General features: G+C 29.1%; 1 protein-coding gene across 2 annotated transcripts; it reads right to left on the bottom strand.

The window, feature by feature from the left end:
* Positions 1-10,074: 10,074 nt before the first annotated feature.
* On the bottom strand, positions 10,075-39,286 carry LOC143909172 (trissin receptor-like). 2 transcript variants are annotated; one of them, XM_077427074.1, is made up of 6 exons: positions 39,106-39,275; positions 16,812-17,125; positions 12,200-12,344; positions 11,954-12,113; positions 11,670-11,867; positions 10,479-11,577 (listed from the first exon to the last, which is right to left on the bottom strand). In XM_077427074.1, exons 2-6 carry the CDS (start codon positions 17,074-17,076, stop codon positions 11,569-11,571), a joined length of 777 nt encoding a protein of 258 aa, XP_077283200.1. In that variant the 5' UTR covers positions 17,077-17,125; positions 39,106-39,275; the 3' UTR covers positions 10,479-11,568. The 2 variants fall into 2 exon arrangements, with proteins under 2 accessions (XP_077283199.1, XP_077283200.1); XM_077427073.1 differs by having other exon boundaries at positions 10,075-11,867; positions 39,106-39,286.
* Between the last annotated feature and the right edge of the window lie 25,093 nt (positions 39,287-64,379).

The raw sequence follows: 64,379 nt of genomic DNA, 5'->3' as shown, positions 1-64,379 counted from the left end.
CGCAGACTATTGCCAGGGGAGGCGCCAAAACATTTTAATAAAAAAATAATTTTCATACCATAATATCTACAAATAAATAAAACGAACGATAATTTTATTGTTAAATTTGCCTATTTGTTTGAAATTTTTGGAAAATTGAGCGGTTTAAATAAATCAATGCAGGGATCACAAATACATCCACTTGTTTAAAAAGACAAAGTAAAAGCTTTCATTAAAAAGTTGAAGTTATGGAAATCAAATTTACAAAAGAATGAGTTGGATATGCTTTCACTTTCCAAAGATTTCTGGACCACAGCCAATATTAAAGCAAGTAAAAATCTTTTTATTGACCACTTGAATGGTTTAGTGCTGCATTTTTCCAATTATTTCAAAGACCTTGATTTCGCAAAGTTTTTGTGGATACAGAATCCATTTTACTACAATGAAGAAGACTAATTCGAGCTGACAACCATCGAAAAAGATAGAATTATAAGATAAAATTGATAGAATTATCATGCGATAGCTCACTAAAACAAAATTTTCAAAATTAAACCATAATTAAATTTTGGATGAATCTTAGTGGAGAGTATGAATCTTTGTATTGCAAAACAATGCAAATACTTCTACCGTTTGTAACATCTTATTTATGCGAAACGGGCTTTTCGGCACTAGCTGCAATGAAAACCAAATATCGAGCCAGGTTAATAGTCGAAAAGGAGTTCCGAGTGGCACTCTCCATATTGCCCCCAAGATTTGATAAACTTTGAGCCAATAAACAACAACATCTTTCGCATTAAATATTGATGTGTTAGATGTAGTTTAATTAGTAATGTAATATAAAAATAAATATACGCGTTCGTATAAATTTATGTGATAGCAAAACCTTTTTATTATTCTGTCTATTGTAGTGTTCAGTATTTTTTTTTAATAAAGGTTTATTATTTAAAACGTGTCTATATTATTATATCTATTAAAAAATAAAAGGTGGGGAGGCGCGGAAAAAAATTTTTTTTTTAGAGAGGCGTAGTAGCATAAAGTTTGGAAACCGTTGCTCTAGAGTAAAAGTACTACTTCCGGTTCAGGTAAAAATATTCAAAAAATATTGCAATATAAAATTATTACATGTAAAAAAAATTCAATCTGATTGGCTAAGCGATTTGGGAAATAATTGAATTCAAAAACATAAAAAAGAGGAGTTACCATTTCCACACCTATTAGGGGAGGTACCATTTCCCGTCAACTTAAAAATTTGAAAAAAAGTTACGTTGTGTCGATAAGAATTTCAGTAACCGATACTAAGTTTCAGTTCGATAGGACTAATGGTGTTCAAAAAATCCCCAAAATACATAGACACACAGCCACACCCATTTTTTCTATCTCATGAAAACGTGATCAGTGATCGAGTTCGAATCAGTCAAAATATCGAGTTCGAATTTTCGCATGATCACAAAACTTAATCTATTGTTACTTCGTACATAGATAAAATAATAACTTACTGGAGTGGAGATTATTTAACATTTACTTAATTAATAATAAAAAATAATTATCATAATGTGGAAAATGGGTATGAGAAAGTTTGGTCGCAATTATAGATAGTTAACAGTGACTGATTTTTTTGCATACCTCCTTTACGTTTCACTTACGATATTATATTCAGGAAAAAGTTTGCCTCTTATCCGATCGTTTTCATACTTTGCCATATTGCTCATTTTGGTCATCAATATAAGTAAATGGGTCCTCCGCCATTACGATGATGCAAAAATATCGTGTAATGATGCGTACGAACCAAACCAACGAACGGTCTCTGGGCCAACTTTTTAAACCAGTAGCGTACAAAATATCGAAATAAAAATTAAATTTAAAAATTGAAAGTTGACTAACTAAAGATGAAAGTTGACTAACTAAAGTTAACTAAAGTTGGCCTAGAAGACGTCGTTGGTTTAGTCCGTAGGCACCATAAGACGCGTTTGATATCTGCCCGGCGAGATAGTCGTTGACCTTTATCCATCGTTTGTTTATTAATTTTAAACATAGATGGCGGTAGTAAAATAAAATTATTGTTTTTATTCAAAATAATAATTTAAAGATTTGGATATTGTATGTGCTGCATTTTCAATATGAAAAAAAAAAAACATAAAAAGACTTCCAAATATGTATTGAATGAATACTGACTAAAATAAATTAAACGATATTTACTGTTCAAGAACGTATTTATGCAAATGAAATCAAAAGCAACACAAATGTTTTCATGCGTGCTAGCCGAAAGCTTGTGCTTAGGTTTTGATCTCCTACGCGTCTTTCTTGTGAACGATTCCGCAAGAAATTCACGGCACACTTACGTCAAAAGGCGTAAGATAAGTTTACTGAAAAGACGTCATTATGAAGCATTACACGCAGAAGATCCTCGTAATGTGCCAGGCAGGGGTTTTGTTTGCATAGTAAGTCAGAAATAGAAATGGTTGATCGGGTAATTTTTTGTTTACATATCGATGAAAGTCTGAATAAAGAAAAAGCGAGGGTTAAATCAAGCTCAAGAAATTTGACTAATGTTAGGGGCGATAAAATACGATAACAGAAACTTAACTATTTCAAGCTTAAAATACCTATTCGAATAAACCTCAAATAACTATATATCTATATGTATACATAGAGATCAATTAGGCAATTTTCCGCTGATGAAATTTATACCACATATACCACTAGGTGACATTTTCAATCTCGGAATTTATTCGCACGACGATAACGTAAATATAGCCTTTGGCACGTGTACGAGTAAATCATATAATATTATTACATACATGTGTGTATGTGTAGACAAATTTGACAAGACTAGTCTCTTACAATTTATCACATTACATATAGACCAAGTTTAATACGCTTGAATGAATATTTTCCCAATCAAACGAGTCAGTCTAATGATATGAACATGAAATTTCACTGAATTAATTACATACCTGTTTCTATTATATACAATTCGTATGTCTGTGTATGATTTCACGAAAAATCTAAGAATTTTCTTTATTAAACAGCTTTATAACCTATATGTATATGCGAAACTTTTACCTTTTGAGCATGAATATGGGAGATGTCTTTTTGTTTTCATATTATTGTCGTGATATAAAATAAAATCTCTCAAAAGTTAGGCACAAAGAGAATCGTAAAACTCCGTTATTCAAAAAGGATTGATAATAATATACAAAATATTTGCCCCAATAAATATTTTTAGAATCTACTCAACCAAGCAACCTTTGAAGTATTGAAGCATGATATGATGAAAACAATCCGAATAACATAATTCATTATCGTTTAAAAAACTACGAAATGTTCTTTAAACATCAGCATTGGATTGATAAATTAAAGAAAGCAAAACACCTCGCTGATACGAATTTTTCAGTCCGATCAAATCACCCGTAAACCTAGAATCGAAAACACGTACCACTTTTTCCGATAAAAACTGGGAATTCGACGCGTAAACGAAAACCCCACTTCTCCAACTACTATCATTTAATAAAAAAAAATGTTTTCTTCGAGTCATTTCACGTACTTGTAATATTTCATATGATATGTTATAAAAAGTATAGGAGCATGATGCGTAGATTTTCTATATGTTGAATTTGATTTTTGATCATCAAAAGTGCTATAAATAATATATCACGTTTCATATTCACCTGAACATCTGTGGTAGTGAAATGTGTTGAGCAATTAGTTGAACTGCAACGATTGGTGGTAGGATTCTGCACAACTCTCCTCTCAATTCCCTTTGCACTGCGCCATAAACCAACCGCTATTCTTGTATATAGGAGCTGGTGACAAACATTACATTGTTGTTAATTTATGACTAAACTGCGATCGCAAATGGGTAAGTAATTATACCTTTGTGGGTTCAGCGTAAAACCTTTACGCAATAACTTGTCCTTTCACAACGAAAACGGTAATATGTTTGCGACGGATATTGAAACATTACATAAGTTAAATCTTCAAACGAACTTCATTCAGATTATACTATTAATAGTATATTATAAGATATGTTCAAGGTATAATATATTGAGTTCTGTAAAATATTCAGCGCATGGGACTTGACAATTATAAGCTGAAAATATCGATTTGAATTTATTCAAATTTGTCGAATGTATGTATATTTATATTTATATTTTTATATTTATGTATATTGAGTATAATCATATAACAGCAAATCTAATTTTGTTCGGCGATGTATTTCAATATTTGTCGGTTCAAATTAATATTATGTATTTAGTGTAGAGTTTTCTTCGTATCTACATTAAAAAATGTTATAGAAAATGAAAGCACATTTTATGTTTCCCTAACATACATCATTCAATATCAAATCAAATTATCAACTGCGCTTAAATATTATATGAATCCTATGTGGTGAAGCTTTATTTATTGGTTATACATATATATACATATGTATGTATATTTTTTCAGTTAACGCAATAAAAGGCATTCGACGAGTTCCATTATTAAACCATACTTTAAAATTACAGAGCCGCGTTTGGAAGCATTGAAAAATCTCATTTTCTTTTCCACCCACCACATCTGAGGTCTTCTTAAGGGCCCATTTGGGAAATCTTTCGTTTTCTATTATCGTATTCTCTCTTTTTTAATATTATTTTTTTATAAAATAATACTCCGTTGATGTTAGAATTATATTATTTAGGGACAGGGACATGTTCTGTAAACTTTTGTTAGAACTGAAAACGTACGACCAAGACTCTCTAACAAGATGATTCACTTTGTAGTAAATGTTCCAAGGTAAGCCACGTGTCTTGTAAATTATGACCATTTAAGTACCGCCTTATGGGAGATAGTTGCCAAATTAGTCAACTTGGCACCGATATTCACGAATTTTACCTAAACAAAGAGACTCCTTCTTTTTCCATTTGAAATTTTGTAATAAGTATAATTTCTGAATACCTTTCGTGGAATTTAATAACTTTTTATACCAAAGCAATGCTCTACTCACGATAACTAGTAAATGCTATCATTTACTAGTTATCGTGAGTAGAGCATTGCTTTATTAGTCTGTAAACCGATTAATATTCCAATCGTACGAAAAACGATGTTGAGCCATCTCGAAACGAAACAAAGGTATACAAATTTTCATGTGGCACGCACTAGCAGGACCGTAAAGTTTTCCTACTTGTTTGTTTGTTGTTATTCATCGCACAACAACAATAGGTTGGATATTCTCTTCAACTACATATATTAATAAAGTTAGTTCGAGTTCAAGTTTCAACTTTTATCGTATACATAATGTACGAAAAATTTCCCACTTGCGTTATTTTAAATTGCGATCCTTTTTGTTTGAAAATAATAAAAAAACAGCTTGCACGAAATTTTAATTAAAAATTTTTGAACCAAAATTAAAAAACAAGGAATATTTAACACGAGCTATTGATAGAATGAAATTTTCCAATTTACTGTTGGATATATGAAATTGTACTTGGCTTACCAATTTCTATTTTAAAATTTAACTTTTAATTAATATCAAATAACGACATTTATTTATTTATTTTGTACATGAATTTTTACCATAGATATCACAACTGGTTGGCCTAAGGCGACATTTATGGTCAGGTTTTATCGTACATAAAATTACAAAAATTACAAGTACAAAATATTCTAAACATTACAATTATTGTTATATAATAAAGTCATGTATAGACATACTGATATAATCAACAATCAACGAATTCGTTATACAGTGAATTTGCGGGAACACATTTTACAGAGTATGTAGGTAGCATATTTATGAAAAACTTGAATTTGCGAAGAGGGGAGGAAGATGCCGATTTATTGAATCCGTCATAGCAATTAAGCTAAATAATCGGAAAATGTAGCAGGAGACGGTCGTTTTGGGTTATCTCTATCAGTGAGTTACACATGAATCTCTTGGTTCTTTATTAAACTAGGCAATTGCTAAAAATGCTTTCGGTCAATAAAATAAATGGTTGGTAAATAAAATAAAATGTGAATAAACGTAATATTATGTATGTGGTTATCGATTGGTTAATATTATAATTAAATTATTAGTTTGTAAGTAAGACCGTATTTATCATTTAATGTTATACCTAGTCTTGCCATAAGTTCTGTTACAAAGGTTTGCGATTGTTTTGCTCGAAAATATTAAATACCAACAATATTTTTTTAATCATTTTGGTAAAGGTACATATCTGGATCAGATTCATATTCACAATCAGTTGATCCGTTGTTCAGGTAAGATGGTGTGGAGTGGTTACGAAAACCACATGGCTGTATGAGATTATGAAGAGGGCAGGATAACATTTAAAACGCTGAAAAAGCTTAAGCTTTCGAGAATATTCGCGGATGGAACGATCAAAAGATTCACCATATCCTACACATTACACTGTTCGACACGACAAATGAAGAATATATATATATATATATATATATATATATATATATGTATATATATATATATATATATATATATATATATATATGTATATATATATATATATACATACATATATACCTACATATGTATGTAGAGCGAAAAACCCTTCAACGGTCCATGAAACACCGTTGAAGAACACCTTTCCTACCTATGCAAATTTTGGATAACACTTGAAACATGTTAAAAGCACAAAGAGGCTTCAATTTACAATTTAATTAATAAGATGACAGGGACAGACAAGAATATCAATTAGGACGAACCGAAATTTTGTAATCATCAAATACATACAAATTTTCGGTTTCCACGCAAAATTTTTCCAGATGGCACGTTCATTTTTACAGGCAACAATAAAACACCGGCATTGATTTCGTCATAAGATCTTTACATTGAAGATGAAATTTTAAACATACATACATAATCTGCATTTTTTTAGTGGTTTTATGCATATACTAATGGTACAAATAATGAAATGAATTAAATGTCAATTTTGGAATTACAAATTGAATGAAACACCTAAATGCAGTTCTATTTTTTTTGTATTGAATTATTCATTTATTCAAACTCAATCCGCATTTCACATCTCATTAGTGATATTTACAAAAAAACCTGCAAATATTATTAAATTCAAATCGGAGACGAACGGAAAAGTTTAATTTCGTGGAAATTATGGCTTGCAAAGTCGTTTTTCAAACGCAACATCTTCACATCGTTCAGGTAAGCCACATTTAAATTGTGCTACACCGAGCGTAACCTACGAGACAGCAGACTTGGCAATATCGTAGCATGCGATAACTACAGTAGATCTTCTACGGTCCGCTTATTCGTTTAAAACGTTTTGCGCTTTCAGCAGGTATTTTTATTCTTGGTTAGCTTATCGAATCGCATTAATGTTTTCTTTCAAACTAAAAAATACTCGATTGTTTTTGGAATGCACAATAGAAATAAAATTAATTCATATTATTTTCAATATAAAAACAAAAAGCGTACTTACATATTTTTTTCAATTTGTTGTCGTATATATGTATATTATTTATGAAAAACTAATATATAAAAATATGTAAATTTTCAGATCAATACATTAAGTGGTCTTATGAAATTCACGAAATTGAAGAAAACCCTTGGAAATCATAAAAATACGAAGTTTCGGCGCGATATGATTAATCGTGTGCGAGTTTTTGGGATTACGAACACATCCACCCTAACATGAAGATAAACACAAAACAATCCCGAGTCATGTGGAATTTTGCAACGAAGAAAAACGAGGTACATTAATCCGACCCAAAAATATGAATTCTTTTCAAAACTTTGGTATATAAAAAAATAGTGCCGTTGTATTGTAGCGAAACGAATATAACAATAAATATCCCAAACAAAGGGTTAAGCGACCGTTACGATTTTCATAAACTGTTGAAATTACTCGGCACATAAAAAATATCAAGCAACGCTAACAAAAAATTCAGTAATTATTTTAACAAACTCCAAAGCCACCGGTTGATCCTGCCAAAGCTTTCACCGGAAGTGGATGTAAAAAAAAATAGTATCATTTTTCATTTGTTTTCACGTTCGCGCTTTTTTTGCACACCGCCAGTTTAAAATTAAACGATGCCACCAACGCAAGTATAAATTGTCGGTCGCTGAGCTACCCGAGTTTGGACTCTGACTGATACAGGCAAATTTATTAGAGCCATAAAAGCCAGACGAGGCAAAACCCTGTTTGCTGTGATGGCTGTGTGTATGGCTGAAAATGACCGTGACCCGCTTTGGCGACCGAGAAAACTTTCCCTGTCCGACTTTTTGTTTGAAAAATGTATACTATCTAAATCGAAACACGTCGAAACCGCCTTCGTCTTTGCGCGCGATGGGTGTATAACTGGCGATAAACATAACCAAGACAAATTACTAAATAAATCGACAAAATTTGCTCGTTACGTACAGGCCGGAACGGAAAATTTTTAGTTTCAATTTCTGGCGATAGAACTAGTGGAAAACTTGCGTTGTATCAAGCGTAAAACAAACAAATATGAAAAAAATTACACTTTTTTGAAAAAGCTGCTTCCGCCATATAAAATGGCCGTTGTGAGTGTGACGCGCTTTGTATGAGAGTTTCTTGCCAAAACGGTGACTTTGTATTTATACTAATTGGTCAAAAATATGGGTTGAAATACCGGTAAACCGACAGTAGTGTTGCCTTAAAACAACATTTGAAAAAAAATCAAAATTTGAAAACATCAAAAATTTTAATATTCTAGTCAAAAATTAATATGTTGAGAACCACTGACATTAGAAACTTTATAAAACGTACTTTAAGTAGAATAATTCACGCAAATGAGCCAAAAAGTATTGACCTGTAATGAAAAGTAACTACGAAGTATAATATTAGAATGAAGTATATATGTACATATATGTATATTAAAAAAAATATATTTATCTGATATATAATTTCGAAAGAGACTTTGTATGTAAGTATGTAAGGTTTGGGTGATAGAATCCGTGACGTTATCGAAAAAATATAATTTTCTATGACGACGATGTCGATATCGAATTCAATTGCGTTTTCGATTTCGATGCGGTTTTTGATTTCGATTTAGATTCCGGTTCCGGTTCTGGATTGCTTTTTCAGTTTCTTATCCGAATTTTTGTTTCAGTTCCAGATCCCAATTCTTTTTACTTTATTTTAGTTGCGGCTCCGGAATCCTGTTTCAGTTCCGGATCCCGAATCCTATTTCAGTTCCGGATCTCAAATCCTGTTTCAGTTCCCGATCCGAATTCCTTATATGGCATTATTTATGATTTCATTTAGGCTAACGTTTAAAGTTAAAGTAACCACATGCAGTTTGTATCCAATCCACTGGTATACCGCTAGCGGGAAAATTGATTACCGTTTACCGGTAAAGAAAATTTGACGGTAAATTGCAATTCCTCGACAAAACTTATCATAACCATCCCAGTCAAACAGTAATAGCTTAGATTAGCATATTAGCTTAGACTGCACTAAGCGACACTACACTGCAGCGACGCAGTGCGACTAAATATCGTTTGTATGAGATATAACGCACTACGAGTGTAGTATGAACATTTCTCAGAAACAGACATGGATCACAAATATTTAGATATAGATTTGTTTATAGACGAAATATAGAAAATACCTGCTATTTGGGACACGGAATGTCCTGAATATAAAAAAAAATACAATAGAGAAGCTACATACAAGCTATCATCTTGACATCCATTTCCCAAATAACAGATGCGCATCCTAATCGCGCTCCACAAACGCTATGCAAAGCGCATCGTGTGTACCTTACCAATGAGCACTCAACACGATGCTAAGCGCTGAGTGTGTACTAGCCCTTAGGCGTTACAGTAAAAGAAAATCAAGGCTAGTGTAAAAAAATAAAAAGATATGTGGAAAACCTACTTTTACGAAATTTTTGTCGAGATAAATCGATTGGTTGGTGGCACAGGGCGTTGTTTAAAATACATTTTTATTTAACGTTCCTTCATACGACAAAAGTTTTCCACTAGTTCAATCGGTGAAAATACAAAATTTGCGTTTTTCCCTTAGACCCAATGTACATATGTATGTATGTACATACGACTAGGAAATTTGGAGATACTCTGCTAGAGTACTTTAATTGAGACCTATCTTTTTTTCTGTCGGGGTTTGGCGGTTTTTTTTCCAACTTGCATCTGCCCGAGCAGCGCCGGGAATTTCTGCTATCTATGTACATATGTACATACATACATACATACATATGTACCTACATATGTAAATAAATATGAATGTTTGTTTAACTGTTCTTTATACAAATTTACCATTTTCAATTTGAAATTTAAATATACGAGTACATATCTGTATGTATGTACACATTTAATATCGCACGCTACTCTAATTCAGACTGTAGAAAATAAAAATTTGTAAAATAAACTTTTTATCTTACTCAACGTTCGATTGCTTTTTTACAATTTTTTATAGTCGATATTTAGGCCGTTATCATAATTATTGTAGTATTTTTTTACTTTTATTTATTAATAATCAAAAGCTTGTTTTTAAGTTTTTTTTGGAATTTTGATATTTTCGACTATTATAGTAAAATATGGAGAATATTTGAGATTTGCTTTATTAATGAAAGTAACGGTGTTATAAGCAATTAGTGTTGTAAGTTCGACCTATAGGTATATATGTATGTGTTTTATTGTACATATGTACATATGTATGTATTTATGGTAGATTTTCTGACCATAAACAGATATAATACGTTTACCAATAAAGGGATTATAATTAAAGTCAGAAACTTGATCACTGATCAATTGTTACATTCGTGATAAATACGGATGTTATTCATTAATTCACTTATATGTATATTATTTCCTCATAGTATATGTATGTACATATTTTGAATACGGAATGTACCAATATTCGTACAAATTTTAGAGCAGTAGTTACATTTCTAATACATATATAATTTAGAAATAGACTTTGTTTGTAACTATTGTTGGTTCGTAGATCCATGAACTCATCAAACAAATGAATTTTGAAATAAATTTGAATGAAATAAAACTATTCAAATAAATTTAATAAAATGTTTACTGTTTAAGCGGTAATATTAATAGCGGCCATGTTTAATTAATAGCGGCCATGTTTAAGCGGTTTATATTACAAATTCCGAGCGAAGTCGGGTAAAACACTAGTCTAATATATAATTTCGAAAGAGACTTTGTAAGTATGTATGTAAGTATGTAATGTTGGTTGGTAACATCGAAAACAAATCAATGTTTCTATGACGACGATTCGATATAATTTGTTTTCGATTCAAATAAATTTAATAAAAAAACAAATGAACATTTACTATTAGATTCACCATGTTAACGCTGTTTATATTATAAATACTGAGCGAAACCGGGTAAAACAACTAGTAATATGTACCTATAATCTTTATGTAGTTTGATTTGTTCATTTTCCCATTCTGAAAGTATACGGCTTTCATGGGGCTTCTTTTCGTAATGATATTGTTAAGCTATTGTGTTTAATATACCTATGTATGTAAATATTTTTTAATATGTTGATAACCAAATTTATATATGTACATAGTTATCTTAATATATACGCTTCATAAATTTATTTATATGACCATTTTGATATTCACACAATGTTAACTCACCTATAATAATAAATTTAAAATATTTTCATATGTGAAAGTTGGAAACAGACGATTTACGTCGAATTAACTAGCTCAGAGTTTAAAACACTCACCGTCATGACGCACAAAGGAATCACGTAGAGTAGACCGAAATTGATCATGTCAAACAATTCCGCATCGTATTTCTTCCTGTGGTTGATGCAAATCGTCTCAGTTTGACCATCGCCCAAATCGTTCGTTATCGTTTGAACCCAAATAAATTTAGGCGCGCTGTAAAGAGCACTCGTTATCCACACGCCGACTATAACGAGCTGAAAATTATAAAAAAAGCATTAATTATCCGACAAAATTTTCAAAAAAACTTTTCTCAAACAAGTTTTTCCGATTTTAAACTTACCCGAAGTCTGTTGGGAGTGAGAATCTGTTTGCAAGTTATCGGATGAATAATTGCGAAATATCGTTCCGTGCAGATTACAACGAGAATAAATATCGAAGCCGTGTAACTCAGTGAGTGTATAAATTGATACATTTTGCAAAGAAAGTCTCCAAATATCCAACTGAAAATAAACTTATAAATTAGTCATATATTCAAATAGCATTGTATGTTTCAATACTTATAGTACATGTATATTTTTTGCCGTACCTCGGAATAAGATAAAGAGATAGGTTTTGGAAGACGCAAAAAAGGCCGACACACAAATCTGCCAGGGCCAAGTTTGCTAAGAAAAAGTTGGTAATCGACCTTAGTCTCCTTGATAGCGTCACTACCAAAATGACCAGCAAATTACCTGCGAAAAGAGAAATAAACCCGCTTTTGGATAAACTTTGTAACAAATCATCAAAGTATTACGAAAGGTTTAAAAAGTTTCAAGTTCTTTCAGCCTACAAAACAAATAATCGCAATTTTCGTTAACGAATTAAGAATTTTCTCGTTGTGTAATGTGAAGCTTCAATGCCGTATTATTTACGAAATACTTATTATATATTGTATGTACATATGTATGTACGTATTTGAATACAGCGTATGTATGTATGTATGTACATATATCAATGCTATTACGTTTTATACACTGAAACTGGCGTATTTTTAATGCATTTCAAATGAATTCATCTGAAAAAGTTTACTACGCACAGACAATTAAAAAACAATATATAATAAAAACACGTATAAGCAGAAAACGTAACCTGTAAAACCTTTGGATCAAAAATACGGCACAAAAAGATATCAAGAGATATTTCTTTTACCTTTTACTGAACCATGATAAATGTTGTGACTAGTAAAGCGGAAAGAATATCTAGAAATACATAATGGATCATCTCGTATTCTTTTAGCAATCCCGATGAGCTTTATTGAAAGTGTGATTTTTTCTGTTTTCCTATTTATGAACGATACTGATTTACAAGGATCTGTTGTTTCTTACAATTTTACATTGAAAATTCAATTCGGTTTTGCAAATTTCATTTTCATCCAAATTTTCGCTAAAATGGATTTCAAGAACAGCCTACGTTTTATCGAAGTGCCCGGGCTGTTTTCATTTTCGATCATAAAAACTGCTCTTTCAGCTCTCAATTTCATTTTATCCACAAGTCTCCACGGCTTTCAATCACAATTATTGAGTTTTTTTTTTATTTCAAGCTCAAAAATGTGTAAGTCAGGTCTTAAATATAGATTAATTCCACAATTTTGACTCAAATGGAAATATTGCGATTAATATAAAATAATAAATTTTAATTAAATAATCTAAATTTAAATAATATTGAATTTTTGAAGATAATCATAATGATTAATTAAGCAAAAATACTTAAATTACAATATTTAAATTAAATAATCTTGAATTTAGAGCCTTTAAATTGAAAAAAAAATTCCTCGCCTTAAATATATAATATAAAGAGAGGAGCACGTGTATTGCCTGAATAATTTTCCGCTTCGCCATTTTTTTGCTTATGCGAAAAATGTTCTTTTTATTCACCCCTCGTATATATGCCTTAATTTAATTTTCCGACTGATAAGTACCGTGGCCTCAAATCGGCGATCAAGCACACCGTTCTATGCAACATAAACCAACTCCGATGTAAATTATATATGTACATATAAATACATATATACATATAAATATATAATAAATAAACGTAATATAAACATTCTTATTTTACGTTTATATGATAAACTTTTTGGTTCGGTTGAATTTTCATTGTCAAGCAATTACTGTAATGTACATATGTACATATAAATTTAGCAATAAAGCTATTGAGCATTTTATAACGTGTACCATTTATCGGCCCGGCAAAATAGCCCTATTTCCAGACAAATTAGGTATTTATCACGACATTATATGCAAATGACCATCTCTAAAACATTTTGCGCTGCAAATAAAAATAGTGCCTCTCTCTTAAATAGCTCACACGACCCAATCGGTGTCCGCCCGGCAAATCAAATGTCGAATGGGTTGCCAGTAACAAAAAAATTGACAAAAATAAAAACCAACCTTAAAAACCTAATCTTAAATTAATAAAATTAACCCTAGCTTAGCCTAACCTAACATAATCCTTAAATAAATAAGTGTTGGCTGCTAAGATATTACGATGTGTGGACCATGAAGAGAGTGGGAATGGACAGGAGTGGGGTGATGCGCTATCATCCAAATGTCAAAAATTATAATTTCACTGATAGGGGCCAGTAAAAATGTAATTGGATATGATTTCACTAAACTATACCCAGTGAAAATGTAACTGGTTACATTGACGATTTCACTGAAACGTCAAATTTTATTTTTGTTACTGGCAACCCATTTGACGTTTGATTTGCCGGGCTGACGCCAAATCTGTCGTACGAGATATTTTAGAGATGTTAATTTGACATTAAATGTCGTTTTAACATACATACATATGTCGTGTAATTTATTTTACCGCCGTACCAAAAATATTATCCCTTTTATAACTATCAACTTGTTGTTATTTTTACTACCTACTAGTTAGTATACATATGTATAAGATAACGAAATTTAATATACATATTTATTTACATACATATATGTGTATGTATGTACATATGTATTTATATAACATAATTATGGTTATTATTTATATTTATTTTACTGTCGGCTAATTAATGATACCTGATTCATTCTTCGTCAGAGCTCCTTATATTATACAATTAGGAATTTCTCAAAAATATATCTAGAAACATTGAAACTGTGACACTTTCCCACAATATTATGATCAAAGAAAAGTAAATTTCTTTCCATTGAATTAATCAAAGGGTTGATAATTGATAATTCGCTAAAGAAAACGCGTGGCTTTTCATTAATCCGACGCTGTAATTTAACTGATTTTTTACGACTTAATTTGTTTTCTAAGATTATTCAATTGCGATATTTACGCGACTTGATGTAGTTTGTTTTACGTCGTCAAGCTAGACTCAATTTAAGTACTCTCACGTCTTCAAACCTTTTTGAATAAAAATAATCCTTAATTTCAACTACCTTTTTAATTCAAAGAGAAATTTAATTATTCGAATTTTAACTACTTAAATCAAACGAACCATTTCATAACATCTATATAAATAGGTATATTTTTTATCCAGACATTAATTACAAAACACTATTCACAATGCAGCATGAATTTATAATTATCTATATACATATGTATAATAACACTGTTCGACACGAAAAATGTTTCAGAGACGAGATATGACTTTTCTTATAGATCAATGCCCAGTGAACACGAATCTGGTAATAAAAAGTGTTGATTGGCTCGAGATTCGGAGGGTTACCTGACAACTCGTTCACAGATTTTCCGTAAACCGATTTTGGGCTCCAGGCATTACGTATACGGCCATCTCTTTCTCACCCCGTCTGTTCACCATGATCTTGTTTACGATGCCATTACGTATGCGGCCATCTCTTTAACAGACCGTCTGTTATCGGTGAAAAAATGGTCTGTGAAAGAGATGGCTGCATACGTAATGGCAGAGTAAACGAGATCATGGTGAACAGACGGGGTGAGAAAGAGATGGCCGTATACGTAATGCCTGGAGCGCATCATCGGTTTACGGAAAATCTGTGAACGAGTTGTCGTGTCACCGATTCGGAGATATATGTGTTTTTTAAATCGCGCGATTTTTCTATATCTTGGTGTTGTTCGGTCGATTTCTCAAAATCTGTTAATTTTCTGTTCAAAATGAATATTGGAATCTACAGTCGGGTATTTTATCTTTCATTTGTAGTACTTTTCAGCTTTCAAATCTCTCTAAGTAGTCGTCCAGTTCAAATCAAAAGTCAAAATTATGTTTTTTCACTTGGGATTTTTTCCCACTGTTAATACTATATTATATTGAGTATTTTCTATTGAAACATGTTTATTAGGATAGTGTTCTGGCCACACTATTTTTTAATTTAGTTTAAAAGGGTTAATTGGATATGTGGTGAACTTTAAATCGGAAAAATTTCGAACAAATAGCTCTCACTAGTGTTTACTCGTATTTACACGAATCCGAATTGAATTTATAGGGATAATATATTAAATTATCTTTATATGAGAATTAAATAAAATTCCAATTAGAAAAATCATATTTCGACTATTCTTGTGGATTAATAACAAAAATTCGTTTATTTTATCGAGGTAAGCCAGTTATCGATAGAATTTTGAGAATATTTTACGATACTTTGTGTATTTGATTTATTATTTCCCTTCGCGCAGTCGTGAAAATGTAGTATGTTTTCAAGATTTTTTTAAATCCAATTCCCGGGATTAAAGATAAGAATTCCCGGGACACGGGACAACAAATATTCCGTGAATTCCCGGCAACGTCTGTCCCGGGTCGACCCGGGTCAGAAACCCTAGTATTAACAGTGGGGAAAAATCCCAAGTGAAAATACGTAATTTTGACTTTTGATTTAAACTGGACGACTACTTAGAGAGATTTGAAAGCTGATAAGTACTACAAATGAAAGATAAAATACCCGACTGTAGATTCCAATATTCATTTTGAACAGAAAATTAACAGATTTTGAGAAATCGACCGAACAACACCAAGATATAGAAAAATCGCGCGATTTAAAAAACACATATGTCTCCGAATCTCGAGCCAATCAACACTTTTTATTACCAGATTCGTGTTCACTGGGCATTGATCTATAAGAAATGTCATATCTCGTCTCTGAAACATTTTAAAAGTCGTCATTTGTCAAACAGTGCAATTTATTACTATCCATACATACATATATAAAGTAGACAATAGTGTATTTTAAACTTACCAAAAAAACAACAACAGAAAACTAATGTGTACAGCGTGATAAAAATAGCTCTCACATCAGTTCTGTCGAATATGTAATCATCTAAAATTTCATCGCCACTATCGGCAAAAGAATTATTCAGTTCTGTATTTGTAATGGAGTCTATGGATATGTTGTTGCTGTTAAATCCTAATGAATATGTATCGTTTTTAGATAAATCTCCATAATTGCGCTCGTTGTCAAAGTGATCCAGTGCCATTGTTTCTGTATATCGTATCCAATGCATCTTGAATTTGATTCGGTCAAAGTCATTTATCTCCCGTCCGTAGATTGGCCTGAAAAAAATAAGAGGCTTTAATTGTATTTCAACTTAGATAAGTTTAAATATGTACATGTAACATAATAATAGTTCAAACGTTTTCTGAAAATGAATTTCATCAAGGGTGATTGTATATGTATTTGTATGTATACTTGAAAAATATTTTGGTTCGACTGATACGGTTAGTAAGTTTTTTCAGCCTGACGTGGCATTTTCAAGAGAATTATAACATGAGAAAAAGAATATAAGAAGACACATGCTTTTCCCAAAAGGCACGTATTATAAAGGTTCGATTAATCTGACATTTGAAGTACTTAGTAAATACTATGTACATTTGTATACATTTATATTTATGTATATAATACACATATATTTTATTTATTTTACATTTCGTAATTTAAACATTATTTTTTTCCTAAGATAGAAATCACAACTATTCGTATGCCAGTCGTCTCTCTTACACTCTCGTCCTTCTGTATCATCTCGTTTAAACGGAATGTTTCGTAAAAGCTTTCTGAAACTGCCAGTGGCGATTGCACGTCTCACTCTACGCTTGTGAATGTATATACATTCTATATGGAATAATAAATTTATAAAAGTGTAATGTTTCTAATGTATAAATGTTTATAAAAATATATTAATGAATGTATAATATTATTTTATACGAACTTCATAAAATATATCCTTTGAAATTACTATGAAAATTTAAATACACACATAATACTCGAAAATACGCGACTTCAAATCATTGTCATCCGTATTTGCTTTTTAGTTAAATTATATAGCGCACAAACACTCGTCACAAGAAAATAGTTAAATAATTACTTATCACCTAAAATACAAGAAATGCTTTTAAAACAAAAATACGAACGACTAAAAATATTCATAAGTTAGCTAAACAATCTGAAATTCACATAATCTTCTTACATGTACATGTACTTTAAATTTACATAATAATTCAAACATATGTACTTATATATGTATGTACATACAAACATGTTACCATTTGAGAGGTAAATTTTAAGTATTATAATAGACAGCGAAAATAGTTGACTAAGTATGTGTAAATTTTATAAATGTACACATACTTACTTAAACACATGAATATAAGTATTTTACAAATTTTAGAGTGCCGAATGAACGTGACGTAGCAAACTAAGTCAAAGTTTGACAAAAAATTTAATTAATCTCGAGTGAAACACGGGCACGAAGTCAACCGAAAGTTCAATAAATCTCTGTCAGTAAATAACGAGGATTGTTAAAAGAAATTGTTGAGTTGTTTTTTTACAACGCGTTTGGTGGGAAAAAACTTAGGTACGATCCTCAGGCGTTTGTCTTGATTTTGCGGATTTTTACTAAATATATGACAGTTTCAAAAACGTTTGCCATGTACAAAATAAATCAGTCTGACTTTTACAAGATAAACGCTCAGATCTCCAGGCAAGTCATTATATTTCTTTTTAATGGCTTGTCTGTTTCAAAATTTGTACCGCAGAATTTTTGTGTATTGATATACTTACCTATTTATATAGTATATGATATTTTATTTTATTTTATCTGTAATTTATACCATTTTATTTTATTTATATACACACACACATATATATATATATATATATATATATATATATATATATATATATATATATATATATATATATATATATATATATATATATATATATATATATATATATATATATATTTACATATATATATATATATATATATATATATATATATATATATATATATATATATATATAAATATATATATATATATATATATATATATATATATATATATATATATATATATATATATATATATATATATATATATATATACACCAGCAGTCACATAAAACGGAACGCTTGTGAATTTTACGACTTCGAGGCCATTAAAGGATTATCCCTTTATGTGTAGGGTTTTTAACGACCAAATATTCTAAATATGAATGTTTTCTAAGATTTGAGTTCTGTATAGTGTGGGTTTTCGAGGAGAAAGCATCAAATTCGAATTTTAAAACGTCAACATGGAAAAACGAGCTCAGTTATCATTGCAGAAGAGTGTAAAAATCGCGACATTGGCGAGTTCAGGATTTTCCTTTCGGTCAATTTCCAAGAAAATGGGATGTTCTATGTCGACTGTTTCGAGAATACTGATAAAAAAAAATCTGGAAGTTTTGATCGTAAGAAGGGGACCGGACTGAAAATATGCACATCGGAGAGGCAAGACCGTGTAATAACCAGATTATCTTTACAGCAGCGATTCAAAACTGCTGTAGAAATAAGAACAGATGTATCGTCACAATTTTCCATTGAAATCAGTGACTCAACAGTAAGAAGGCGAGTCAGAGAAGCTGGACTCTACGGTCGGAAAGCTGCAAAAAAACCACTACTAACCAAGAGAATGAAAAACAATCGATTGGAATGGGCGAAAGCACATGAAAATTGTAGTCCATCAGATTGGCAACGAGTGATATTTTCCGACGAATCAAAGTTTAACCTCTATAGTCCTGATGGTTTTCCGTATGTCCGAAGGAAAATTATACCCTTAAAACTGTTAAGCATCCTCCAAGTCAAATGGTCTGGGGATGCTTTTCGTACCATAGCATTGGACAATTGGAGTTTCTACAAGGTGCCATCGATGGAAAAAAATATAAAAAATTTTTAGAAGAAAGCTTTGTCCCATCGATGGAAAACCACCTTTCATATTCCGATGATATGATTTTTCAAGATGACTCTGCCCCTTGTCATCGAGCTAAATTGGTGAGTATTCATTTTATTTGATAGCATTGAATATAAATTATAAAATTTCAATCAAAAAACTTAAACTTAAATTTTTTTTTTTACTTTTTTTTAGGTTCGGGACTATTTACAAGAAATGGGTGTAAAGACACTACCATGGCCTGGCAATAGTCCCGATTTAAATCCAATCGAAAATTTATGGATGTGTATCAAGTACAGGTTAAGGAAGAACAATGTTACTACTCTTAAATCGTTAAAAGAAATAATAGAAAAGATATGGTACGAAGACTTCCCAATCGAAAATTTAAAAACTTTAGTAGATTCTATGCCAAACCGAATAAAAGAAGTTATAAAATCGAAAGGAGCCGCTACAAAATATTAATTTCTTTTTTATAAGTTGTAAATAATAATATGTGACTGTAATAAAATTAAAAATGTATATGTATAGTGTTATTTTCATTTAACCGTGAAGTCAACGCACGGTCGTAAAATCTGCCCTGCATTAAATTTCTCCCCAACTCATTTTTATCACCTTTTTTTTCACCTTTAGTGTTACACAAATGCAATATGGTATAACCTATCATTTAAATGACTTTCGGTTTTCGTTTTATATAAGATTACCGAAATTTCACGCAAAAACATGTTTCGCTTAAGCGTTCCGTTTTATGTGACTGCTGTATATATATATATATATATATATATATATATATATATATATATATATATATATATATATATATATATATATATATATATATATATATATATATATATATATATATATATATATATATATATATATATATATATATATATATATATATATATATATATATATATATATATATATATATATATATATATATATATATATATATATATATATATATATATATATATATATATATATATATATATATATATATATATATATATATATATATATATATATATATATATATATATATATATATATATATATATATATATATATATATATATATATATATATATATATATATATATATATATATATATATATATATATATATATATATATATATATATATATATATATATATATATATATATATATATATATATATATATATATATATATATATATATATATATATATATATATATATATATATATATATATATATATATATATATATATATATATATATATATATATATATATATATATATATATATATATATATATATATATATATATATATATATATATATATATATATATATATATATATATATATATATATATATATATATATATATATATATATATATATATATATATATATATATATATATATATATATATATATATATATATATATATATATATATATATATATATATATATATATATATATATATATATATATATATATATATATATATATATATATATATATATATATATATATATATATATATATATATATATATATATATATATATATATATATATAATATATATATATATATATATATATATATATATATATATACATACATACATACATTTACAAATATAAACATCCATATACATGCATATAAACATAAACACAGAAATAAAGATAAATTACTCATATATTATATATAAAAATAATAAATAGCATACATATATAAATAAAGATAAAACCAACATACATATTACAAAATGAAAACAACATACATTCCGTGATACACAAAGTATTTATTTTAAAAATTTTACCTATATGTACATGTACATATGTTTGCATACATATACCAATACTTTTCCAAATATTAATAAATTTTCATTGCCGAAGCGTAAATTTATATTTGATTTTCCACTATGTTGGATGCTACGATCGAAAGCAATTACAGTTAACGGGGAATTTTCCGGGTAATAAAATATTACATGTATACGTTTGCCTTATGCTGCGTACGGACCAAACCAACGACGATTTTGGGCCAACGTTTTAACCAGTAGGATAAAACCAGTAGCGTACAAAATATCGAAATAAAAATTAAATTTAAAAATTAAAATTAAATATCAAAATTAAAACTATTATTATTATATTAATATTAACTTCAAATATCAAAATAAAATTATAGTCAATATATTAAAATTAAAATAAAACATTGAAAGTTAAAACAGAACATGCCCAGTTTAAATAAATTTTCGAGATTGACATGAAATTAGATCATCAACAATCACATACAGGTAATCCTCGACTTTTGTTTGTCGAAGATGTTTTGACTTACGAAGATATGCACTAAGATCGAAAAAAAAAATCAAAGAATTATTATTTTTACTTCCCCGTAATGCGCAGTTACTGAGAATATCTCATGTATTAGTATGGGTGACCGAGCGATGGTCGCAATTCGGTGGGTTGTCGGTATATCAATCGAAATTTTTTTTGTCTTCAATTGTTTCTCTCGTCGAAATAAATCAATTAATTAAATCATTTCAGAGGTAAATTTTATCGGATAATGTCTTCAATTGTTTCTCTCGTCGAAATTAATCAAATAATTAAATCCATCTCAGAGGTAAAATGTATTGGATAATATGTGATTATTAATTTTATTTCGACGAAAGAAAAAAAAACCCTTCGACAAATCACCGACATTTTTTTTGTTAAATGTTTCATCAACGGCGGAAACACAGTAGTATATCGCGACGACTTTTAATAAGAAATAACAACAAGGTTTTTTCGCTCGTAATCAGAGAAATTATAATGTTTCTCTGGTTGTAATGCGTATCGTCGTAATTCAAAACATTGTTGTAATTCAAAACATCAACGATGATCTAATTTTAGCTCAATCTCGCTCTTTAGCTTAATTTTGATATTTAATTTCAATTTTTTAATTTAATTTTTATTTCGATATATTGTACGCAACTGGTTTTGAAAGTTGGCCCAAAATCGTCGTTGGTTTGGTGCGTACGGACCATCACGCGCTTCTCAGATTATTTCTGGTACAAATTCGAATTCTATCTTCAATTAAATAATTTAAAATCGCCTTAAATTTGTGCTTTGTGTGTTGAACTATAAGGAATAATAGAACTCTTGAAATTATGTATTCTAAATTTTATTGAATATTTTTAGAAATAAAATCTATTTCAAGTGCGTATTTTTTTTTTTAAATTATGTATTACATACATACATATGTATGTACATATATATGTACATATGCTTTCATATACAAAACTTCTAACATTAGTTTCAGACATGTGTCGACAATCCTACGATCCTTCTCATTCCAAAACCCTTTTAACTATTTTAATAATATATTTATACCAGACATTTTTAGTATTAAGCATCGTTTATAGACATATGTGTGTATATCTACACATATGTACATATGTATGTAATTAAAGCAGACCCAATACATATTATTCCTATTTCAAGTTTTTGATTACATTTTCTTATTTTGAAAAATTTAACACCGAAGTCCTTTTTGTTACGGACTAATTGATAGTATTAATAGTCAATCCAGTAAAATTTGCTACAATTATAATGAATTTAGCATTTTTATTAGTACTTTTAATTTTTTATGCATATACCAAGTTTATTTCTTGCCCCTTCCGTGTGAATTGTGCTCGAGTAAATTTGTTTTACTGCAACTGAGGAAAATTTAACAACTTCAAACGGTATTTGCAACTAAGCAACGTTTTATCGTTTCATAATTTTATAATTTGACCCGACTCACATCCCAATAATATTCTCAATAATAATGTATAATAGAGAAATGTACCTTTTTTGGCATTATCCTAATATATTTATAATACGAAATGTATGTATGTTTCGCATTGAAAACCACAATTTACACGAACTAAAAAAAAAAAAACAACAATAGTTTCGGAAAACCTTGCATATATTATGAACATAAATACATATGTACATATATAGGTTTATATCTGTTTAAATAATGGACACCACAAAGTTATTAATTTAAAACATTTTTAGCGCCCGATTTCATATTGATTACATACAATATAAACTGCGGATGCAGACGATCGTTAAATATGGACAGATGTTATTTTTATTTTAAATTAAACGACTTGATAAAATTGTGTTTTACAACATTGTAAAAAATCATATTGAAAATCGTATTTTCAATGTAATTTTTTTCATATTTTTTTTTATCTGACAAAATAGTGGCATTGAACTGTTGACGATTGAAATATTTTATGAGCATGAGTAAATGACTCGATTATAAATATGGATTTTTTTAATCAATAAATATTTTTACTTTATCTATGTACGTACTACGTAGTAACAATAGATGAAGTTTTGCGATCATGCGAAAATTCGAACTCGAGATTTTGACTGATTCGAACTCACAATCGATCACCGATCGCGTTTTCATGATCTAGAAAAAATGTTTGTGTGTGTGTCGGTGTGTTTGGTGTGTGTATTTTGGGGATTTTTTGAACACAGTTAGTCTTATCGAACTGAAATTTAGTATCGGTTATTGAAATTTTTATCAATATGACCTAAACTTTTTTCAAATTTTTAAGTTGACCGGAAATGGTACTTCCCCGTATAGGTGTCCCCGTATAAGTTTTTGAATTCAATTATCTCCCAAACCGCTAACTTAATCGGACTAAAATGTTTTTTACGTATAATAGAAATTATAAATTTTATACCTTAATATTTTTTGAACATTTTTATTTGAACCAGAAGTAGTACTTTTACTCTAGAGAATCGTGGTCTTTTTATTTTTTTCTCAGAAATATTTTGGTTTATTGAAATGAAATTTCATATCTATCAATTTAAGCTTACAACCAAATTAAATATAAAATTGGTCAGGTCAAAAATGTTGTGGCCACTATTCTGTCCGCACCCCTGAACGTATCAATCTGAAACTTTATATTTGTATTCTTTATGTACTAACTTAACCGGAAGTAGTATTTATTTTTAAAACAATATTTAATTATTTTATTTTGACCTTTTAAATTATTTTAATCTTATTGATATTTATTGTGTATAATACTAGTGATTTTTAAGTAATAAAAAATTGAACAAAATCCAAGAAACTGAAGTAGAACTTTTGTCTTGTGTGAGTTTCCATACATTTGCGCTCAATTTGTATCAAAAATGCTGTTATAGCTATTAGTATTTCATAATGCTGCCGGTATGTGTGAATGGGTCTGTACGGTTCAAAAACGAATTTTGCTTTGTTAGATTCTTATATTCCTCAAATTCATAGATAAAGTCATGGGTTGGTCACATCCGAATATTTCTATATATGTTAAGCGAATAATTTTTCTGATATGTTTAGCAAATAACACGGAAAATTGTTTCATAAATAATATAAAATATTGAAAATGTACTATGGAAGTATGGCCAGAGATGATATTATTATTATCGTGTTCTATTTTTATTGTTGACTTTGTTTATTATCACAGTCGAATTAACTGCCTCCAAAACCCCCCTGATATCAATAAAAATGCTAATTTTCGCAATGATGTGTGTTTCATCGCATGTTAAATTTCATACGAGTGCGTCCATTCAAATAAACACCCATGCAATGTGCAAAATCACACAAATGAGATTCTGTCACAAGTATAACGATCCGAGATATGAAATTTATTTTATGGAATATTTTATTAATGGTTTACGCTTATTATTTGCATTCTGAATATTTTCTCAAATGCCAACACTACTTTTCAACATCTACGTATAATACATACATTCACATAAGACTGTAAATTATTATGAAAGTGAAAATATCTTTAAGCATGATTGATTGAATTAGTTTTAAATGGCTTAACCCAAACAATTGAAACATTGTCTGAAACTATACTCCCCCTCTAGTCTAATCTCACTGAAATTATATGTAGATTTACGTAGGAAAGTTTACTTATATAGTATTTCTTAAAATAATTCAACGTTTTCTCTGTTAAAACTAAATTTTCAGTTATTTTATTACAGATGATAAATTTTCTTCAAAGACCGTCTTTGATCGCATTTCGTGCATCGTAAACGCGCTACATGTAATTTATACGGTTCATCTGTTATTTTTTAAAAATGTTCAAAATATGTATATAATTTTTATTGTACAACTAACCATGTCAGAGAATATTTCGTTTACATGTAACCAGTGATTTACAATTCCCACGTTTGCCATTTCGCATTTTCTTTTTAGTATTCAGTATAGTATATGGCACATAAATTTTAGTTCAAATACCACTCCCCTACGCGCGCAGCCTTCAAACTAAATTTTCTTTATTATTTAAAAGCTTTTTATTTATATAAGTAATTTAACACCATCAAAGTATTAAATTAATCTTTGTATGTACAAGTACTTACTACAGTTTAAGAGGCAAAAACTTCCCATGGTTTAAGTTTAACCCTATGCTCTCTAAAACTGCAAATTAGCCGTACACACTATGTGAGACGATTAACTCAATCATTTGCAAGTGTTCAAAGTTTAGATTAATTATCTAAATTGGGTTCTAACTAACGCACAGTTCATATGAATGGCCATTACTGTGATACGCGTTCAATAATATAACTTTGAATGGAGCCAGTTTCTAATTTCATTAATCATTCGAATAAATAAGAAAAAATTGACAAAAGTGATTAATTTACATTCAAACGTTACTCGTTGCAATACATTTCACTTAATTGTTCTTTTAAGCCGATTAGATTTAAATTTTGGACTCGATGTTCAAAATTCACCTCAAAATAAATTGACAGTGATTGATCACCCAATCGTCCAAATTTTGGCTTGTCATCATATGAATTATATAACACACAGAGCGATTTCTGATGAATACATTATGTTTTAAGGAAAATGGACCATTTTTCAATATATTGTAAGACTATGGAGTCGGATAAAATTTACAGACTCCGACTCCCACCCCAACCTGAATGATTTTAGTAAAATCGACTTTTCTTGCCAACGTATAAAATTGATAGTAATGAAAAAAAATAGTAACGATTTTCAACATAAAAAAATAAAAGGAATTAAAAATATCACTAAAAATTGACACGTAACCCATTTATTAAATTATTGGTAATAATATAAGTATAAATTAAAAGTAAGTACATTTATAGTGTGTGTGTGTATAGATTTTATAAAAAAAACAAATCAATTTAACAAAAACTTCATCTATTGTTACTACGTACATAGATAAAGTAAAAAGTATGAGACGGAGAAAACAGACGGTTTTTCGCCATTACATATCAAAATACGTGTGAGTAAATGGTTTTATTTGTATTATCATTAAAATTCATGGTTTTTATAAAGAAGTTATTAATTTTCAATTTATTATTGGATTTACTTCAGTAAAATTGGAGACTATACATAGTTGACACATACCGTAATACGAACATTAAAGAAAATGATAAAAAGAAATCGGAGTCGGTTAATTTTTTACGACTCCGCTTGAAATGCTACGACTTCGACCCCCACAGCCTTCACGTATTGTTTAAAAAATATTAATTGGGATGAATTTTCATTCATAGATCTACTAAATGCAATTTTATACATACATAGAAAACTTAAAATGGAAGGACTTTTAATAATTTGGAAAATTTTAATGTTCACCTTATCGTTTGCCTCATTTTAATTTTACCTCATTGCGTGACTGCTCTTTTGTCTGCCCAACAATTCTTCTATTTCTTTAATCCACATTTTCTCATAATACAAAACATAAATCGACACAATTGTTTTTTGCTCTACATAGTATCCGTGTATTCGTTGATGAACAACCTCAAAATCACATATGTATGTATGTATAATACCAACGATATTTTTCACACATATTCTGCACGCCATTAAAATATACCATATCAATATTGTAGATACATATATTGAAAAAATATTTTCTTTGCTGTTCTCCTCGATATCAATCTTTTGTACAAACGATGAATGCCATTAGTGAATCTGCAAAAATAATAGAAGAGGAGATAGCCCTGTCTGTAAAATTCGGTCATGAATAACGTATGCGTTTACTTAAGTCCTCGTATCTATAATACATGTAATATAAAGGGAAATTGTTAAGTCGTTGGCCTTAATCGATGCCTTGGAAAATTGCAAAGCGCACGTTACGTTAGCTTCAAATTTTATAGTTCAGCTATTGCGACTTACTATGTATCCAGGCAGCTAAAATTAAGAACGAAAGTTACATTTTGGCACAGCGAAATTCTCATGTTAAAATACCGTCAATAATGAGTGTACCGCTATGTATCTATGTATGTACATATATATGAAAAAAGGTAAAATATGTATATATTTTCATCATAAATACAGCATCACATTTTAAAATATACATATGTACTAGCTGACCCCGGCATACGTTGCAATGCCACAATAACGCATGCAATTCCCGTTCCCGTTCCCATTCTCGTTCCAGTTCTCGTTCTCGTTCCCGTTCCCATTTGTCGGAAAAACGCAGGCAGCGAACACATTTGAAATTATTCAATTGTTTGTTTATTATACCCTAACAACGCAATTAAACGAAATTATTGCGTTGCAATGCCACTCATTTCCGTTTTTCCGGTATCCGTTTCCATTTTTGGGCATTTTTTTTTCACAGTAAGCTTTGCGGACATTCATACAACAAATCCTGAAAGTTCCATCGTAATCGGTTGAGTGGTTTAGGAGCCTATACGAGATAGATAGACAAACAGACATTCATTTTTATTATATATATATATATATATATATATATATATATATATATATATATATATATATATATATATATATATATATATATATATATATATATATATATATATATATATATATATATATATATATATATATATATATATATATATATATATATATATATATATATATATATATATATATATATATATATATATATATATATATATATATATATATATATATATATATATATATATATATATATATATATATATATATATATATATATATATATATATATATATATATATATATAGAAGATTTCCTTTTCTCTTTTTAATCGTGTTCATTTGGAATTCCAAAATCTGTATCCATTTTCGGCTTAACACCTTTCATCCCCGGAAAAAGCTCTTCAATGTTGTCCGCCCACGATTTATATATATATATATACATATATATATATATATATATATATATATATATATATATATATATATATATATATATATATATATATATATATATATATATACATATATATATTATTTAAAAAAAATACATTTCCAAGACTTTTAATATATTTTTATTCACTTCGAGCCAAATACAATAAATATTATTGGTTGAATCATACATTTAGAAAAAAATTAATAGCCGCACGTATGTATCATATATATATAATTCATTCGACAAAGACAAACCTTTAATGATATTATTTTGACCTTCAAGATTTCCTCAAATCGTTTATATGTACATATCATATACATATATAAATATGAGAAAAAAATATAGCAAGAAGTCCTACTCAATAATCAATTATACGTATGTATAATAGCTACAATAATTTCATACTCAAGCTATAAAAATTATCTACTAATAAATTATATATATATGTAACTAATTAAATATGTATTAAAGAAGGTTATAGAACCTAATTAATTCACATACCCTTTATAGCTCCACCAGTTACTCATAAAATTGGATATGTCATAAAAATAACGTCATTTTCCCCGTAAAAACTTTTATTTTCATTCGGATAATCCATTGTTTTTTATCATTTTGATATATTAGATATGTATGTACAATATGTAAGTAATAGATAGCGATTTACTTAGATATATTTGTATGTATGTACATATCATGTCTTGCAACGTGGGATCATGGGAGAGAGAATCCACTGTCTAAGTACATTCATAGGTGTGTAATAGAAACCCCGGATTAGGCTAACGGGGCTCAGTAAGTGTCCGAACAATGGAAACGCTGGGGCTTTCACAGAATGGGGCGAGTGCGGGTAAACCTATGTAGAGTCTGTTCAAGAAACGAGCGACCTGGGTGACAGTATTAGTGTATATACATGAAGTGGTCATTAGTTTCGCTTCGGCGTTCGACGTAGGAGGACGTATCTACGCTTTTTTCATATACGGTGGTTACAAAGTTCCCAAAACATAAGTAATATAAAAAAAATTTTAGTTATTTTTTTCAACAATGTAAAAGTATAGGTATAATAAAGTCGTGCATGATGTAGTGGTGCGGCATGTGCGCTCCGGTATTTCCCTCCGCCAAAACCAGATAATAATCCAAAAAAACCCGTCAATTTCGTTTCAAAATTCCAGAAAAATTACTTATTACAATAATTGACAAAATTACTACTTTTAAGCTTATCACTACATCACCGCGCTCGATTGTATATCGTATAATAAATCTAAATAAAAAATATTTTGTATTTTTATTTGTATTTGTTTTTGTACTTTTTTATATTACGTAATATAGATATAAATAAATTTAGATAACAAAAAAGTTCCTTTTGTTTCATTTTTGAAAAAAACTTTAAAAAATTAATATATATATATATATATATATATATATATATATATATATATATATATATATATATATATATATATATATATATATATATATATATATATATATATATATATATATATATATATATATATATATATATATATATATATATGGCTTGGCAACTTGTCCTTTATAAGGGCTTGGCAACTTGTCTTTGCGCCTTTACACACGACATATCAAATTATTCTTGAGTAAGCGGTGGTTACGTGTGAACCTCCCGAATCGTTGAAGAAATGCTGTGAAGCGACTTTGGCCTTTAATTTGAATCCTGAACCACCCCTATGCAACAACACTTTAACAGTACTTTTTTTTTAGACGATACACATTAAAATTTCACCTATTTTTTTGTTCTGTTTTAGTTTATGATTTCATAAAAAATTTTGCATTTTTTTTATAAACAAGAATATAAGAAGAAATTTCTTTGTACTTTTTTATTGAAGTACTATATTTATCTACTATGAATGTTCATCTATGTATGTATAATTACTTATCAAAATATTTTTTTGTTAAATCTTTAATCTTTCATCGCTCACATACATACATATATATATATATATATATATATATATATATATATATATATATATATATATATATATATATATATATATATATATATATATATATATATATATAGTATCTACATACATACACACACATATATTTATATATGTATGTACACGTTAACGGTTAACGCGATGGGATCGTTAATTTTTGTTCACTCTTTTATTCACACCAAGCAACGAATAATACTAAAAAAACGTTCACTAGTCAGTTTGTTTTATCTCAAAAATTGATTACGTAAATTTATCTCGAGGTTATGTTTGTTTCTGAAGTATAAATTTCAACATCCGGGACTACCCGACTGTAAGTAAGCCAGTCGCGTATGGTGCAATTCTAATAGTCAATATTTTCGTTAGCAAATTTGTACGTTTTATTTGCAACATTAAAAAGAACGATATACTTTTAATGATCATCGGCTAGAAAAAATCTACGATTTTATAATCATTTCAATGTTGTTAATGTCCTTTCGGAATTCGAATTAAGTTACAATATGTATTTTTTTTCATACATTTGTATTTATACCGAATAGATATTGTTCTTGAAAAGTCGTCTATTAATCTGAATTCCGTATATAGATTTTTTCCATATAATAAATAACAAAATCAAATACGTTGTCAATTTCAGTGATAAATATATGTATCTTGAGTAATATTTGTACTGTCTCTGAAATTACTTTTTGAGTGGATCTTAATCCAATTCTTCTAAATAAATATTTGTTTAAAAAATTATTCTTCGTGAAATTTTAAAAATTTCATATTGCATAGTGCTCAAGTCTTACTTTTCATAATTACGATATTTCTACAAATGACGTAAGTGGTTTGAGTTAAAGTTTATTTTCCACTGTGATCAGTTTTACAAATATTTTTGACAAAGGCAATTCATTTTTTATTATTTGACTTGTTTCCTCAAATTTTTCGTAGAATACAATTTTTCTTTAATATTGAATTTCTGTTATTGGTTTACAATTATTTTGATTATTAAGTACACATGTGATTTTTTCCATAATGTGAATTTCAAGTTTTTTTTCATTTTCACTATATCGATATTCCGTTAAAATAGTTCCTAAAGCGAGATATTGGTTTAATTTATATTTCATTTGGGGACATTAAATCGCAAAAAGACTCATTTGGGTGAAAAACAAAAGCATTCTTTATGTATTAAATGGCATCAAAAGCCCCATCTCACATTGGAAAAAGTTTCATTTTGGGGCTTTGCAAATATTTCTAGCGTTCTTTTGCTAGAAAATGTGTGTCACTTATTTCAGGTTTACGATCCTTTGAACTCGTAAGGTTGAACGTTTTTCACGAAAATGTAGAACCACCAGAGACTGGAACTATGAGGGCTCCCACGTCCCCAAGCTAAATAATTTACTATTTATTCTGTGAGAATGTTTTTAATATTTTCTACTTCTTTTATTTCTGGTTATTTTTTCAGCTTATATTGAGTGTTGATTAATTTGGAATCAAAAGTTGCGTTCAAATTTTGTAAAATTATTTTAAAAGATGTTTCTCAGTGTATTTGTCTAGAATTTTATAAATCATAAAAATGCAAATCCAAATTCAATAATAGTTTTAACGCATAAAAGAATTAAACGTAAATAAAATCGGAAAAAATAAAATTTTAGCGTTCAACCCAAATGTCAAGTATTATTCATGTACTCTTAGACCTTTAAGGTTGCTCAGAAACCATTATAATGTCGCTTTCTGAAAGGTGAACATAAAAAGGGGTTTATTTTAAATCCAGAACAAATCGATCTGCAGTGAAATATATGTATATATTTAGTATCTACAATTGTACATACATATACATATATTTATATGTTCATGCATATTTCTTATGGCATTGCTATAAAGCAGTCGTTTAAACAACTCTGAAGCCAGAAATTATTTTATATTACAATTTTTTATTACCATATGTGAAAACATATTTATTACTTTTTCTATGTACGTAGTAACAATATTTTAGCTAAATATTTTTTCTATATTCATTCATAAATATTTTTGTTTTATACAACAGTAAATATCTCCTATAAATAAAACTTATAAAATGTACAAGAATAAAGAACAAAATATTTACATACATGTAAATACAGTGGCGGCTCGTGGATAAGATATCTGGGGGTGCTGCGGTTGATTAAAAATAAAATAAAAAAGTTTATTTGGATTATATTTTACTATTAACATCAAAATGATCAAAATTAAACATTATATGTATTTTATTTCATTATAAAATTGATTCTTCTGTCTTTTTTTCTTGAAAAAAGGTCTATCACCTTTTCGTTAAATTTTTCACTGTTTTATTATAATTCTTTTTCAATTACAACATAGACAAAGCTGTCAATCTGTCCTGAACATATATATATATATATATATATATATATATATATATATATATATATATATATATATATATATATATATATATATATATATATATATATATATATATATATATATATATATATATATATATATATATATATATATATATATATATATATATATATATATATATATATATATATATATATATATATATATATATATATATATATATATATATATTAAAAATATATATGTCAAAAGTCTAGTATTTTTTTACAGTTATTTTTGATGAAGCTCTAAGCTTGATTAAAAAACAAACCGTATTAATATATGTATACATATATATATATATATATATATATATATATATATATATATATATATATATATATATATATATATATATATATATATATATATATATATATATATATATATATATATATATATATATATATGTATACATATATTAATACGGTTTGTTTTTTAATCAAGCTTAGAGCTTCATCAAAAATAACTGTAAAAAAATACTAGACTTTTGACAAAATACATATACATATCTACATGTAAATACGTGTATCACAAGAGAATATTTGTGGTGGTAAATTTTAAGCTGGTTTGGTGTATCTCATACTGACTATCTCTGACAAATTTCGGCACGAAAAAAATCAATCAAGTGGAAACGTGAAGGTTTCTAAAGTAACGAAAATCACAATCAGATTGAAATTTTAATTTAACTGAAAAATTCACTGAAGATGAGCAATGACGCGTGCGCTTCGGGCTTTTAATAAAATTAAAGGTTTTAATTAATTTTTTACCACCAAATACGGATCTTTGAGTAAAATTTTATTTATTTAACCGTCTGTTTATTGGTCGACAAACATTTTGGATCATCTATATGTAAAAACATATTTATTTTTTACTTATGTACATATAGTTATACATATCAGGTAAATATTTTTTGTATATTCATTCATAAATAATTTTTTTTTATTCAAAAGTAAATATCTCCTATAAATAAAACTTATAAAATGTACAAGAATAAAGAACAAAATATTTACATAGATGTAAATATGTAAATATATGTGTATATATATATATATATATATATATATATATATATATATATTATATATATATATATATATGTATATATATGTGTATATATATGTGTATATATATATATATATATATATATATATATATATATATATATATATATATATATATATATATATATATATATATATATATATATATATATATATATATATATATATATATATATATATATATATATATATATATATATATATATATATATATATATATATATATATATATATATATATATATATATATATATATAAATATATATATATATATATATATATATATATATATATATATATATATATATATATATAAACATACATATATATATATATATTGCTGTCGGTTCCCTCATCACTGAGGATCGTGACTATGATGTGCGGTCAACCAGCTGCCTCCATTCAGTTCTAAATTCAGCCAGGCGAAGACTTGCTACCGTGGAAGCGCCCGTCGCTGCAGATACTTGGTCAGTCCAGCGTGCGGGGGATCTGCCTCTGGCTCTTCTGCCTTCGACGCTACCAACCACAACCAACCGCTCCAGGCTCTCCTCACCTCTTCGTGCAATGTGGCCGAAGAACTGCAATATACGTTTCAGGCATATTGTTGACAATCTATCCTTGATTTTCAATTCTTCAAGAATAGACACATTCGTGCGTTTGTCGGTCCAAGGCACGCGCAGTAGCCGTCTCCAGGACCACATCTCGAAGGCATCGATTCTCCGTCTATCCGCCGCCTTCATGGTCCACGTCTCGACACCATAAAGGCAGACAGAAAAAACGAGACTCTTCACGAGACGGATTTTGACAGCAGTTGTAATGGCTCTATTCTTCCAAATCTTCGTTAGTTGTGACATTGCCGATTTTGCTAATGTAATCCGGCGCCGTATTTCCAATTCGCTGCCGCCGTTGTTAGATATGAGTGACCCCAGATAGACAAAATTATCAACCACATCTATACCGTGTAAAGCTGAGTTGTTGTTTTGCAGCTGTTGGTGACGGTCAATTATCATAATTTTTGTTTTGGGGCGGTTTATCTGGAGGCCAAGCACATTACTCTCTGTCTCAACACGACGGATCAGTTCGGCCATTTCTTCATGATTATTAGCTATGAGCGTTGTGTCATCCGCATACCGAAGATTGGATAGTTTTTTTCCACCAATGGAAACTCCACCCTTCCAACCATCCAGTGCTCTACGCATTATATATTCTCCATATATATTAAATAGGTCTGGAGATAATATACACCCTTGCCTTACTCCACGTTGTACTCGAAAATTTGTCGAGTTTAGCGAATTGATTCGAACTACTGCATTGTTATCATTATACAAGTTATGTATTATTTTTACAAGATGCATGGGGACTCCCATGTCCAGTAGAACTTTCCACAGATAGTCCCAGTTCACAAAGTCAAAAGCTTTTTTATAGTCTATAAAACAAAGAACGGCTGGAGTTTGAAACTCCCGACATTTTTCAATGAGTTGACGTATATTCAGTATTTGTTCCCTCGTCCCTTTGCCTTTTACAAACCCTGCTTGTTCGTTCGGTATTTGCCATCCAAGGTAACTGCTCAAACGATCTTTAATTATATACAGCAATACTTTACTAGAGTGCGATATTAAGGCTAAGGTCCTGTAATTCTCGCATTTTTTTGTAGATCCTTTCTTGTGTAAGGGAATGAATATTGAATTGACCCAATCTTTCGGCCATACTCCGTTTACCCAGATCTTGTTGCACATATTACATAGCGCCTTTATCGCAGTTTCACCAAGCTCTTTCAGAAGTTCAGCTTGTATACCATCGCTGCCAGGAGACTTTTTACATTTCAGTTTCTTTATGGCATTTACAACTTCAGATGTCAAGATGTCAGGCTCCCTGACATCATCAATTAGGGAAACAATTGAGGTCGACGAACTACCACTGTACAATTCCGAACAGTATTCTTTCCATCGGTTGAGTATCACATCAATATCTGTAAGCGTGTTTCCAAATTGATCATCTATTGTCCAAGTTTTGGGTGAAAATTTTTGAGTGACGATTTTTACTTTGTGAAAAATATCCCTTGCCTGATTCTTTAATGCGTGTTTTTCTATCTCCTCACATATGTCATTTATATATTTAGCTTTATCCCGCCTACAACTCCTTTGAATATCTTTATGTAATATTGCATACCTTTCAAGATATTCTGTCGATGTTATGCCAGTTTGTTTAAGTCTTTTACGTTCTTTTATCTTAACCCAAGTTGAATCAGAGATAAAAGACTTACGATGTTCATTTTGCGGTGTTTGATGTTTTCTGGCATACCGAATTATGAGATCTTTAAAAATTTTCCAAGACTCTTCTACATCTACATTAGGATTTATTTGGAATTCTGCATCTTTTTCTCTGATTACATTGCCAAAATTAATTACATCATCATTGGTGAGTTTAATTGCTTTATTTTGATGTCTTTTAATCATTTTCAATTTCAGTCGAAATTTAGCAACAAGTAAGTTATGGTCCGATCCGCAATCTGCACCTGGATATGTTTTGACGTTATGTATCGATGATTTCCATCTAGAATTTATTAATACATAATCGATTTGGTTGCGGTGACGATCCCCAGGAGATATCCAAGTGTACAATCGCCTAGGATGATGTTGAAACCAAGTATTCATAATGGACATTTTATTTTCAATGCAGAAACTTATAAGTTTCTCTCCTCTCTCATTTTGAATACCCAATCCATATTTACCTACTATGTTATCAATGTTGCTATTATTACCGACTTTGGCATTAAAATCACCAAGAATGATGGTCATTTCTTTGTTTGAGATATTTGACAATGTATCGAGTAGTGAAGCATAGAACGCATTTATTTTAATATCTTCGGCATCTGCAGTAGGAGCATATATTTGAAGGATGTTGAGTTTATACGGATGCGTGTTGAGTTTTAAGTGTATAAGTCTGTCGCTTATGGGGTTGTAGCCAATTAGTGCACTGGTTAATTTAGATGCTAAGATCACCGCGACACCGCTATGTGACGAATCTTGGTTACCAGAAAAATATATCGTATTTCCATTTGAAGTTTTATAATGGCCGTTGTTCTTCCAGTGCGTTTCCGAGATTCCGAGTATATCTAGCCCATGACTGTACATCTCTTTCTCAACAACCAGTGTTTTATATATATATATATATATATATATATATATATATATATATATATATATATATATATATATATATATGTATATATATATATATATATATATATATATATATATATATATATATATATATATATATATTATATATATATATATATATATATATATATATATATATATATATATATATATATATATATATATATATATATATATATATATATATATATGTATATATATATATATATATATATATATATATATATATATATATATATATATATATATATATATATATAAATATATATATAAATATATATATAAAAATCAATGTTTGTTTGTTTGTCTGTCTGTCTGTGTCGTATGCGTTCCTATACCATTCAACTGATTGCGATGAAACTTACATACATGAGTGTTAATGCCCGAGATAATTTCTGTAAAAAGCCCAAGAACGGGAACGAGATAACAGGAATGATTGGGATTGAAACGCATGCGTTATTGTGTGCATGCCCGCGATGGTTTCTCTAAAAAAAAACGGAAATGTGATCGACGGGAAAAACGGGAATCAGTGGCATTTCAACGCTTGCCGGGTTCAGCTAGTAGACATATAAATTATTTTCGATATATTCTTAGAATATCAATAGCATATTTACTGGTATCAAAAAAATATACGGACTTTATATTTTCCATTATACGATCTTGTAAATGAAGCGGTAATCTTTATTGAAATTCTGTAATACCACAGACAAAACCCCCCTATGACGAATTGGAGGGTAAATATTTCCATTTTCATAAAGCTTTTACCCAAAAACCTTTTCAATTTTGAGCTATTGTTTAAAAATTATGTTGTAAACGATTGTATATACGGATGTAGCTTATAATTAACAAAATAAATTTAAAATAATTCAAAAAGTATTTGGGGAAGGAAAATAATAAAAGTGATAGTTATATATAAAGAATACATAAATCAAAAAGAAATGGTCAACAAAGAATTTGTATTAAAAAATTTTGCCCTGGAAAAACAAAGAAAAATTCTTCAGCTTGAAAGTTCCACTCAAAGAAAAATGAGAATAAAAAATATATTTCATTGCAGAAATTTGCTATGAAATAAAACGGACGCTCTTATTTCATCTTTACTCAGAACGATAAGTGAAATGTTTATATCTACATATATAAATATACATACATAAGAGTTCTTACATTTACCCAGTGTGATTGAACATGCGGAATATGAATGGTAGACAGAATTCATTCATTTCAAATCCAATAGCAAATATGCGCATGCGTGAAAATTTAATTTTTAAATAAATTCTAAATATTTCACCATGTGAAATAAATATCTTATGTAGTACAATTAATGTTGTTCAACTCATTTTAATATATAATATAATAGATATGTACATACATAAATACAATCGAACCTATTACTGATGCTACGTTACATATACACACGCATATATAATATATACATAATATGTATTAAAGACGAACTACTTATGAAAACTAATTAAAAGTTTGAAAATTTTGTTGTTAATTATAATATAGTTGAATTATAAATTTACCAAATATTATTATATTATATGTACATACACATATGACTTAAAAAATTCTTACCATGCAATCAATTTTCTTGAAATTTATGCCACGTACAATTGTCACAACACCGATTTTTGAACGATTTTAAAATGAAATTTTCAACGTTGTTTTTGAATCTATTTGTCACTGTTCCAAGTGGAGCACAGTGGCGTCGCAAGTGCTGCGCGTCGCGACGTCCGTCACATACTGAAGCTGAGGCGAAAAACAAGCGCGCGCCACTGCACTAAACCGAAGCTCAGAGATTACCCCTGTTTCTTGTCTTGTGTTACGATCCTATCCAAACCATTGCTTTTGACAACAAAACGTACTAGCCGCTCGACGACGTAAATCTCTCGAAATAATCCGGGATATATCGGATATTAATCATCATCAAAATGAAACTTGATGTGGGTACTGATCTGTACGAAGATATTCTTGTAATATATTAACGAACATATATGTACATACATACCTATTAGAACTTGTCTATAATACAAATATATATTTATTTATAATTTCATTTGAATCACGATATCGCTCCACACTTTTGTTGTGGAAAATGAAATAGTTTCGCTTTTGTGAATCGAATGCATATAATTTCGTTGATGTTGTGTTTATTGTATCAAAATCCTGTTGGAGACACGCGATAGCTCAAACATGATTGATATCTCGCTTAACGCAGCTTTCAAAAGTGTAAAACTGACTGTGACAGTGACGGAGGCTTAATCGACAGATTAATTTTCGTATTTTATAGCCTTTTGTTCAAAGATGCGAATATCAGTTATGTAATCTAATATATGTACATATGAACTCGTATGCGGGAGGTTTTATACGAAGACTTTGTGAATGGGTGGTGTATAATGTAGCTTGTGTAAATACCCAATGGTAGCCAATCTGAATTTATTATGTTTTTGATTTTATTTCAGGTTTTGAAACTGTTTAAATTTTCCCGTGAAATAGTTTCAACTTGTTAACGTTAGCCATCTGGGTAGAAAGCGAGAAAAATAACCGGAAAGCTCGTTATCGCTTTACAATTAACCTCTGACTGAAAAACATTAAAATAAAAGCAAGGTGGAAACGTGATTTGTTGCAATGGCTTTTTAATTTATTATATTTAAAAATATCAAGCATCAAGTCACTAAGCTCGACCAAATCTTAAATGTGTAAAAGACGTTTATGACATATTTTTACTTAGAAAAAAGAAAAATAAATGATGTTTTTTATTGTTTTTGATTCGTGAATGTGTAAAATTTTACATTGTATATTTATTATTACAATATAAATGTATATTTCTGTTTCCATCTTCTAGACGAAGGGAATTTTAAAGGTCTCGTGAAAAACTTATTAAAATCGACAATGAAACAAAGGGGGAATTGGTCTTTTAGCCAAGCAAAACAAGCAATTGCAATTTAGCTAACCAAACAAACGGTAATGATGTACATAATGAATGAATTTGAACTATATAGTTCTTTTGACTTTTTAAATCGAAAGAAAATAAATTTGATGAGTTAACACTTAAATTTTAGTTTAAACAAAATATACGGAATAGAAAGTTTTTGAAATTTCTTCATTTTAAGTAATACATATGTACATACATAACATGTACATATACAGAAAAGTTGATTAAGAAATTGAGGAAAAATTTTTTTTCTGACATTCCATTCATAAATCAAAAAAAACTCACGTATTATTTATGTATATTAACGTTAGTTGGAAATATAAAGTATTGCATAAAAATATCAATTTACAAACGATTTTAAAAAAGAGTACTGAGAATCCACGTATCATACACACATCATACATGTTACTTTTAAGAGAAAAATATCCGGTTAATTAATTTATTTCAAAATAAGCATTTTTTTTGTCACTATGTACATATTTATAGTACGTATGTATATATGGACATACATATGTACGTGTAAAGTGTGTAATTTTATACGTGGGACGAAAAGACACTCTGGATCATTTCCTCACTTGTGAATAATTGCAGAACAATTGAGTGTCCTTTATAAACTCCATTATCTCACATAACTAGACCATCTATCTTTAACACTTCCAAACAAATCATTCATATATTATTTATCCTGATAATATTTAAAATTAACATTATTAGATCGTTTATGAGAAAAACATATTTCTGTCTGGTTGATTAAGGCTTCGGCACATACAAATCTTAATGCATTAATTGGGAAAAAATTATTGGTATGACGTCACATTTTCAGGAAAAAATTAAATTCTTTATCAAAGGTAGCAAAACAATAAAAAAAAAACTTGAATTATATTCCCAAAAACCATTTGTTGAATGTCTACGGACAAAATACTGTTAGTACATATTACACTCGTAATAATCAAATATCAATTTCCGTTGAAATCACTCCCGTAACCATATTTTTCGTTTAATTCGTTGTTAATCAATGAATGTTTGATTTCAATTATTGGCGTTGGACAGATGTTTATAAAATTTACGTCAGTAATGAGATCATAAATAAATAACGCAACACTCTTGGGATTTGAAATTTGATGCTCATTTAATCATATTTAGTAAAATTTAAACATTAACGTTTCGAATCTATGTATTGAAATCAAAGACAGACAATATGTATGATAATACGAATGTTTATATTATAATATATTTCACTAACATTATTCGTCAGCAAATAAATACTACATGAATAGAAATTTCCTCTATAAATTCAAAAAAAGGCTGGGAAGTCTGTGAGGGTTAGTCATCTCTTTGGTGGTAAAACCAAATAGTGTTTTGCTTAAGTCAATGTGTTGGAAGGTTTAAAGACTTTCGTATATTCAAAAATTTCCAGCGACAGCTTTTGACGAGGAGATGACGTAAGCTCAAAATAAATAATACGCTTTAAGCCAAAATATAGACTAAGAACATCATATGTAAATATTCTATTTAATGTGGCTTATATATATTTTTTTCATTTTAATACTTGAGACATGTTTCGAAAAAAACCTTTATTTCGTGTTATATTTAGATGAATAATAAAATAAACATTTTGAACAGATTTGAATTAATTATGATGATCAGGGCTGTGGAGTCAGAGTCGGAGCATTACAATCGGAGTCGGGTCGGAGTTGGAGTCGTATAAAATCAACATTTCGGTACCGATTGCCAATCCCTGTTTCGTTTCCAATTATTGATTCCTGTTTCAGTTCCGATTCCTGTTTCAGTTCTAATTCCTGATCCCTGTTTCTAGTTCAGATCCTTGATTTCTTTTTCAGTTCCGATTCCCAAATTCCTGTTTCAGTCCCAATTCCTGTTTCAATTCCAATTCCCGATTCCTGTTTCGGTCCCGATTCCAATTAATTATTATTATACATATTGTAACTTAATTTTAAATCATGTATCAATTAGTTGCATAGGGCATACATATGTATATCAAATTTCATCGGGCATACATCGGGTATAATTTTATACGTTGGCAAAAAAAGTGGATCTTACTAAAATCGTTAAAATTTCAGTCAAAATGTAATATTATAGAATATGCGACTTCTTAAATTTCTTTATATTTATATTTATAGAAATAAAAAGTTACTTGGTCGAAAAGAGTATACAAATTCCGGACTTTATTTACTTTGTCGTGTCTCAGTGTCGATAGTCTGTTTAGGAATTTCCCAAGAGGTTTTACAGCAAACGATTCCTTCGTAAATGCGCTCTCCTCCGTAATAATTTTCACACGCGACTTTCTTTATTGTTATTTCCTCTCCTATAGAAAGTGGGTAAGGCCTTAAAATTTGACCTATTTTATATAGGGTAAAGTTTCCGGGAAATTCTCTCAACCACTATCATAAACTACTAAACAGATCTAAGAAATATATATATATGTATATATATATATATATATATATATATATATATATATATATATATATATATATATATATATATATATATATATATATATATATATATATATATATATATATATATATATATATATATATATATATATATATATATATATATATATATATATATATATATATGTGTATATATATATATGTACATACATACATTTGTGTAGTTATGCTTTTATTTTTTAATTAAATAAATTAATAAATGTATGTGCGTATCGGCATCACGTGCTTTGACGCACTGGTTAAAATCAATGCACGTTATCTAGAGTGCTCAGTTTTGTGTTTACTCTGTAATACCAATATTTGGTACAAATGTTTCACGTAGGTACTACGTGTTTTGGACAGCACACATATATATGTACACGTGAGCCTATATACTATGTTTATATAAATGTGTATGTATACATATACATATGTACATACATGCCGTAAAGTAGTCCTCTTCTTCGGGTAAATTTCGTTAGTATTGGAAGAAAAAATAAAAAAATATAATAATAGTTAACCGTGATTTGTGCATTTATTGTCTTGTAAAGAAATTTTTCAATATTTGTTTATAACTTATAAAATTAAACTGGAGTAAAAAATTAAAATTTCAGCTATCCCACGATGGATCTAGAGACTATACTTATAGAAAAATTGGCGTCGTATCAATATAATTTACTTGATATGACACAACAACATTTTTATCTTTTACTTCCGTCTATTGTACGATGTATTGCATGGTTTTATTTATCACTATTTTTTTAGGGCCGTCCATGAATGAGATTCAGTCTTATGAGCACAGCATTCTATTGCGGTGCAAATAAGGTTTCAATACCGCTGAAAGATTCCTATTTCAAAGGTTATCACTATGTATTTACAAAAAAAAACCGCAAATTGAATTTTCAATGCGATTTTTCTATTAGGAAAAACACCTACATATTTTTCATTTTATATAAATATATTTTTGGTGATTAAATATGGTTTTTCGGCTGTTTATCCAGATGCATATACATACTTACGTAGATAATATGTGTACATACTCACTATTATAATGTGCGATTTTTTTATATATGTATTTTTAATTGCATATTATCACAGGCATGCATCACAGACTGCACTCAGTATTAATATTTTTTCCATTAATCCTTATCGCAAAACGAAACTCATCAATATGACGTCGTACCTACTATGTATTAGCGATCCCAGTATTCATCTATATACATTTGTATTTTATCTTGATTTTCGATTTTATATTAAAAATAATATGTGCATGTTAAGTATTTTTGAACGTAAACAGTATGTACGATTTTTAAACAATACAATGTTTATAAAATAATATATGTATGTACATTAGACCGGAGCGAGAAACGCGTATTTTTGATTTTCATCGATGGACCTAGTTGAAAACTTTCGTCGTATAAGAAACATTAAATTCACAAAATCCCCAAAATGCACAGAGACACATACTTACACATACACACAAATTTTTTCTAGATCATTAAAACGTGACCAGTGATCTATTCTGAGTTCGGATCAGTCAAAATCTCGAGTTCGAATTTTCGCATGATCACAAAACTTCATCTATTGTTACTACGTACATATGTAGATAAAGTAAAATTTTTGAACAATATCCGACAGCCGGAAGTATGTAGAAGTTTTGTGATGTGTAAGTTTGCCTACATTTGCGCTCAATTTGTATCGAATATGGTCTCATAGCCGTTATGTGTGAACGTGTATGTATCTATCATTATCGAATTCTGTTTTTTATACTTCTTATATAACTCAAATACATAGATAGAGTTTCTGGTTATTCACATCTGACGTTATATTTGACGTTCCCTTGATACGACGAAAATATTAAATATTAGAAATTAGAAAATAATAGATAAAAATTTATTAGAAAATAATAGATAAAAATTTCAAAATTCGTATTTTTCGCTCCGGTCTAATGTGTACATACGAACATACATATACATATGTCTGTATATGTATGTATGTATGTATGTACATACATATATTTATACATATACATATATGTATGTATAAGTCGTCGACGCTGTGTGCAAACGCGAGCTGAATAATTTTTGCGTAACCTTTTTACGAGGTGCGATGTAAAAGAAACCATAGTAATTATTTAATTATCGCAGAGACAAATAAACATCCTTATTTTATGTAAGCGATGCTACAGTGTATGTTTTCGATCATAAATCATTTGATTTCAGAATAAATATATGCGTTCATTTTTTATATACCTAATATTTATAATGGGGCGCTAAAAATTCGACACCAACATTTTGACTGATCGTCTTCCAAACATATTTTTCAAAATAAATTTTATCTGCAACTATGTAAGCAATGATTTTATCGGATAACGTCATACAGTAAGTTCTTCAAATTGAAAAATACCCTAATTTTGCTCATAAATTGTATGTCTTTCTAATGAACAACATATAATAAATAAATGCATGCATATAAATTAATCATTAGTCAGTTTTGTAATTTTTGTATTGCTTATATTTTTTTATATAATGTATAATATAATTTACCATTTGCTTATTTATTAACATATAATAAAATACATTTCAAAAATGAACATTCCGTAAATATTACACTTCACGGAATCCACTAATTCAATTAAATTATCAGTTTTGTAGATTAATAAAATTTATGAATCCATTAAAAATACATATAATATTTACTGACCGAACTGATTATTAAATTGACCAAATTTATATACAGTCGTTGAGAATTTAAATTTAAAATTAATATAGTTGCAAATATAATGTAATTATGTACATTTGTAGGTGATTTTTTTTTCACATCTTGTCCATATGAATATATATCTTTTTCTCCGACGAAAGGGTCTCTTAGACTGTATTCGTTGGGAGGGTGGTGGCCTCATGTTGAGGGCTTTAAGGGTCAAATTCCTTGACCTTTAAAGCGTGTTTAAAATATGTATAAATAATTTTTTACAGTCCAAGTATACCTTTTATTCGTTCGTAAACATGCTAGTTTGTTTATACACGATCCAATCTGGCCAGTTAAAGTGTGCACAAAATAACAAATTGACAAACAAACTACAATGTTTATTCATGCTATTAGGCATAAGAATACTAAATCATTTGCCCCGTCTCTAATTTAAATATATATGGTTGTACCTATGTACATATATAATATTATATGTACTTACCCTGGGTTGGAATATTTAAAAAAAGGGTAACATTTGAGAAAAAAAATAACAAAAAATTTGACAACAATAAATACCTAACCTAACCCTAACAACCTAATCTTACATAAATGAATAGGGCCAACCCTAACTTAACCTAACCTAACCTAACCCTTAAATAAATATGTGTTGGCTGCTAAGATATTACGTTTCCCCAGTGAATTTGTAACTGGTTATGATTTCACTGAAATGTAAAATTTTATTTATGTGACTGGCAACCAGTTTGACGTTTGATTTGCCGGACGAACACCGATTCTGTCGTGCGAGCTATTTTAGAGATGTTAATTTTAGATTAAATGTTTTTTTGAAATTTGTCGTGTAATTTATTTTATAGCCGTGCCAAAAAAATGATCACTTTAAAAATAGTGGAAATGGGAATTATGTACATCAACGTTGTAATGTGGTAACAACGTTGCTATAATATTTTGACAGCTCGAAGTTTTATGTGACACCTGGCAAGTCTATTTGAATTTTTGACTGTTTTAATTTTTAACTTTTAGCACTTAAGCTAAAACCAATACATGGTTCATGTATGAACAAACTAGTATCTTCATTAACGAGCCCAAGTAAACACTTAGATTGTAACATATACATATGTACATACACGAAATGAAACATATACATACATGAAATAATTTATGTACACAGATGAAAACAACTAATTTAAATTTCATATTATACCTGTCAGACACTACATAAAATGTAAACAATGTTTTAAGTACCGCATCCCAAAACTGAGTCAAAATCTCGCCCTTTTTTTATATTATATAACATACATATATGTATGTGTACATACATACATTATTTATGTACATATGTAAATCTGGGACCCTTCCTCAGATCTGGTACCATCAATTTTCCATGTGTATATTTATAGATACATATAATAATAATGGTTACGGCCCACAATTTTATCAAAACCGATTGAGAATATTGTTTACATAATTCAAAAGCACGGGTTTTTTATATGTTTCGCCGACACCAAGTCGTAAAATTCATGTATAAAAATACTTCTGTAAATTCAGGGCTTCTCAAAATTCATAACGCACTAGCTGAATATTATCAAACGTGACAAACATACCTCTTATGCGACTCAATATAATTCAATAACCGTATGCGAAATTTTGATCGCAAATGTGCGAATAATTCGGTACATCGGTCGACTGTCTCGTGCAAATTGTCTTCGTAATCATGGAATTATGCGAATATCACATTCGAAACAGCGAAACCGTATCATGAAACCTGTGTCGTTTTCACCATTCGGCAATTCGATTTCAAACGCAAATTGCCGAATTGTCGAATCGTCTATTAGACGAATCTGCGAATGGCTATTGTCATCCGTAAAGTAAGTACTCCGAAGTATAATAGCTCGAAATAAATTACATAGGCTTACTATGTATGAACATACGTATGAATGTAGTATATCCAGTGGCGTAGCGTGAATTCTCGGCGATCCCTGCAAAATATTTAACCCCCCTATATACCTACATATTAGTTCCTTACAGCAGATTAACTTTATTTTTTTGTTTAAATACTAAGAAAATACATAAAAGAATAAGAGAGAATTCCCAGCTGTATGTACATAAAATAACACGAGATGCAAATAGATATGCAATAAGATAGGTTTTTAAAAAATTACTCACAAATAAATTACAGAACTAGTTAAAAAATTTGTGAAAAAGCCCACCCCGCTCCCCAAGTCTCGGTGCGGTTGCTACGCCACTGAGTAGATTCCGTCACTTCCGAAATTTTGGCACGTATCTGCATGCATTTGCAAATTGGGAAGCACTGGTCATAAATAGGATTGTAATAACTAGAGCATTCCAACCTTCGCTTCTTAAAAAGTTATGCACGTATGTCAGAAATTATTCACGCATTTGATATGTAAATCTGATGTCGTTTTGCGTTATTAATATGCATTTAAAAATTTACTTTTAACTAAATTAACTTTAAATTTAATATAATTTTAATAAAAATCTATAGTGTCTTCTCATTTATTTATAAAATTTTAATTTATAATACATTTTATATTGTATCCAATCATTCGATCTAGTATCTAATTAAAAAAACTTTTTAGTATGTCAATTAACAAATTATTATTATTCAAATAAAAATATCCGGTCTCCGTGACGAGCCAGAATGCTAAATTACAGAAAACGCAAATATCGGAAGGCAAAGATCGAAAATATCATAACTTAAATTTTCTTTCATCGACACGAGATTCCATTTGTAAATTAAATTTAATATGTAAAAGTAATTATTATATAAAACACTTTATTAATAAAATGAATTATTTCATGAGAAATTTTCCACTCCATGATTAGAATATTAAATCCTCCTCAACGAATATTGCATATATTTTAAATTATATTGTGCAAAGTAACTATCGTTTAATTCTTTCGATTATGTACATTGCAAACACAGTAGTTTATTATTATATATGATGTGTTACTTATAATTCCATGTTTATATTATCATTGCGTGAGTATAGTTAATATTTAATTTAGATACCGCTTCGAGTGATAATGAACTTGTTTTGTTTTAAAAATTTAAATAAGAAAATGTTCAATGAAATTCTTCTGACAATAAATCTTTTCACAGAATATAATGTAACAAATGAAATTCGTTATTAAAATAGCAATGAGTCGACGAGATAATACAATTTTCTAAGAATCGTTTAAATACCAATAAGCTTACGTATTCATTAAAACAATATAAAGCTTAATAGAATGTTTATAACATAAAAAAACGAGATATTCGATTCCGCACTCAAATGATATAATACGTCATAATTGCTTTCCATTTATCTTATTTAAATATTATTATGATTACATCATATACGGAAATCCAAATTCGAATGCTGTTAAGCTACTACATGTTCAAATTACATTCAAATGCATCGTTGTGTTTCAACTTGGAATCTGGCCAAATATGTATTCAAGTTTGAATTTTTAATTAAAGTTAGGTTCTTCTCATGATTTAGATAAAGTTTTAAAATACAATTTTTTATACACGTATCTGCTTAAATTTGTTTCCACGAAAACGATAAATCACGTGGATGTGTGTTTCATTGAAAATTTCAAAGAAACTTTCAAAATGTGCAATATGAATATTTTAGGTAGAGACGCAACATTGTTTCCGGGAATGGGATCCCAAAATTTCAATGATATTATCGATATATATATATATATATATATATATATATATATATATATATATATATATATATATATATATATATATATATATATATCTTTACATACATATGCTATGTACATAGTTGTTACTAGTTGAATCCCTGAAGATGCTCTTTAGTAACGGATAATAGACATACAAACATATTTATAGTAATGAAAATTTACTTATGCATAGTTAGATATGTGAACCAAAAACTGCTATTTTATATGTATGTATGTGTACAGCATATTTTCATACTCAAATTTACATAAATACATATGTATGTATTTATGAAAATTTGAATCATTTCCCAATAAATACACATGTATTATTACTTTACACATTTTGCTTCAATTTCTCAATAATATATACACTGCAAAATCTATTTTATGTAAACCATTATCAACTCAAACTTTGATACGAACACACTAATCACAAGCACAAACTTTTAATTGTTTAAAGCTTTCGTGAAGTTGAACGAAGGTTTCGACCTCGCGCAGTAAGTCCATTGCGAAACAATTTCCCTTTAATTAGGAATGTTTACTTAATCTTCTACAAAAAATAAATAAAGCATTCGAATCTGTAAACTTATGACAAACTACCAAACAAACTTAAATATATGTAAATGCCATCTTATTTATTTATCTCTTATAATTTTGCCATATTGATATAACAGATTTGCTACAGGGCGTAACTATACATAGCTAGGGAATTATTTTTTTTAATTTATCATGGTGCCATTACGGGTTTTGCCCCAAGGGCCAGATTTATACATATGTATGTATTTTATATAAATTTATATCGTTATTATTATAAATTGTAAATAATGGTGACAAATGACGTTAGGCTGCCAATTTCTTTAGAACCGTTTCAACAATAAAATTAGATAAATTGCCAAACTCTGATAGGAAATGATCGACTTGAAATGAGTCACATATATCCAATGTCTGGTCAGCAACACTGAGCCAGAGATTGAAACCATGACCCCTCAGTCGATGAAATTATACTCTAACCACTGAGCTTTGTTGCTGGTTTGAATATATGTAGTATATATACATGAACAAAGTAAATCAATTAAAAACATAATAAAACTAATTACATAAAATAAGAAATAAAATAAAACAATATATGGAAACGAAATATAATACGACATCTTAGATCTATTTTTATTTATTCTTTTATCTATATTTATTTTATTTTATTTTGTGCATACCAAGAAGACAGATACCCGAAACCTCAATTTTGTTGCCGTTCCTTTCTTCGATATATACATATATCGAGTGAATGCGACAATATATTTATATATATATATATATATATATATATATATATATATATAAATTAAGTTAGTTCAGTTCTCTTTTGTTACTGGAAAAACACATGTTACAAAAAATACTTATTATTACTTTCATAATTAACTGATATAAATGATTAGCACATTTAATATAGTGGTTAGTTTAATGAATAATAATTTAGGTCGAAAATAGAGAGAGCTCCAAGCATCTTGATTTTCGAAAAAGTCGATTTTCTCAGAACAAAGCTTTCTGCCACTGAACCGACGATATAAGCTTTCTGAATGTAATGTTTTTATGAAAAGTTAAAATTTTTTAGTTGTGTCTATTGGCCATAAAAAAATTGAATATATGATTGGAAAATCATTTAAGATAATCCGTAAAAAATTTGGTTTCCAAGAATATTTAGATATTATCTATCATCAATCACGTTCTGGTGGTTTAAAAAAACGCGTGTGTGTGTGTTTGTTTATTTCAGAAATAATTTGAACGCCATTAATCCGGTCACACTGAAACGTTTTAAGTATAGGTTAATAAATTGAAAATCATTATTTTCGGCCTCACAGAAAATATATTTATATGGGTATGTTTTGGTATATCGATTAATTGCTTTGTAGTTTAGAAAACATGCTTTTCTCTTCTCGATTTGTGGAGAGGCGATAAAACCAGTATTTTAAACGTAGTTAACGCTCATATGATACTTAGGTACATGGCTTTCAAACACAGTGGTAGTAGATAACAACCATTACAGTGGATATTCCCAAGTCGACCCAATTTAACGAACGTCCGTAAAACATAAGTATATGTACATACATACTATATGTAGCATACTTATAGTATGTACACATGTACATACTATAAGTAACGCCCCTTCGAGTTAAATGTAAAGAAATGTGCGCAGCAATTTTCCTCAATCATATGTAAATATTTACATATGTTCATATGTTGTATGTCGTAAAATAATTATTTAAATACCTCACGACAATTTTTCTTTAATTGGTTGAATAATGTGCTAAAATAATAATTTATATGCTTTGTATTAGTAAAAAATTATAATTGTCCGGAACAGATGTCTCAATTTTCGAGACAGAGAAATATATTTTTCAATTTATATTTACTTTTTATATACTTTTTTCAATCACGTATTTATAATTATTATTTTATTATTGTAAATAGGCATAAAAGTGTATTTAGCAATGAAATTCCAATCAAAATTTTAATCGCTTTGCGCGTTAATCAAGAAATTTTCCTTTGTAAACTCTTGTTGTCACACAATTCAATATATTCTTTATTAAACGGAGTACGAAATTCGTATTTTATAATTTTCAAACCAATCAATTTGTGACGTTTTAGAACAGGGTTGTCCAACCTTAGAAAACCTGAGGACCGCAGCCAAGATAATCAATACAGTACGTATGTACATACATATGTAAATTTTATTTTATTTTTTATTTTTATAGATATTTTTGCCACAGTGTCTTTAAAGTTGCCCAAAACGAAACTGTGACCAAACATGTAAAAAAAAAAATTAAAATTAAAAATTCGTAATATTATATAATTTAAAAGGTTCGTTGAATAAACATCAACGTGATTCGTTGAAAACGTTGAAAAAACGTCAACATACATACATATATTAAATTACGACAGTTTAGCCGTAAGAATAAAAGGAAATAAGAAAGACATATTATAACGTATAAAAGTTTTTATTGAAACAAAAGACAAGGTAAAATGGGTAATTATAAATTTAATTGTAATGAGAACTCAACTTGTAATGAGAAATTTACTTCAATCTAATATATAATTTCGAAAGAGATAGAGTGATTTACCACGGAACATGCGGTAAATCACTCACTATATCAAAACAAAAATATTTATTAAATTCCCTCAACGAATATTGCATATATTTTAAATTATATTGTGCAAAGTAACTATCGTTTAATTCATTCGATTACATCGCGAAAACACAGTAGTTTATCATTATATATGATATGTTTATATTATCATTGCGTGAGTATAGTTAATATTTAATTTAGATACCGCTTCAAATTATAATGAACTTTTTTTGTTTTAAAAATATAAATAAGAAAAATTTCAATGAAATTCTGCTTACAATAAAGCTTTTAACAGAATATAATGTAACAAATGAAATTCTACTTACAATAAAGCTTTTTACAGAATATAATGTAATAAATGAAATTCGTTATTAAAATAGCAATGAGTCGACGAGATAATACAATTTTCTAGGAATCGTTTCAATACCAACAAGCTTACGATTCTTATTCTTTTGTATTCATATAAAACTTAATAGACTGTTTATAATATACAAAAACTAGATCATTAAAACGTGATCAGTAATCGATTTTGAGTTCGAATCAGTCAAAATCTCGAGTTCGAATTTTCGCATGATCTCAAAACTTCTTCTATTGTTACCACATACATAGATAAAGTAAAAATTCGGATGTGACCAACCCATGACTTTATCTATTTATTATATTTGAGGAATATAAGAAGGTTACAAAACAAAATTCAATATTAAACCGTACAGACACATTCACACATAACTGCAGCATTATGAAATACTAATAGCTATGACAGCATTTTCAGTATGGAAAATTGCAAAAGACAAAAGTTCTACTTCCGGTTGTTGGATTATGTTCAAGTTTTTAAACTTAAAAATTTGAAAATAATTTACGTCATGTCGATAAGAATTTCAGCTATCAACGCTAAGTTTCAGTTCCATAGGACTAACGGTGTTCAAAAAATCCCCAAAATATACTGACACACAGACACACAGAAACACACACACACATTTTTTTCTGGATCATGAAAAAAATAATCAGTGATCGATTTTGAGACGATATACTGACACACAGACACACAGAAAACGTGATCAGTAATCGATTTTGAGTCCGAATCACTCAAAATCTCGAGTTTGAATTTTAACATGATCACAAAAATTCTTCTATTGTTACTACGTACATACATTGATAAAGTAAAAAAACAATAACTTTTTGACACACTTAACACCAAAAAATACTTATATCGATCATAAGAATTATCAATTGGTGATAGGATTTAGATTTCCAATGTGCGTTTGCTATAAATCATCATTTCATTTATACACACAAACCACTCTTTATTTATTAATCACACTTACAGGTGACGGGTCTCATAAAACCGGATCGCAGGCCGCGTTTTGGACGCCTTTATTTTGGAATATATTCGAAACACTACTTGCTTAAATATCGATTTTATGAAAAGCGTATATGATAAAATCTTCATAATTCATCAAAAATTACAAATATATGTATGTAGATATAAAAATTACCACGATATTCAGTAATCGCGCAATCGTTTATGAGTTTGATACATATACATATCTGGACAAATTTACGTTGTTGAATAATGAATTGTTGTGTTATATTTTTGACTACTGGAATATAATTACAATAACTTATATTTCTTTTATAAACCTTATTAATAAATTATGGTAATTTGAAAGCTTGTGCGAGCACGTCAAATTTGCCATGCATACAAAAAAAAGATGACTTGTCGAAAGGGAAAAGAAAAATTCACGGTCGAAAAAATGGGTTACACAACCGCAGGTGGGAAAACAAGCGTTGATTCGATTTCACATGGTGGAAAATCCAGACGCGTCGATGTCTCAAGACGCGCGTGACAGAAAATCCAGAAAAAGAAAATTTAGCGCAATTCGTATTCAGTATGTGGTCCGGCAGAATGTGATTTTTTTCCCGAGACCTTTTCACTCGATTTCGCCAGGGCTCTTCTCTTAATATAATCACGTGGACTTAACGGTTGTTTTTCCAACGAGATTTTCTTCATTTATCGTCGAGAAAATGCGGCGAATCGCGTTATTATAATGGTCGATGTTAAGCTAATGACTCGAGTGGCGCCCCAAATTCCGCTCATAAATTGTAGATTAAATTTTCGCACTTTGGCTTTGTACAATATTTCTCCATTGCATTATCATAAAAAATATTATACTTTTATTATATTTACATACATACAGTTTATATTCATATCCATTGTGGCTTGACATTATAAACAGAAAATATCTTCAAAAACTCGGCTTATTTTAATATTTTTGTATAATATAAATTCTGCTGAAATTTTTAAAATTAATTTTGAAGAGATTTATAATATAATGTTTATTAAATTACTGCCTTCATGTTTTTATTAAATTTTAACAGAATTATTAATCGAACTTATTTATGAAAGTTAATCCAATATTAATCTTTAAATTTATCTGGCGATTATGAAAAGATTAATATTATATTTTCATTTTGTTCTAAGATATGTACATATACTTTATTAGCCCCGTATATACGAAAATAAAACATCAAAAAAGCAATCGAATGAACTGGTTCAAAATTGAAGTCTTTGCATTTTGCAGTCTTCTCTGAATAATCGGATTTTCAGTGCCGCATATTTTTCATTTTCCGCAACAATAAGTACATTCTACATACCTTCATATACATATATGTACATACATATGTATGTGTACATATATTATTATGTAACTATAAAAAATTCTTTAATTTATAAATTACTTCATTATTTATCTTATGTAATTACAGATATGATTATTCACAAAATATAGCCTTACAATACCTCTAATATAATATTATATGTAGCACAATTTAAATACATATTAATTGTCTAAATTTTATGTAACGTGTTATCTTTGTTCATATAAGTATGTATGTCATCGTTAACTTTTTAACAAAAATCTAATTGTTTTAAAACATCCAAACAAACGACTCCAACTTTCACTTTCAATTTCAAATTTTATTCTGGTTGCAATTTAAATATTATATTTTACAGGGGTATACTAGAGCCGAAAAGTTATTAAATTGGGCAGTTTAAAAATTTCAAATTGATATTAATGAGTTTCGTAATTTTATCGATTGTAATTAAAAGTTCTAAATCCGAAAGAAGTTTCAATTTAATGAATGTAATAGTTATAAAAGTAAGAAGTTTTATCATTGTATCATGCGTGGCGGAACTATACATATGTTATTGTCAAATATTACATCAAATGGAAAAAAAACGTTTAAATACAAAACATCCTAAATGCCCATTTTATACATATTTTTACGTACATTTTAATTTAATTCACATGTTTATTTTCATTAAATTTCAGTCAAAAAATAACGGACAAGCCCCACGCCTGGCAAACATTATGTCGCGAATATTTACCGTTTCGAATAATACAAATCAATACAATGATATTGTTCGAAAAGATTTGAAATTTTCAAGAAAACCAATCGAAATTCAAGTGTACATAGACTATAGATTTTTTGGAATATTTTCGTCTACAAATCCGTACTTCGCGCGCAGTTTTTGTTTAGATAAATCATCATTCGTGCCGGTTACTGGTGACTAGTTGACTATGTATTGTGATATAAATTGATTTCAGTGCGGTTTATTTTCCATAATAATTTTGATTATTTCGTTGTATTAAAAAGGGTGTAGAAAATACATTCATTTGTTTTTTTTTAAGTATTTGAATTGAAAAAATATAAAGCTAATTTTTAATGCTATCACAAATTAATATCAGTTTTTTTTAATATGTGCAAACTTTTAAAATACAATATACATATGAATTGAAGAAGTTGATGGGCAAAAGCGCTTAATCTATAGCTATTTGAGACTACATATAATACATATGTAAATAAATACACATGGAAATTTTTCATGTTGTTTTATAGTACTATGCAACTTTGTTTAATAATAACTACATGATTACTTTAAATATTATGTTTTACTTTTTAGGCTGCAGTGAAGGTAGGAGATTTAATATAACACGCAAAAAAATTACCTGTAAGCATATTTTTTTATTCATACATGAACAATTTAAATCGTCTTTAAATTTCGCTCTAGCTTTACTTTTTTGTTTGATGGTGTAATATTTATTTTTTCGAGTGAAAAATTCATATTTACGGTTTTCATAAATTTTTAAAGAGTTTCATGTATGTATAACGTAGGTGAAAATACATATATTATATAATATATACATAAATATCTTTAAAAAATTTTAGAAACCGAAAATTATCTATCCACTAATACTAATCAGGCGAAAATTTTCAACTTCAAACTTCATCCCTTGATACTAACTGCTCACGTATATATAGATAAATCAATTAAAATAATTGTTATTAAAATGCGAATAACCTTAAAGCCAATGAAGATTATCTTTCCAATTTCAACAATCGTTAAATCCATCGCAATAAATGTAAATTCAGTCATTTTAACCCAAAGACAGAAATCAATAAACGGGATGAGTAAATAAATTTGCACGCTGGTATTTTAAGAACACAGTAGTACTTCAATTTACCATCTTATTCAAATCGTATCGATTAAGCGACGTCGAAAATGTTGAAACAAAATGTTTCGGCGTTTAAATTTAAATTTCCGAGATTTCATGATTATTTTAAGTCATCACAATAAAAGTACGATGTACGTACATATGTTCATATATATGTATGTATATGTATGTTGGTACAATAACTGCAATCATGGACTAGACACTCATCACACATCAAAACGAGCACATATTGTACGTATGTACCTACTAGGAAGTCCATTACCGGTAAACCGGTATACCGGTAAGTGGCCCGAAAAATAGCTCGGTAATTTATTGGTCGATTATTACTTTTACCGGTAAATCCACAAAACATTGGCTGCATTTAATCATATTCCTCTCTTTTATTATATCTTCTGGCGACACACTAATGAAATACAATAATGAAAATAATTGTAGAAGTTATAGAACGGATTTACAAGGAAGATAGTAAATCAGTTTCAGATTCCGATTATGACATTGCAGCAGTTCCATCTACGACTACGTAAAATAAAGGCTTCAGTTAGCTATTCGATATAAAACTGGTCAGTTTTAGAAAAGAACTTAACCACATGAAAATAATAAAGAAATTGCGAGAAACCTTCCTTTTTGATGAAATGAAACAAAATTTCATACCTTTTTTCTGGGCAATACACCTTAGTATATAATAAATAATGTTTATTGGCGTTTGGTTAAATATATTAAGTAAAAAAAAATAGTTTATTTTTGGCGATTGAAAAGTCCGGTTATTGGTAAAAGAATTATTAGATTACTATTAAACGGAAATTACGGTTAATTGAACTCCCTAGTATAGTACATATGTACAAATGTATATGATTTTATGTTGTTGATGACGGTCATCACAAACTACGTGAAAAGTCTTTAACATATATATGTACGAGTATACATATATGTATATAATACGTAGACCTTTTGTATTTAAAAAAAAATCCGAGCTCTCTTATTGCATTGAATAGACAGTTTTTTTTAATTAAAACTGTGCAATTAAAATCTTTCCGATCGAATTGAAAATTAGTGAATATATTGAATGAAAGGAAATATTTTTGTATATTCACTTACTGTAAATTAATGACTACATATATTTTACTAAAAATATTCCCTCTATAATTTAATTGTTTGTGAAATTAAATGACCACTAGGATTTGATAATAGCGCCAGTTGGAAAATAAAATTTACCCAAAGTTTACCGACCTGGGTATATTTTAAGTTATATTTTAATTTTTATCCAATTTCTCCACCATTATGTTTTACCTTAATAATGTTAAGCCTAACCTAATAATGAACCTAATAATGTTGAGCCTAATTTTTTACCCTAATTTGAACCCATATATAATATTATGTACATATGTTGAAATTATGTTATACTTCGTTTTCTTGTAATGAATGGCCCGTAATTAAATTTTACAGTCGGCACAATGCTTTCGCTCGCAATTATATAATATGCACATTTAGCTTTTAACAAAGTTAATTTTACAGGAGATACAAAAAACATATGCAATTATTTGTATGTGTTTTTCCTCATCGTTGAAAATAAACAGAAGAATAATTAAACGCAAGCCGCGATGAAAAATTGCTTTAAACAAAACCGCAAAATAATCACTATCGTACAAAAAATCCAGAAGGGTTTCGTTAGTCGCTTAGTGACGCAATCAAACGCGATGATTTTAAGTGTAATTAATTGAATTTATTCCGCAGCACTGGGTATTTTTTGAGTTGCGAATTAAATTGGATTACGTCGGCTCAGAGGCTTTTTGCTATTATTTTGAGTTAGAGTGGGATTCGCATTTAAGTAATTTACGATATGGGTCACGTAATATCTTACGTGAAAAGAAAGTTTATGTTGTTGAATGAATAAACCGCACTTGGGGGTAATATATATGATTTTTTTATTTATTTGATTTTAGGCCCAGTCTCCTGCGAAAAGATTGAAAATGAGAGAGGCACTCGTTACATATTATATTATATAAACATACATATATCCTGATCTCATTATGAAGTAGAAGCAGATGATATTATGGTAATATTAGTTTATATATCGAAAAAACAAGCCAACCACGTTTCCAATCATAATAAACGGAAAACTATTAGTACGATGAGATATTTGCTCGGCCGAATATGTACATATTGCGACCATTGATTAAGTGTGATACTCGAAAATCTTCTCACCGCAAATCGTACATAAAAAATCAGTTCAGGCTAAAATTTTTAAAGCTCACTATATTTTAACACGAAGTGGAGAATTTGAATATAAATCTTCCTCTAGAAATGTCACGGTGATTTATGTTCAATCCTTTGGAAAAAGTCAACGTGTGTTCATATATTACAAGCAGTTTTTGGGATATTCTTTTCAATCCTGTTCTTCGAATGATTAATCATATGAATGTGATAAACCTCTGAATTATATGCTAGTTTGATAATTTTAGTAAGTTGTGTTTTAAAGTGTACCTATGTATTCAAAATTATCTACAAATATGTGAACCTATTTTAAAAATTTTAGATTAAGAGATAATGTTTCAAATTTGTCTTAATCTAAATTTTAATTATTATCTCTCAAATTAATACATAATATATTCATGTTTATGATTCAAAAAGGTAAAAATTCACTTCAACTTGCATTTCAATTTCTTCTACGGAATGGGAGTGTTATGTGTATGAATATGTGTCGTTTAAGATTAAGTTAACGCTTTCTGCAATTGCTGGGAAACGTTTTCGAGAAAGCCATTTATTCGTCCGCAAACTACGTGGGTCAATTTTATGAGTTCATGTTGCGAAACTTCAACGAGTTTTCGGCGCGGAAAAGCTTCACTTCCGGTTAAATTTTCACGCAAGCTTGGACTCTGTCCAAAAACGCTCAACCTGCAAATCGATTTACATTATCTAAATGTCTAAAATGAGTGCAAACGTTTGATATTTCTTTTTTAAAGAAATGCTTATTTTTTTTATGAATCGCGTTACTCGGTATAGGTATGTGAAACCAAAATATAAATTGTAAATTTGTAAATTCGTATTATAGTTTACCGAATGCCTAACCCAAATACATACCGTCTTGAATTTTCACATTTGAATGTGATCACATTTCACATTGAAATGTGAAATGCACAATGCGTTCACATTTCAATGTGACTTCTCAATATATTTGAATACAAACATACATATATGTTGTAAAAATTATTATTATTTTTGTAATTTATAAATAAAGATTATTTTTTAATTTTATCAGCATTTTAGATTTTAATCTTTTAAAATTCCTTGTCACAGTTTATACAGGTGCTGAAACATTCTCATGCCTCGTAAAATTTGATTGTTTTGATTTATCTGACATCAATGGCGCTAAATATACAAATCATGCGTACATTTTAGTTTGATATGATAATAATAAGCGTGCAGTTTTTCTTGAACAACATACACCATTCTTCATTTTATTACTTTATAATTTTGAAAATTTTTAGACATTTTATGTAAAAGTTTTAGTGAGGCTTTTAAAATTAAGCAAAATGATAAAAAAAACCTTTTTTCGTTATAAATATTGAATTTTCATGTCCGCTAAGCACGGTCTTATCATTTAAATATTGTACCGTTTAATTTTTTTTTTAAATACGACAAAAAGGTTTGAAGAACGCGTAGGAGTTTCCTTGAAAATGAAATAGCGAAGCAGAGAGATAATAACGTGTCATCGAATTTGACATTGTGATTTTCTCTGGGAAATTGTCTGGAAATTAACTTTGAAACAAAAGTGACGACGCGCACATTTTTGCGGATATTATTTCAAAAACATAAGTGAATAGACTTTCGAATTGAATCCGATCCCAATATCATATATGCATATGATGTACATACATATGTACATATGCATAATATTTGATTGACGTTTGAACGATGCTTTACATGGAATTCGACACAAATTTTATTGGTATTTAACTCTGATATATGAACGCTGGTTCTTGATAAATATCCATCCGAGTTCAAGTATCATTTACTTTAATTACCGCCGAGGAATTAACAAAGCTCCATCGCAATCAGGTAATTAGAAATTCTCGCCATATATATTTTTTTAGCTTTAACTTTTGACAGTTTTATTTCAGACAAAAATAGTTTTGGAAATTTTCATTAAATCTGAACATGAAAAAATATAATATTATTAATAACTAGTGTGATTTCTACATAGTCCGTTTATAAGAAGGTTTCACTCTAAACAACAGATTCTTTAAGAAATAAAAACCTAAATTAAATCTCAAATATGAGGTGTTAAATGTTTACCATTTTATTTTAGCGCCATTTTGTTAATTTGACGTTTATGTCAGCTTGCTTTTGAAAGTTGTATGTATATACATACATATGTATGTGTAATATAAAGCAACCGTGTTAATTAAGTATTTGATAAATATAAACTAAGAAAACGTACTGAAATTAATTGCTTTCATCAAAAAATAATAATGAGCCATGTAAACTAATGCAGAGCGTCTGTGAATTCAAATACATAAATGTAAATATAAAATCTTTAAAACCAAACAGACTTTTTTTTTCAAAATTGATTTCGCGGGCACTCAAATTAAAAAAAAAACACCAACGGACCAACCACATATATGTATATGTACATATATAATATTATTCCAAAATAGAGGTTTGTATACCATGTATACAACAAAGGAACATAGATAAGCACTCAATTCAATGGCTCTAAATCTATTACGCCTATATTAAGGACCCGGGTTCTTAGCCGTAAAAAACGTTTCAAACGTTTCAAACTCAAACGTAATTTAACACTTTATTTCTCTTCCCACAGTAATGGCCTAGTTGAATTTTACATCCTGACTGTTCTACAATTGTCAAAACATTATTAATAATGATGATTTTCGCATGAAATTAAACAAACCAGACGGCATGTTTAATTTCTATTTTAGTTTAACTTGATTGAAAATGTGAGTGTGTGGGTTCCGTGTGGGTGATTGAAAATAATGTTTTTCATGTCAAGTGTGTGAATCCTCGGATAACAAAATGTACGCGGACTAGTTTCTCTTCGCGAAGGCGTATTTTAAAAATTAAATTGAGCTGGTTTTAAATGTGAAATACATATGTACATATGTACATATGTACGTGTGTATTGAAAATATATTAATAACCAATAACAATAAAATAAATTGAGTACATTTATGGAGACTTTTTTGAGGAAAAAAATAAGCCTTATTTCCTAGTTTGTATCGTGATATAAAATACGACTTCGTGAGATAAAATAAGTATACAAGCAATATTTTCGACGGTTGATAGCGTCCATTACATAAACCAATGCTTTGCTTTCACTGTGATTTCACTATTCCAATATTGGAATAGAACATTTTATGTAGTCATTCGTATAAAAATTGCCAATATAAAACCTATTACGACTTCTTGGAATTCTTATTACTGTTTAATGAATCAATTTGAAATTGAGACTAATTACATATATATATATATATATATATATATATATATATATATATATATATATATATATATATATATACATATATATATATATATATATATATATATATATATACATATATATATATATATATATATATATATATATATATATATATATATATATATATATATATATATATATATCATCATCATCATTTACAGCCATTCGCCATCCACTGCTGGATGAAGGCCTCTCCAACACGCCTCTCCAACACGTCTCTGTTTTGCGCAACACTCATCCATCTCATTCCGCACATTTTCCTAATTTCGTTCACCCATCTTCCTTTCGGTCTTCCTTTTACTCTTTTGCCTTCTCTCGGGTACCATTCAAGCACTTCTTTTGTCCACCTTTCGTCCATCCTCCTAGCTACGTGACCCGCCCATTGCCATTTCAATCTCTTCACTCTATCCACTATGTCCACTACCCTTGTCATATTTCTCACCCACGTGTTCCGCTTCCTGTCTTTCCTCGTTATGCCAAGCATACAGCGTTCCATACTTCTTTGAGTGCATTGGATTTTATTTTGCATCTCGGCGTTCAGTGTCCAAGTTTCACATCCATACGTCATCACTGGCAAAACGCATTGATCAAAGATCCTTTTCTTCAGGCAGAGTGGCATTTTTGATTTAAAAACAGCATTCATCCGTCCAAATGCACTCCACCCTAATTTCATACGTCTCTTTATCTCTTCATTTTTACTACCAGACATGTCAATTATTTGACCTCAATATAAATAATTATTTACTACTTCTACTGGTTTATCATCTAAGGGGATGCTATCAGGCATGCAATAACTATTGAACATTACTTTAGTCTTATCTACGTTAATTTTTAATCCTACTTTTCTACTTTCCCTGTCCAGCTGTGTTAGTCTAATAAGTAGGTCAGCTGAATCACGAGCTACTAGAACTATATCGTCTGCGAACCGAAGGTGACTCAAAAAGCGACCATTGATGCTTACTCCGGCAGTATCCCAATCCAATTTCCTGAAAACTCCCTCAAGCACCGCATTGAATAACTTGGGCGAGATTGTATCTCCTTGTCTTACTCCTTTTCCTATGCTAAATCTATCTGTACCTGAAAAAATTTTAACCGAAGCTGTGGCATTCTTATATATTGCAGCTAACAGTCCCACATAGGGTTCCGGCACTCCCTGTGTTTTTAGAGCGTTAAGTACTGCATTATGACTAACTGTATCGAAGGCTTTCTCATTATCGACGAAACCTAGGCACAATGGCCGTTGATATTCGTTGGCGCGCTCGATTAGTTCGCCAACTACTTGGAGGTGGTCCATTGTGCTGAAATTTGCCCTAAACCCTACCTGCTCTATAGGTTGGTTCTCGTCGAGGATATTCTTCAGCCTTTCTGTAATAACCTTCGTGAAGAGCTTGTAGACCGCTGAAAGTAGACTAATGGGGCGGTAGTTCTTGATATCGCTTTTGTCGCCTTTTTTGTGTATTAAAATGATAGTTGCGTTATTCCATCCTTCTGGTATAGCTTGGTTCTGGATGCATTTGCTGAAAAGCCTAGCTAAGATATTAATTAGGGGGGGGGCCGCCACATTTTAGTAAGTCAATGGGAATATTATCTTCCCCTGGGGTTTTACCGTTCTTTGCAGTTTTTAGCGCGGCCTCTACTTCGCTAGGCAATACTGCAGGAACCCTTTGGCCGTGTGTCGATTCCAGAGCGGGGAATTGGCCGTTGTCGTTCTCGTATAGTTTTGCATAGAACGTGTAAACTCTGTCTATGATTTCTTCTCTATTCCTAATTATTACTCCGCTCTCTGATCTGATTGCGATCATTTGGTTTTTGCCTAAGAAAAGATCCTGTTTGCACTTTTTCAGGCTACGGTTATTCTTAATGGTATTTTCTATTAGCTTGCTGTTAAAATCCCTGACATCCCTGACTATT

The sequence above is a fragment of the Arctopsyche grandis genome, chromosome 3 (genome assembly GCF_051622035.1).
Source record: "Arctopsyche grandis isolate Sample6627 chromosome 3, ASM5162203v2, whole genome shotgun sequence".
Classification (NCBI taxonomy): domain Eukaryota; kingdom Metazoa; phylum Arthropoda; class Insecta; order Trichoptera; family Hydropsychidae; genus Arctopsyche; species Arctopsyche grandis.
This window is presented reverse-complemented; position numbering and strand designations above follow the sequence as displayed.

Excerpts from the sequence above, each read along its gene's own strand:
- LOC143909172 (XM_077427073.1), bottom strand. The coding sequence starts at position 17,076 with ATGCATTGGATACGATATACAGAAACAATGGCACTGGATCACTTTGAC. Across the intron at positions 12,114-12,199 it reads TCTCTTTATCTTATTCCGAG|TTGGATATTTGGAGACTTTC; the intron begins GTACGGCAAAAA and ends GTTTATTTTCAG. Across the intron at positions 11,868-11,953 it reads TCACTCCCAACAGACTTCGG|CTCGTTATAGTCGGCGTGTG; the intron begins GTAAGTTTAAAA and ends TATAATTTTCAG.